Here is a 72,089-nt window from a genome sequence, read left to right on the forward strand (position 1 = left end):
TTATTTATTGGCAAAAAAACAAGGTTTCAGATAGGTAATAACATCTGCTATCCACCTATCTGGAGCACACTTCTGCTACAAGAAATTTCTTCGTAGTAGATGAAGAGAAGGGCTTATGAATTTATAATTTATCTTTGACTAAGGGTAAGAGTGAAGTCTGTTGTATATTTAAGTTCAGGTAATCTAATTAATATAGCAACATTTCACAGCACGTTGTCTCAACTTTCTTTCAGAATCAGAATACTTTATTAATCCCTAAGGAAATTATGTAATTATATTGTAAGGTAATTAAATAACTACTGGAGGATATATCAAAGTGTAGTTCCTGTTAAATATAAGGAGTTTTTTTTGTCAGAGATTTTCATGAAAGTAAATATGTTTTACTTTTAGTGATCTTTTTGGACACCCCCACAGAAGAGCAGCATGTGCAGTCCAAGAATGTCACCAAGGAGCAATGTGACGACAAACAAAGCCACGTCAAAGAACACCCTGATCAACAAGCAAGCAGAGAGCCTCACCAAGGAGCATCAAGCTTCTAGGCTCCTGGAGGGGCATCCAAAGAGCCTGTCAGATGAGCAGACAGAGACTGTTTTTGTTTTCAATCTTGTTTCTTTATCTGGCAAAATACTCCAGCTTGAGTATTTTTATTTACATGTTAAGTATGATTTTAATAGTATGTACCATTGAATCCAGTACCATTTCATCACAGCATTAATATTTTGAATGTGGTAGTAGTACTTCTGCATTTACTTTATATTTCTAAGCCAGACATGTCAAACCTTTTGCCCAGGGGACACAAATGGCTCACTAGAGTTTCCAGTCTTGCTAACTGAATGTTCTGGAAAGTGTGGACATTTCAGTGAAGTCATGAGTTGAAATGAATTGGTGATGCAATGCTAGTACTGACACACCACAGTTAAATTAAAAGTCTTCGATGCTTGCATCTATATTTTTGGTTCCCGCTATTTAAAATAGATTTCCTTCTCGGTATTGTCCTAATTCGGTAGCCAACTTCTAAAACTACCAGGAGAGACTCTGCTGATATATTTGACAGCTGTCACATACTTCGGAAGAAGGCACACTACGTGGAAGCAACTCGTTTTGTGTACGAGTCAATGTTAACTAACGGTAACGATATGGTCACAGACGGTTATCTGGACGGTGATAGCGCTGAGGGGTCGAGATGACAGAAAAGCTGGAACAGATTCTGTCACAGCTGACACAGCCTGACATTGACATCATTCAGCAGGTAATGCCACAAATAATTTTATTAAAGTTAACGTTAGCATTGCTTTGCCCGGCTATAAAGGAACTTTCTGACATGGCTGCTGGAGATAAGCTAGCTGATGTTTGTTAAGTTTTGGTTAGCTAACTGTAATACCACTGGTACTGATATTTAAGACACTGGGTTCTCATATTAGCCATTTACTGCCTGAATAGTTGGTACCTCAAATAAAAACCAGGCTTCGGTTCAGAGTCAAACATTTAGTAAACAATTAAACAAATAAAAGTAAACTGCAATAAATTACAGGTAGTAATAAAATACTCTACTAACTCTTTTACGCTACGTCCACACCTACACAGGTATTTATGAAAACGCAGCTGTTTCTATGTGTTTAGGCCTTTCGTCCACATATAAACAGCGTTTCGAATCACTGAAAATTGAGATTTGGAGATAAAACTCAGTTTTTGTGTTTAGGTGTGGACGAGGAATACAGAGTTCGTCACGCAGTGTCAAAGGTGTCTTAAAAGTGCCTTTGGGAGTTTTTCTAAAAGCAGATTTAGGAAGCACTAATAGGCTGATTGATAAGGAACCTGTTGAGAAATTTTTTTTTTTTGTTTTTGATGCAAGTTACCCAAAGTCATGCGCCCAGGTTCGGGAATTCCTTCACACTAACATCTATCCCAGGAATAGATGAATCCCAGGACATGAACCAAATATGATCAAATGAATGAGGGCTGATTTAGCTGTGATGGAAGCGTAAAATGTTGCTCACGAAGGTGTATGAAATGATCTGAGAGGGAGATTCCCTCTTGCCACTTTACCAAAGTGTTGATGTATGTTAAGCACTGAAAAATCATCAATTCATCAGTTTTTTAAAGTTAAAAGTTTTTACATGTAATTTGTTCTAAAAATAGAGCTGACTTTACATAGCATGTCTTCATGTGTGCTAACATGTACGTGTGCTGTAACCAAAGACTGATTTGAAATAATGGATATAATATAATGAATGATATACTTTTTTGTTAATTGCATTTTACTTTCATTGATATATTTTTTATGAATTTTGGTGTCTATGTTGTGTGTCATATGGCAATAAAAAGATTTTTTGAGACAATCTGCTTTGAATCTAGTTTTTTTTATGATAAGTAGAAATCTTATGTTACGGTTGACGTGGAGGACTCACACGCAGGAATCCGAGGTTAGAAGCTCACAAGGAATTTATTTACACGCTTCACCGGGTGTATACACAAAAGGTGCAGAGATAGTGCTATGTACAAAAGTGGGGGGACAGGGCTCCAGGGAAATCCAGGGAAAAAGGCACTTGCTCCTCTTCAAACAATCCACGCACACGGTCAGGCGCTCTCTCTCTGACACTCACCACACAGGATACAGGTAAACAGTCCAGGGATGCGAGTCAGCAAAGAACAGCAGTCACTCCCTGGCTTAAATGCTGGCCACACTAATGAGGCTCAGGTGTTTCTTCCTCCAAGGGGCGTGGGCTGAGGGCGTGAACCCGCAATGAGTTCCGCCTCAGCGAGAAAAAGAGAACGAGAGAGAGAGAGAGAGGAAGGCAGAAACAGCTGATCAGCGCCCTGCTGATCCTCCTGGCTGTGACATCTTAACCCAAACGTTAATTGTAATATAACCCTTGTGATGGGTTCGAGTTTCGACCCAATTTTTGGTAACCTCAGCTTTAAACATTGGTCAATTTAACCCAATTTTTGGATAGTTATCGTAACCCAGTGTGCTGGGTCAAACCAGTAACCAAACCCTGTTAAGTTGAAACAACCCACCATTGGCTCGGTCCATATTTGGCCCAGCGTTTGGTTACAAATTAGGTCATTTTTAACCCAGCATTTTTTTGGGTGGCATATTTGAACTGGGACGCTCTCAACCAGTTGTGTGTGCAGTAATTTAAAGACTTTTTTTAAATTACTTTTCATGTTTTTTGGCTGAAATTGTGCCTAAACAGGATCGGATTATAATAGTTGGTGATTTTAATATTCATGTCTGTTGCCCTGATGGACTGCTTGCTCAGGAGTTTTTAAATCTTATTCAGTCTTTTTACCTTTACAGTCCGTTGAAGGCCCTACACATCAGCAGGAGCACACTCATGACCTGGTGTTATCATATGGTTGTAATTGACATTTCTCTTGTGCATGAGTTTAAAGCTCGAGCTCCACCCCGCCACTGCTCTCTTCTCCTCCACTTTTATAAAGAAAATCTTTACTGACCCTGACATTACTTATTGGGTCCACCCCAGATGAGCTGCTTTTGTAGTTCCAGGAAACCTGTACTCACACCCTAAACACTGTGAACACATTAAAAACCAGGCGCCCAAAACGTATTCCTCAGCCCTGGTTAAATGAATCCACCCGAGCAGTCAGGCGTCAGTGTAGGAGAGCAGAGCGAAAGTGGAAGAAAGACAATTTGCAGGTTTCTTTTGAAATGTTAAAAAAATGTTGGAAATTTGATCAGAATACAGTGAAAATGAGAGAAACAGATTTTTCTCAGATCATTGTGTTAAATTGTCATAATCCCCGTGTTCTCTTTAAGGCTATCAGCTCTACTCTAAACAACCCTGAAAGCCTCTGCTGACACATGTAATCAGTTCCTTTCTTTCTTTGTAAACAAGGTCGAGTCTATCAGGTCAGCAATAGTACTTCCTACATGTGACCCATCGGTGTTTATTCCATGACTGTAAACATGTTTCCATTTGTCACTTCAGTCTTTACTCTGAAATACAGGAAATGACATCATGGCTCAAAATCTTTGTCGTTAAACCAATTCTTTATTTAACATTTTTTTACTTTATTTAAGAACTTTAATAAAATACATTCAATAAAAACTTGAACAACAGGAAACTGATTTTTCATCCAACCACTGAAAAAAAAAGGTAACCACTGAACACAAACACTATAGAAGAACAATTTATAAAGATTAAAATGGAACTACAGGAACATTTTGATTCATAGCCTCATTAGAACTTTAAGGAGAGCCGATCTGAACTCTGTGGAGCCTGATCTCCAGGGTTTTAAGTTGGACTCTGAAACCAGAAGAGGATGTTTCTCTCTCTTCAGATTCGCTGTCATCCTGTGATGGGAACGATTTCAGCCCTGCGTGATCGCGCTGATGTTTGCACAGAGCAGATAATGAAGTGAATGTTTTGGCACATTGGTAACAGTGAAACAGTTTATTAGTAACGTGGGATCGTTTGTGTGCGGAGTATGAACTGAGATTACTGAAGCTCTTGTCACACTGCTCACAGCTGTAGTTTCCTTCCATGTGTGTACGTTCATGCTCGTTACGGTGACCTGAATGTGAGAAGCTTTTGTCACAGTGTCTGCACTTGTAAGGTTTCTCTCCTGTGTGGACTCGTTTGTGTCTTTTAAGGTCACTTGCAGTGGTGAAGGATGACCCACACTGATCACAGAGGTGCTTTTTGAGCCCACTGTGAAAGAGTTCATGTCGTTTTAATTTACTTGATGTGGGGAAGCTTCTCCCACATTCTTTGCAGTATTTCAGTTTGTCTCCAGTGTGTTTACGTTGATGTATTTTTAGGCCGGCTTGCTGACTGAAAGTTTTTCCACAGATGTCACAACGAAAGTCTTTCCCACCACCACAGCGATGACAGGGTTGAGAAGTGGATCCATCTGTGTCGCTCTGCTTCTAAACAAAGACACAAAGACAGTGTAAGTCAGTCCTTCAACACTTTTATCCTGAACATCGCCTGAAATAAAGAGCATCTCTGCAGACGTCCAATTACATTTTACTGTTTCGATTAACACACTCAGTTTACTGGGCTACAATAACTACAATACTACCACCATAATACTACAGTAATACTTATTTAATATTACAGTAACATCTGACTTACACTTAAGTACGACCATGCTACTGTTTTTAGGGTACCCATGCTAAACTACTGTAACACTGCAATAATACTAATTTAACACTGCATTAATAACACTGTAATTGTGCAGTTATAACACTCAGCTGAAAAACACTACTACCCCCAATGACACTGTAATTATAACATTAAATGGATATTTTAACACTAATGTTTAAAAGTACTAAAACTATAAGGAAGCAATGATACTACAGCTACAATACTACAATATCATTACGTAATGATACAACTTTGTTAACCATAAGAGAAGATTACTGAATGGTTTGGTTTTGTACTTATTTTATGTTTTATTTTATTCCATTTACACCTGACAGAGGAATGAGCCGCTGTAAACCAAAGGCCATTTATGCAGAAATAATAACACCATGATATACCACGAAGCTGCCTGAAGATTAAATAACAGCATCATATCAATTTTCAGCATTTTTAGTTTTTCATGATCGTGTAAACAAAAATCATAACTGAAATGAAAATCTGAATAATGGCTCAGAGCTACTCTTCGGTGCAGTAGAAGTGCTAACATGCTAACACAATTTAATGAGCAGACTTGTTCCAAACAGTCAGACTGAACTTACAAGAGAAAAATAAAAATACATACCTCACAGTAACTGCACTTGTAGAGTCTCTTTCTGGTGTGGATCTGTTGGTGTCGTCTCAGGTGACTCGGAGCTTTAAAAGTCTTGTCACACAGGTCACATTGATAAGGTCTCTCCTCAGTGTGGGTAAACATGTGGCTTTGTAACTGTGCGTCTGTTGTAAAGTATTTGCCACACTGATCACACCAGTACACATTTTCTCTGGAGTGAATGCGTAGGTGTATATTTCGGCTCCGTAGCTGGCTGAAAGTTTTTCCACAGATGTCACAACGAAAGTCTTTCCCACCACCACAGCGATGACAGGGTTGAGAAGTGGATCCATCTGTGTCGCTCTGCTTCTAAACAAAGACACAAAGACAGTGTAAGTCAGTCCTTCAACACTTTTATCCTGAACATCGCCTGAAATAAAGTGCATCTCTGCAGACGTCCAATTACATTTTACTGTTTCAATTAACACACTCAGTTTACTGGGCAACAATAACTACAATACTACCACCATAATACTACAGTAATACTTATTTAATATTACAGTAACATCTGACTTACACTTAAATGAAATGAAAATCTGAATAATGGCTCAGAGCTACTCTTCGGTGCAGTAGAAGTGCTAACATGCTAACACAATTTAATGAGCAGACTTGTTCCAAACAGTCAGACTGAACTTACAAGATAAAAATTAAAATACATACCTCACAGTAACTGCACTTGTAGAGTCTCTTTCTGGTGTGGATCTGTTGGTGTCGTCTCAGGTACTGTGGAGTTTTAAAAGTCTTCTCACACAGGTCACATTGATAAGGTCTCTCCTCAGTGTGGGTAAACATGTGGCTTTGTAACTGTGCGTCTGTTGTAAAGTATTTGCCACACTGATCACACCAGTACAAATTTTCTCTGGAGTGAATGCGTAGGTGTATATTTCGGCTCCATAGCCGGCTGAAAGTTTTTCCACAGATGTCACAGCTGTATGCCTTAATTCCAGAGTGGGTAACTAGATGACTCTGTAAGTTGCTACTATGAGTAAAAGCTTTACCACACTGATCACAGCTGTAAGCTTTTACTCCACTGTGGAGGATTTGGTGTCTTTTTAGGGCATTCTTCCAGGAAAACGACTTTCCACACAAGTCACAGCTGAACGGTCTCTCTCCAGTGTGGATGAGCTGATGTTGTTTTAGTTCAGACTTCCTCGTAAAATCCTTCCCACACTCGTCACAGGTGTTTTTTTTCTCTCTCTTTCTTCTGTGAGGTTTGTCGGCGTCCTGAGAGCGCTGACTTCTCGGTCCATGTTGGTCCTGCAGTGACAGAGATACAAACAGAGGCAGTGAGTGAAATGCAGTCATTAAACAAACTGAAGCTTCAAACTCCCCCCATTAACACTAGTTTTAAACCTGAAGGTGGAGTGTGGCACCAAACACCTTAAAGGTCTCTTATCCCCACCTACTGGTAGTAGTAACACATTACATCCAACCTGGTGTTAAAGATAATTAATCACTGTTCAAACACTCTAAAATCATGCCCATTTGTACACAAATGTTAATGCTAACACTCAGATTAGTAATTAATGTTTACCAGGTCTGTACTTTTTTATATTTTTTATATTTCCTGTTGCTGTTTTCTATTATATATTTCTATAATTGTCTAATTTATTCAATGATAATGAATCAAATGTAACAGTTACTAGCTTGGTTCAGTGAAGAATGATGTCAGAGTCTGACTGTAACCTGAGTGTTTTTTAACTTTTACTCCCTACATTAAAAAAATATATATCTGTATTTTCTACTCCTTACATTTTCAAAACAGGCTTGTAACTTCTGGTTTAAGCCATTTGAGGGGAGTTATTTCATCACTGCGGGCATCAAAGATCAAATCGATTCGAGCCTAAACAGTAACACATGAAATCCAATCCTGATCATGTACTAATCATAAGAGATTAAAGAGGCAAAACTGTGTGCCTTAGTCAGGGGTTAAAATGGGCCAGCGTTTATGTTTTTTGGCACAGCACCTGAACGACTGCAGGTGCTGATAAGTTGCAGTCGCAGTATTTCAACATCTAGCTAGCAATACAGAAGCCAAGCGAGAATAAATGGAGTAATATTTTTTATGTGGCAGGTAATTTCAAATGCAGCATTTCTATCAGCCCAACAAACATCAGCAAACACACAAACTGTTTGTGTGCAGTTTGTCTCCCGGTGTGATTTAAAGCCTGCAGTAAAATCCTCTGCAGGTTAGTGCAGGACAAGCAGGTAAGTAGGGCTGCACGATTAATCGTTAGAAAATCGCGATCTCGATTCATACTTATGTGCGATCTCATTTCCAAATGACAACGATTTAAAAAAAAAAAAGAAAAAGAAAGAAAGACGACGACGATTGTACCGCATTTTGATCCGGGACATAATCTGCATGAAAACAAGCGCTCACTCTTCCTGCTCAACAAATGACAAGGGCGGAGCCTCATACCACGTGATACAGAAGCTGTGCCGTGATGCTCAAATTGGCAGGGAAAAAACAACGGAGAACACGTCAGGGATGACGAGAAAGTGACAGGAGAAAATCCGTCCCGGTCAACCACCCAAACATCAATAACGGGAACCTTATACAGCGCTTCCCTATACACGTCGAACTCCCGCAGGCACAAAGAAATTACGGAGGCTATTACTTATCACCTGACCAAAGATATGGCTCCCATCAACACTGTGCAAAACGAGGGATTTAGGAAAATGATCAACACCCTAGACCAGGGGTCGGCAACCTGCGGCTCCGGAGCCGCATGCGGATGCGCATGCTCCACGTGGTTTGGGGAAATAAATAATTTTTTGTAAGTAATTAGCTAAAGTCTATTTTATTTATGTTAGTTCTTTTTTTAACTCGTAGTTCTAAATTGGAAGATTATTGTGATATTGAAATATAAATATAAAATTATATTGTATTAGTTTTTGATCGATCAAAATAAGCGTCACACTTGCGGAAGCCAATATACCCGCCGAAACGCCGTGCGAGACTTTCAACCCCAGGTAGGCCAATTATGGATCTTTGGATCCACATTATGTCAGCAGCTGTTCTCCAAAAACAAACACGTTCACGCCTCACAGACGACAGCTTACAGTCGTGCGTAAAGATGAAAGTGACTTGGTACAGTCCCGATCGTACAGCAGACGCTGTGCGCAGAGGTTCAGGAGCGGAAGTCCCATTGTAAACACATCACGGCAGACCCGACTATGTTTCCATGAACACGCTTTTCAGCATCTTTTTATTGACCACTTTTCACACACGGTTGCTTTACGCATACAGCCGGTGTTAAAGCTCGCAGCCCGACACACACCAACACAACAGCATAGGTGGCACAGACGTTAAGGCGGCGAGGCGTGATTGCGGGTACCGCTAAGGTGCGTCCGCCTCCGCTGCAGCGGCGCTGCAGTCCACGCCCCGCCACACATATTAACCAGGTAAAATACATACTTAGGCGGAATTTTGCAAAGTTCAAAATGTGTTAATTAGATAAATAAAATGTAATTTTCTCTGTAGCACTTCATGCATTTAAGCAACACACCTTAGTTGTTCACACAAAGCATAAAGGTAAAAAAAATATATATAGACAGTGTTATCTTCATTTGAGATGTCAAAAAGTATTTGCGGCTCCCAGAGTTTTCTTTTGCGTGGAAATCGCGTCCAAATGGCTCTTTGGGTGTTAAAGGTTGCTGACCCCTGCCCTAGACAAACGCTACACAGTGCCGTCCCGCAACTATTTTTCTATTGTTGCACTACCTGCTCTATACACACAGTGTCGAGCAACGGTGGAGACGGAATTTCAAGCAGTACAACATTTTGCTGCAACAACAAAATGTGAGGCATTTATTGTTTTTATGTTTATTTATTGTTTTTATGTTCAGTTTCAACTGTTACGAAGTTGATGTGCAGTTAATAAGTGCAATAAATATTTATATTGGAAAAGAAAATCGTGAGAGAATCGTCATCTCAATTCTAAGCAAAAAAATCGTGATTCTCATTTTATGCAAAATCGTGCAGCCCTACAGGTAAGTTTACTGTACTGTGATGGATTTAAAGTAAAGAACAGTATGTGACTGGTGCTCATGTCAGAGTTAGGTTACATCAAGTGTAGCAGAGATTAACTTAAACTTAAGCTCATGATGCTGACATTCATTCACTGAGCTCCACCCACATACCAACAGTATAGTGTCTAGTCAAAGGAGTTTGCAAAGAAAAGCGTCTGGACTTCTTTAAGTTGCTTGAAGACGTTTCACCTCTCATCCGAAGCTTCAGTTCTAAGGTCAAATGGCCGAGTCCCAGATTTAAACCCAGTGGGAGTATCCCCAAAGAGGACAAAGGACCCCTGATGATCCTCTAATCACATGAGCCAAGGTGTGAAAGCGGGTGTGATTAGAGGATCACCAGGGGTCCTTTGTCCCTCTTTGGGGATACTCCCACTGGGTTTAAATCTGGGACTCTCGCCATTTGACCTTAGAACTGAAGAAGCTTCGGATGAGAGGTGAAACGCCTTCAAGCAACTTAAAGAAGTCCAGACGCTTTTCTTTGCAAACTCCTTTGACTACGATGACCTGGATGACTGAGAACCTTCACAGACAGTATAGTGTCTAATATAAAGACAGTGTACTGTCAGTGTAGAGCAGCAGTCCCCAACCCCCGGGCCTCGGACCGGTACCGGTCCGTGAGTCGTTTGGTACCGGGCCGCGAGAGTTGAGGCTCAGGTGTGAAATGTATGTTTTTCAGGGTTTTTATCGGTTTTCAACGTTATTTTGTTATTGTTTTTATCGTTAACTCGGTTTTCCTGGGTCTTTTCACGTGTGTTATGAATAAATCTTCTTTTTTTCGGTACCGGTACTAGTTTTATTTTGTTGTATTTATCCGTGACACCTTAAAGGCCGGTCCGTGAAAATATTGTCGCGCATAAACCGGTCCGTGGCGCAAAAAAGGTTGGGGACCGCTGGTGTAGAGGATGGAAATCAGCCAGGACAACTCATGAAACATCTGCTGACATCTGGTTGAATTCACAGAGAGCAGCAGGCTAGCTGATCACAGCCTGTACATTAAAAAAATCTATTGGAGCTCTCAATAGAAATTATTGTGAGCTGTGATTCTCTTCCCCACACTGAGCCACTACAGCTGATTTTAGGGTTGAATCCTGCTGAATCCCACTTTAACCTCTTCCCTGCCCATTTTCCTCTTTAGAGGCAAAGTCAACCTCTACAATGTAGCCATTGTATTATTACATGATTATTACATTACATTAATATTGCACAAGGTTCAGTTAGTTTAGCATAAAATATATATCAGTACTTCAGCTTTTAATGGAGTATTTCTTAACACTAGTATCTGTCACCTTCTGTGTCGAACTCATTGTTTTCTCTGCAGTGGCTGAGCTGAGTCCAAGTAGCTTAAATGTTCCTCTGCTGCTCCGTCAGACTCTTCTCCTCCTGCTGATCAGCTGGGACACAAAACAGAACTTTGTTAGGCTCCACACTGCACTGAAGAGTCAAAGTGTCTCTTGTGTTCATCTGAGAACACACAGAACAAATTTTAGCTTCCTTGGGTGGGCAACTTGTTTGAAACAAACACAAAAGGTTTGAGCACTGATACCAAATTCAGCAGTATGGCACACCAGTACCAGGAGAGCAATTCCTCTTTAAAAAATGCCCTGGCCAAGAACAAAAACAAAACAATCAATGGAGCTGCATAAACGAGTACAGTGTTTCCCAACCACTGTGCCGCGGCACATACGTGTGCCGTGAGAAATGATCAGGTGTGCGTTGGAAGATTATCCTATCTGAGTGGGTGTAGAAATCTGAGCCATGATCTGAGTAACCCTCATCACTCAGTCACACTCCGATTCTATACTTGTATCAAGTCCATTGCACTACTTTCAAACATTCTGCAACCTGTCCTCTTTGTATATACTCCTCTTATATGTTATTTATTCTTACTGTCTTACTATTTATATTGTTTTCCATGCACAGTTGGTATGGAGCACCCACAATTTAGCTGAATATGTACAAAGACAATAAAAGACTATTCTATTCTATTCTATTCTATATATCTTTGTTCCTCCATTTCAGTTTTGTTTGGCGCTTTAAAAAATCTGCAGTATATTTAAATGTGATAAAACTACAACACAGATCCCCTCTTAGGATTTGAGGCTGTATTTTTTTTAACAATGCATCTCTGGTATCTCTGGCCTATCATTATTATTTTCCTCTCAGTTAATCAGGCTCATTTACTGAATACTGATCAGAATATATCAAATCATCTTTGAAATGATTCTAATGATGGACCTCTCAGAGTGAGGCCAGTTTTTACAATCACATGGGGCCGACACAACTTTGCACTGATGAAGGCAGCTGTGTTTTAGCCTGGAATACATTTATTTTTACATTTCTCATAAATGTATTTCATTATAGCACTTTTAACGCCAACATGTTGGGTCCTTTGGAGCCGGAAGTGACCTTATATGGATGAAGGGTGGCGCTAGCTAGCTTGGTTAGCAAGCTGCATTAATAAACTGTGCAGGTGCCACAGAGATGCTAAGTAGCGCTTAATAACCGACTAATAAAATAACAGAAACTCTGATTACAATGAGCTCATTTAAAAGCTTTCTTCTAATAAAATTATTTTCTTCTCTGTGTTTCATAATCTTTTGCTGATATCTTTCTGTGAATTAGTTTAAAGCAGCTTGAGTCAATTTAGTCAGATTTTTTTTCAACTGGTTCACAAAAACTTGAGAACAGACACCGAGGAGAGCAACAGAAAGCCTCATTCAGGAGCTAAACTCAAGATTAACTAAACTCAGATTAACGTTAGCTCGGTGCTTACCTTTAAATCAGTCTTGACAATAAACTGAGAGAAAAACGCCATAAAGCGGGAACTCGGCTTCTTCTTCTTCTGCTTTTGGATTTTTTGTCAGTTAAAGCTTTAAGGCGCATTAGCGCCACCTGCTGGACTGGACTGTTCATATCCTAAAGGTCATCAATTGACCACAAATTTGTTGGAGTTTCTGTTAATAAAAAAGATGGAATTCAAGGATCTGTGATTTGGTTTCTTTGTTTTCACCATTTACTCTACAATTTTCTGCCAGTGTATAGCAAACCCCACAGCTCAAATCAATGAAGAATTTAGTATTTTTTAAAATATTGCTTAAGCTGGAACCAGCAGCTATGTAGGCCCTGTATTTTTAATCCAAACATGTGATAGAGGTTTACCACCAGGAGAAGCAGACTGTAAATAAAAGACTGTGCTACTGAAAACCATTACTCTGTCTTTGGATTGTAAATATGTTTCCATATCACTTCTGTATTAATTATATGGCTCAAACTATTTGTTATGAAAGGAAAACAAACAAACTGATGTTGTATAAATTGATTCAGGATTATTTACTTCGAGTCCAGAAATCACAGCTGTCTCATCAGATCCAATTGTGACATTAGCTATAGTTTCCGCGGAGGGTACTTGGTTCTGTATGACAGCACAGCTTTTAGGTTGAATTCAAGGGCTTGAGTACAGCCTGATAATTACAGGCCTGCAAACTGTTTGCTGATGAACTTTGGAGGTAAAAGTACAGACAGCTTTAGAAGACACAGGACACGAGATGGGTTCAACACTTATTTTGAGTTCCATGTAACAATCCCTAACTCTGTAATTAAAGAATGTGCCATTTAATCTTGGATGGCTAAAATGGGGCAGCTGCCGTTCAGGATTTAGCACAAGTCAGCTTTTGATCAGAAAGTTTTCTGGTTTGATCCCTGGCTGATCCAGTCTGCAAGCCAAATATCCTTGGACAAGATCGTAATCCCAAGTTGCTTTCTGATGCATCCATTGGAGTGTGAATGCGTTATAGAGTTTGTGAAACAGTTGTACGTCTGGTCAGATTGTTTTGTATTTGTGTGTGGATTGAAGCACATGCCTGAGAGCACATCAATCACTGCACATATTTTTAAAATCTTAGTTTATATTTGTGGATCATACTGTATGCATTTGTAACACTTTTGAGACAGATTTCTCTCCACATAAATGACCGATGTTCCCTGAATGCCTCACATACAGCTCCAGGACATTTCAACACAATCTTTCATACGTTCTTCTCTCGTGCTTCATCGATTTGCTCTGACATTCAACATTGTTAAAACTGCTTCTTACCTGTGGCTCGTTGGTCTAGGGCAGTGGTCTCAAACTTCAATGAGCTGTGGGCCACTGCTGGCACTGTCATCTCATGTGAGGGCCACTTTAGTGTTCAAGTAGTACAAAACCCCCCAAATAAACAAAAAAGAAAACACCCACAAATATTTCTGAAAATGTGGTGTTGTGTTTGTTTTACATTTCAAATCTTATAACAATCGTATAATTGTATAACAAGACAAAAGACTTAGAACTTTTGTTGTCATTCTACAGTTGCTTGCACAATTAAAATATGTGACAAGACCACGAGGTACAAAGGAAGAAGAGAAAGAAAAACAACGAAACCTTTCATTGATCTACAAAATAATCAAATTGGTACTCTCTTTCTGACCAGACACATGGCAGCACTTCTGCTATAATTTTGTTCATATTTAAAAATAAAAATGCAGACATAAGTGTACATATTAGTTTTGTTTTCTTTACAAATAACTCTTATTTAAATCATTTTGTGCTTTTATTATTTATTATTTTAACATTGCACTCAACAACAAATAAATACTCCCTGACAAAAACAAGGAACTTCAATGGCCAAACTGCATTATATTTCTTCAGGTCAATATACGGGCCACAAGTAGGAGTGAGGGGAGCCGCGAGTTTGAGACCCTTGCTAAAATGAAATGCTGCAGAGTCCCAGGTATTTCTACACCAGTGGGAGTTGTCCCTCAGAGGAACCCAGGCACTCATCTTTTCAAGCTCCTTAGACTAACAGGCCCTGGATGACTGAGAACAGTCAAAGCTTCTATCTTTTAGGCACTGGTGGGAGCTAAACCCAGGATCTCCTCTTTTCTAACTTTCCAGTTACAAGACAGGTACTTTAACCAACTAAGCTAATGTGCCACATAAACTGCCACTCAGATGAGTAACTGATGAATGCTTGAATGAAACAACCAGAGAAGGAGGTTCAATGAAGAACATCTGACACATATCTACTTGACATGAAAGCAGTACAGTATCATTTGTTATTAGAGGAAGTCAAAGAAGTGTGTCAGTGAGAAATAGCCATCAAAATTATTACTGTGGGTAAAAGCCTTGCTGCTTCATTTTGGACCGCTTGAAGACGATTTAAGGTAGCCTTAGACAGACAGGAAAAGAGTGCATTACGATAGTCTAACCGGGAGGAGATGAAGGCATGGACCAGCATCTCCATTTCACCTCCATGGAGACAACAGTCCTAAGTTTAGCAGTATTTCTTAAATGAAAAAAGCAGGAGCAGGTCACAGACTTGATATAAGCATCAAAAGTCAGAGACTGATCAAAATTTATCCCAAGATTCTGAGCAGTAGCTTTTGTCAAGGAGTTGTCCAGGAAAGCACAGGATTTAGTCCCAATGATCTTGTTTTTGTTTTTGCACACCCAGCCTCCCAGACTGGGTGGTCCTGGACTAAATGATTGTAGTGGTGAATGGGTAAGTAAAAGTTGTGGCCAAACAAGATGTATGTGAGACATTTACATACAGTTGTAACACAGATTATATTCTTCATGAATAGAATAATACAGAGAAGAGTAAACACAGTCAATAAGCTTGTCACTTCAGGAACTCATTAGGAATTTGAACCCAGGGCCACACGGACAAGATGAGGGAATCATATACCTACAGTTGTGAATGTGTCCTTACAGTATATCCAATAAATCTCTACGGAATTAATCCTAGAATAAAAACTAGAATCAAGCACACAAACAGATGATTCTCTGAGCATTCAAGACAATCTTTCACACATTCTTCTTCATCTAGTTGCTCTGATGTGTGACTTTGTGTAAAAAGACTTGCTTGAACGCTTGTGTGGCTCGTTGGTCTAGGGGTATGATTCTCTGGTTTTGGTGTGAGCGGTCCCGGGTTCAAATCCTGGACGAGCCCACTTGTTGTCTACAGAGCTTCTCAGCTGCTGCATGTTGTTTAGGCTCCATATGAAAGAATCTCTACAGTTCCACAAATGTTCCCATAGTACCTCATACAGGGGCAGCTAAGAGATCTGATATGAATGATGGGCTTGTTCATATTTTTTTACCATTTGAATTCTCCAACAGGTTTTTCTAAGATAATTATTTGTTATTCATGTTGGCCTAACAAGATAACACAGAGTTTTATTTTAGATTAAATAAGCGGATTCAATTCAAACTTGTACACAGAACTGCTACAATACACAGTTATGTATCATATATTATAAATGTGTAACTCTCTGACACGACATTAACAAAATGCATGTGGAAAAACGCACATCAGTTTTTACTGATACACAAAAGGGCCAAAAATAAACATCCGTAAACATTAGTACTTCAGTACCACAAAGGAATCTCTTTCAGTGCATTATACACACATGTAACTTATGTACCAAGTGAAATAAAATGTTACAAATAAAAATTATGTGATGATTTCCACTGCAAAATTCAGATTTTAGGGTCAAAATTTGACTCAATTTGTGGTGTAAGGTTTCTGGTTATAAAGCTTGACGCTGTCATGCTCATCTGTATGACTATATGCTCATGCCACTGTGTTGATTGCAGGTGGGTGCATGCTCCATGTTGCAGGATTTTTCTTCAGGTACTCTTTTTTTGTCCGCCATGATCTAAACACATGCACCTCATTGGAAGCTCTAAATAACCCACCTAAATTGGTTCTTAATTTAAAATTAAAAGTGATCATCTGAAAATTAGACGAAAGCTTATTTGTGACAATCTCTGAAACATGTAGTTGAAGCTGCTCCTCTTTGCTGTGGGCAGGTTTGAGAGCAGCCACCTGGGGTTCGCTGGAGAGCAGCAGGAGCAGCCTCAGCACCTCACTCCTCCTCGGCCTACAAACACACCTCCGCCGTGACCTGGAAAATGCCTAAGGAAGCTTTTCCCTTTTCACTTTGGGTGTAAGCGGTCCTGGGTTCAAATCCCTGATGAGCCTGTTTGGTTTTTGGGGCTTTGCCGTTGAACTGTTCATGGAAGTCCTGGGCAACTGTAATTTGCTATTTTTCAGATGTCATAAAAACTCCCTCAAAAGCCTTCAGCTGATCCAAAATGCTGGAGCGAGAGTACAGGCAGGGCCTAGAAAGAGACAGCATGACGTTCAAGACTCAAGATTGTTTATTTGTCACATGCTTAGTCATTAAATTACAAAAAAATACAGTGAAATGTCTCCTGAACTGCTCCTTTGACTGTGCAAAAAAAGACATTATATACAATAAGTAAATTAATTTTAAAAGTCTGGAAATTTTAAATCAAAAATCTGAAAATGTACATTGTGCAAATGGAATGTTTAAGTGTCTTGTGCCATATTAGCACAGCAACATATTGACAGAGCAGTGCAAGTAAACAAGTGACCAGAGTAATATGAACAGAGCAATTCAACAGAGTGACCAGTGAAGTGTAAACGGTAATGCGACCAGGGTAGTGTGAACAGACTGATATAAGGTCCTGTTTCAGTCACTTATGGATGCTGTGAGGGGAGTGGGGGCATGTTCTGATTTAGGACTCGGATGGCCTGAGGATAGAAGCTCCTCCTTGAGTCTCTCTCTTTTTGCCCCGATGGTGTGGAACCTTCTGCTTGATTGCAGAAGTTGAAACATTTTGTTACTGGGATGGGACGAGTCCTTTAATATCTGAGCTGTACTGGATCAACATCTCCTGGTGTAAATGTCCTGTAGGGAAGTTATATTTGTGGATCATACTGTATGCATATGTAACGCAGCAGTGTTCTGACGCACGGATCACTCTGCTTTTCAATCCTGGAGACAGCTATTCCCACACCAGGATGTGATGTTCTGTGTGAGGATGCTCTCCACAGCGCTTGAATACAAAGTTCTGAGGACCACTGGAAAAACCTGCTAACTTCCTGAGTTGTCGGAGACGGTACAGGCGCTTGCCTAGCCTTTTTGGACTGGACGTGAATGTGAGCAGACCATTTCAGGACTGAGGAGATGTGAACACCGAGAAAAAAAAGGAAACAGAAACTGCTAGAAGTGGATTCAAACCCAGACCTCCAGGGGAGACCGTGACCTAAACACAGCACCTTAGACCACTCAGCCATGCTGACACAGATTGAGTGGAACTGATTTTCTGATAAATCCAGAATCCAGTTTAAAATCCTTCCCTTCACATAAAAAGTCTTGAATGAACCTTTGGTCTAACTGTTCTTCACACCTGACTGGTAACAAGATGGCGCCGGTGTGTGTGGTTGCTCGTCTGTCACTCCCAAGTTTGTTTCTGTTTCTATTATTTCTGACCTGTGTCATTCAGCAAACAAAGTCTCTGCTGAGGTATGATCGCCAGACATGATGATCGCCTTTTATTGAAAAGGTCGGCACCACCAGGGCTCTTATCACAGCTCCTGACTCTGAGCCCTCTGTCTCTGTGCCTTGCACTGCTGATGTTGCTCAGTTTGAGCTTGTGACTCTCTCCATTTCAGAGGATGTGGGGCGCCATATTAACCCCGCAGGTTCCCCCCAGGATCCTTTCCCTCCACGATTGTTAAAAGAAATCTTTCCTAGTATAGGCCAGTCTGTCCTTGACATTATTAACAGCAGTCTGTCTTCTGGTGTGGTTCCTGCAATTTTCAAACATGCAGTAGTGCAGCCACTGCTTAAGAAACCTGGGCTTGATCACACAGTTTTAGCTAATTATAGGCCGATTTCAAAGCTGCCTTTTCTTTCCAAGTTTTAGAGAAAATAGTTTTTTGTCAACTGAAATATTTTATAGAAGTTGCCTGAAGTTTAGAGTGTCGTGGAGAGTTAGCAAAACAAAACCACCGTCCCACTTTTAACCCCTGACTTTGATTGATTGATTGATTGATCATACTTTATTCATCCCGAGGGAAGTTGGGTTAAGGCTGCCAGCCGTACCAGCGCCATCTTACCCTTCTGACCATACATACATTACACAAACATCACATGGGGAAGACAGGTCAGAGAGGTATAACAATGGAAAATACACAACATGAGGAAAGACGAGGAGAAAAAGAACTCCCCAGACTGAGCTCCAACAGGAGAACAGTTTGATAACAGAAAAAACACCTCAGCACAAAAAGCACATGACTGTCAACACACCATAGAAACACAAGACGAGCAACAGGGGCGGGTAAAGGGTAATAGAGAGCCGGAGTAGACAGCTCATCCGGTCCTGCAGCATGTCTGCGCTGGTCCAGTCGACCGCCATCTTCCCGGGAGGGGACAAGCATGGAAGGCGTTTGGAAAGGAGGGGGATGAGTGTGTATCAGTGTGTGTGTATGTGTGTGTGTGTCCAGAGTTCAGCTGAGACAGTGTCCTTCGCCCTGCCAGGCTAAGTAAACAGTCTTCCAGCCAACCCAGGCGGCCTTAGAATAGGAAGAAACAGTCTAAGCACAGTCTGTTATCAGGGTGATTTTGTTCAGCTCCAGCCTTGAGACCACAGCTGGCGCCGAAGTGGTAGCTGCATGAAGTGATGGTGCTTTTTACTTTAGTGCGAACAACTCATGTGAATTTCAAAGCTCTTCTAACAGTCTGACACTGGTCTCTCAATCTCCTGTTGGAGAGCCGTGAGCTTCTCCATGATGTTATCAAACTTACGCTCCGTGATGTTGTCCTTCTTGTGCTCAAAGAGCAGATTCTGAGAACTCACGACCGCAGTGAGCTTCTCCAAGATGTGATCCAATTTTCTCTCAGAGGTCTTATTCTGAGTGTTCACGGCAGCCGTAAGCTTCTCCAAGATCTTATCCGTGCTGACAGGTGTCGTCTCTTTTGATGCGACAACCTCTGGTGATTAATATAAGAAACAAGATTACCTTTCATGTGTTTCTGTTTAGGCTCAAATTGGTTTGATGTTTGGAGGTTTTCTCAGTGTTCATCAGGTACTCATCCGTGTGGTAGTGTATGTGGCACTGTGGCTTAGTTGGTTAAAGTGCCTGTCTAGTAAATGTTAAACTAGTGAACAGGAGATCCTGGGTTCAACTCCCAGCAGTACCTAAAAGTTAGAAGTTTTGTCTGTTCTCAGTCATCCAGGGCCTGTTAGTCTAAGGAGCTTTGAAAGATGAGTGTCTGGATTCCTTTAAGGGACACATCCCACTGGTGTTTAAATACCTGGGACTCTCTCCGCTTACCTCACTCCTACTTGCAGCCCGTATATTGACCTGAAGAAATATAATGCTGTTTGACCGTTGAAGTTACTTTTGTTGTTAGGGGGGATTTGTTTGTTGTTGAGTGCAATGTAAAAATAAGTTCTTTAAAAAGCACAAAATGATTTAATATGAAGGCAATATGAGCAGAGAGCGCAAACCTGTTGAGTGATTGGCTGTTAGTTCAGTGAGAGAGTTATTTGTAAAGAAAACACTTTTCACTAGCAGTCAAAACTAATGTGCACACTTATGTCTGCATTTTTATTGTGTTAAATATGAACAAAAGAACTGAAGGTATAGAGCCACGTGATGTGGATCGGCGCGAGGACATCACGATAATGACTGGGTAACAGACGTCTCCGAAAACGTCGGAGCACTTTTGCAAATATGCGATGTCTTGATAAACCAAATAGATATTTGAAGTTTATACGGCTACTTTCTCACCTGAAAATATGTTAAAAGTTTATTTTGTGACGCAGAAAGATAAATAAGAGTAACATTGTTGGAAACTGTTGCACTGAAATGTGAGATTTTAAAAAGGAGAATGTGGCTGTTTCCTGTGACTTGTTCGTTTTTGGGGATGATCCTCAGTTTGAGTTTCTTATGTTCAAATCCCAGATGAGCCCATTTGTTGTTTAAGACTTTGCCGCCTCCCTGTTGATTACTGTAATTTGTGACTTTTACAGTACACTTTTCACAGCACAAGTTTTGAAGGAGCAAGTGGAGAGCCTTGCCAGCAGCTAATGATCCTTTTATTATAAATATTGTAATGTACAGGGTGGGCCATTTATATGGATACACCGTAATAAAATGGGAATGGCTGGTGATATTAAAGTCCTGTTTGTGGCACATTAGTATATGTGAGGGGCAGTGTTGGGAAGGTTACTTTTAAAATGTATTCCACTACAGAATACTGAATACATGCCCCAAAATGTATTCTGTAACGTATTCCGTTACGTTACTCAATGAGAGTAACGTATTCTGAATACTTTGGAATACTTAATATATTATCATGCTGTTTACAACTACATGAATGTCCTATTGCTGTGATTTATTACAGTTACTGAAGGTCCGCGGCTCTGAACAGTAGTAAAGGGACCTCTGGCTAATACGGTGGGTTCCGTGTCGGGCTGGTAGCCGAAAACTAGCTTTACTTTGTTGTCTGGGTCAACTTTGCTTGCGGGAGACAGAGAGAGTCGTTGAAAGGCTGCTCCAACGGAACTTATTTTTTCCGGAGGAAAACACGAACACAGTGTACAGTTGAGTCTTAATAGCTTACTTACAAATGGGCTCGTCAGGCACTCTTCTTGGCTGCAGTGGTTATTATTATATTTACATGCTTCCAGCTCCCGTTTTTGCTCCGTGACAGCTCGGACTTTTCCTTTCTCTCCTCCCTCGCCACACAGACACATAACGGGTGTGGTAGTCCATTCTCCTGCAGCACGGACTACACTGCCCATCAGGCTACATGCTTTAGAGCTATGCCTGTAGCATTCTGCCTTTTAGCTTAGCACAACAACAACAACAAAAGGCGCCTCTCACCCAGGAAACACACGCAGAGAGAGCGTGTCACCCTGTAACCATGGCAACCGTAACGCTGCCGCCTGGAACAACAGAACGTAGCTGTCAAACAAACCCAAACAGTCCTGACCCGCGACAATATGAAACAGGGAAGTACCGCCGTGTAATCTATTTATTTCAACAAAGTAACTGTATTCTGAATACCACCTTTTTAAACGGTAACTGTAACGGAATACAGTTACTCATATTTTGTATTCTTTGAATACGTAACGGCGGTACATGTATTCCGTTACTCCCCAACACTGGTGAGGGGGCAAACTCCTCAAGATGGGTGGTGACCATGGTGGCCATTTAGAAGTCGGCCATCTTGGATACAACTTTTGTTTTTTCAATAGGAAGAGGGCCATGTGACACATCAAACTTATTGATAATGTCACAAGAAAAACAATGGTGTGCTTGGTTTCAACGTAACTTTATTCTTTCATGAGTTATTTACAAGTTTCTCCTTGTTCACAGCCATTGACATGTCGAAGAGGTTAACACGTGAGGAGCCGATCGAAATTGTGTTGATATCTGGTGAAGGCAGTAACCGGGTCATTGCAGCAGATTTCAATGCAAGACACCCTACGAGACCACCCATCTCCCATGCTACAGTCAGCAAACTGCTTGCTAAGTTTCGTGAAACTGGTTCAGTGTTGGATTTGCCAAAACGTGGACGCAAGAAAACTGTCACTAATGAAGAAACATCAGTGGCTGTCCTAGCTTCATTCAGCAAGAGCCCACAGCGTAGCACTTGCCGCATGTCACTGGAGAGTGGCATTAGTCGAACATCCCTTCGGCGGATATTAGCTACTCACAAATGGCACCCTTACAAACTCCAGCTACTGCAGCATCTCAACAAGGATGACCCAGATCGGCGCACAGAATTTGCAGAATGGGCAAAACAAAAATTGGAACAGGACCCTCAGTTCACGCAGAAGATTTTGTTCAGTGATGAGGCAAACTTTTATGTGAATGGTGAAGTTAACAAACAAAACCACCGCTATTGGTCTGACACTAACCCACATTGGATGGATCTCTCCAAGACTGTTGGAACAACAAAAGTGATGGTTTGGTGTGGTATATGGGGCACAACGATAGTGGGTCCATTCATCAATGGAAACCTCAAGGCCACTGGATATTTGAAATTGCTACATGATGATGTGTTTCCCTCTTTATGCACTGAAGCTGGCACGTTCCCTGAGTTTTTCCAACAAGATGGTGCACCACCACATTATGGGTGGCACGTCCGAGCATTCCTAGATGAACAGTTTCCTGGAAAGTGGATTGGTCATCGTGGGCCAGTTGAATGGCCCCCAAGGTCTCCCGATATGACCCCCTTAGACTTTTATCTTTGGGGTCATCTGAAGGCAATTGTCTATGGTGTGAAGATACGAGATGTGCAGCACCTGAAACTACGGATACTGGATGCCTGTTGTTACGGGTTCAGAATTGGTGGAGAGTACAAAGGCAAGACAGTCCAGAAGATTTGGGTTCAAGCGATCTTTATTGAAGTATTCGCGCGGGAAGACAGTCACTGCACATGTCAGCAAGGGTCTTCACCAAAATTATACTTCAGACTGCTTTTATAGCATCAGGGTATTATGACGCCCCTTCTTGCGTTTACAAGCACATAATTTGCATGTACAAAACATTCATGTATTTTAAGCATAAAGTGCAACACAGAGGTTCCTCTTTTGGCATCTTCTTCCAAAAAGGCAATGGACTCTGGCCTCTGCAGTCTCCAGGGGCTGGCCCTCCACGCTGGCGTCACCTGTTGTCGAGAAAGCTCCAGTGCAACATGTTTGCTCAGTACATTCAGGCCTATGCTTAAATCTAGTTCTAGGTTATATGTGATATATGTGTGTTTTGTAAGCATGTGTGCGATCTTTCTTAAGCTCCAGGCTTTTAACCAATGTGTCACCCAGACAGTCACGCTGAATGAAGCTTGAGACCTTTAATTACCTGGGAAAGCTTCAACTCCTTATAAGCACAGGACTGCAATGTGTGTATAGAGACATAATAATACTAAAAGTGGTTATGCTGCACCTGTAATAAGGATTAATGTGGTGTCAGCGTGTTAAATGATTACTCTGGTGTTCGTGTATTAACTGTCATCTGACCAGTTTAAAGCTATACGAGATAATATTAATGCTGATTAATATGCTATCTAATATATTGTAGCAGTAAAGCAATTTCCTCTTTTCCACAATCCTCCTTTTGACCTCTTGACCACAAGAGGTCACATACACCGTGTGCTGTGTCACTCCTCGGCCCACTCAGTCGTTTCCATCTCCATCAATGGCATCATGGACACCGGGGTCACTGCCCGGGATCCACTGCCCTCGTAATTACCTTTTCCAACAATCCTCTGACACAAGGAATGAGACAGCATCCACAGGTGACCAAAATCCCTAAAAAGCAGATATAGAAAGCATTGCAGACATCACTAACCCTTTCCACTGCCCGAACACGGATGTCAGCCAACCCTCAAAGGGATTCTCAATCCCTGAGTCTTCATGCATGGTCCTGGACAGAGTTTTAAGGCCCTCCAGAGCTCGAGTAACTGAGCCATCTGGGGCAGTATTGTTTGGGATGAAGGTACAGCACATGTCGCCAAACATAGCACAGACTCCGCCCCTTTCTGCGAGAACCATGTCGAGAGCTAGTCTGTTTTTGGACCCCCATTAATGAGGTCGGACCCAACTGTTCCACTATTCCCTCAAAGGCATCCCTGGTTAGGTTTGAGAGTCTCAGCACATTGTAATGAACGTAGTTTATCCTGTCCACATTCTTGTTTGGGGTCACTGGAAAAGAGCAGAGATTATTGGTAAGTTTTCAAAACCGGCTGCTATTGGGTCTACCAGTTTATACTGCTTTGGGACTCCCTGGGCACTCCTATGCAGTCAATCCATGTGGGTGAATCCATTCTGGGATCGTATACATGTGTTCCCTGAGTGCTTCTTTTACTCAATATGTGTCTCTTACGCCTGGCTGCCAATGTGTGTGTGTTTCTTTCGGGCATGACTTTCACTTTGTTGCCGATTAATGTCAGTGGAGCTCCCAACCTTACCATTGCACACGCCCCAACACTTCCCAGAGGAACACGGACCAAGAGAGTCCTCTGCCCACAATAGTAATATAGCCCACTTCTTGCCCAATTGCCTATTAATGTATTTGAATGGTTTTTCATATTGGTGGTTCTCCTGTGAGTGTCACAGAGCACCAACTAGGGTCGATATCTCCCAGCGTGTATCTCACTTTGTCTGTAGAAAACTTAAAGCACGTGTAGTTGTCCTTTCTGGGTCTGAATGGTCCTACCTGTGTCTGCTTGTCAATTGGTGGGAAGAGGCTGGCCAGGATTGAACAGTTGCCAGTACTCACTGCTTCTCTCGTAAAGTCGCAGCATACACTCGCACCCCCATTTGTCCTCTGGATACAGTGGAGCGGGCTCTGTAAACAAACGCGGCCTAGCTGAGGCGCAAGCAACACAGTTAGACACTTGTTGTTCTTTAGCATTTTGGGCCACCCAGTCCAGCCAGAGGTTACTGTCACTGAACCCGGTGGCACGCCGATTAAATCCTGCGGCTTCAGCCTAGTGTAATCGACCGTCAACACTCGCTCTACCTTTTGGTTCATGTTCCTCTGGTGTAGCGGTTGGCAACCCGTCCCCTCCTTTTCCTGTAATGTTCGTAACAGAATTTGTGACATTATTAGACGTGGGATTCACTAAGTTTATCCTAATTAATCCGATCGGATCTGTCCCCGAGACATCTGCACCGATCACCAAGTAGAACACGTTTCCTGGGCTCTGTGACCGGGCAGGGTGTCCCAGGGACCCAGAGAAAGTGTGATAGGGTTTTGGGCAGTAGAAAATCCTCTGAATGGCTATTCCTTCAACCCCTCCGGCACCTGTGGCTGCCACCCTACTCCTGTCCAACTTACCACGTTCCCCCAGCCAGGGGCGCACCACTGTGCCGCTGTGTATGACGCCAGCACAGGGCGGATTCCCCGGCTGGAATGAGGATTCCCTCCCCTGGTGCAAACGTAAGGGTGGCTGCACATCCACACATCATATCCTCCAGCTGCTGTTTGCTCCTTCACAGTTAATCACTTCGCATAGATCGAGCGTGTGTATGAGCTTGTGGACCCTTTAACGTAGTCCAGTTCCATGCCATTGTATGCGCTGAGACAATCATCCTTTTACCTGACACCTCACGCTTGGGTCTTTTCATCGGCCACATTTCGGTATTCGGTTTTTCAGTCAGTGTTGGGCTGGGCTGACCTCCGTGCTCAGGTGGGCTACGCCGTGCTATCTGCCAAAAATACAGAAAAGACAAATACCCAAAACTAATACTATCTTATATAAAAGCCATGTGGTTGTGAGAAGCATTTTTACCAATCCCTCTCCTCACGCTTCTTTCTGCGTGCCTGCAAGTCAAATTTGTGCATGGTGTCGTGTGAAATGTGTATTGCTGACATACAGATTCCTTTGTTTTCTTTTTTTTTTTTTCTACTTTGTTACCACTCCTTTGCGTTGGCGTGGGGATCTCCTCTTTGGCTGTTCTTCTTGCTTGCCTCCCAGGTAGACTGCTGGTCGGCCCGTTGCACGGTGTGAGGATTTATTTTGCCTCTGGCTGTCGTCCAGCACCCGTGTTCGGTGGAGCTGGGTCGTCGTCTACCAAGCTCTCGTCCGCTGCAGCACACTGCGTCCAATGGAACCAGGTGTCGCCTTTCCCTTTCAGTCGGACCGCTGTGTTCGTCCTGGCGGTTACCTCGTACGGACCTGTCCAGCGAGGCTCTTTCCACTTCCGCTTGATGACTTTCAGCCACACTGCTTTTGCGTCTGGGACCTCCCCTCCTGCTGTGGGTCTTCCAGAGGTAACCTGTTTTGTGAAACTGGACACAAGAGCTTTCAACTCATTAAAATATTCAGCATGAGACCTGTTACTTTTTCTGGGCTGCTCCACGGGACCGCCGTCCAGGGCGCCGGAAACGGCCGTCCCTGTCAGCAGCTCGTGCGGCGTGAAACCTGTGGATTGGTTAACAGAGCATCTTATGGTCATCAAAGCAATGGGCAGGGCTGCCAGCCAATTCAGCCCTGTCTGTGCACATATTTTAGCTAGTTTGTTCTTCAAGTTTAGGTTCATTCTTTCTACTTTCCCTTGCGATTGGGGGTGGTACACTGTCCCGAATTTATGCTGAACCCCCAACATTCTCTCCACCTCTGCTAAATCCTGATTTCTAAAATGGGTACCGTTATCTGATCTAATTCTCTTAGGAAACCCATGCCTTGGAATGTAGTGGTTAATCAAACATTTAATCACACTCTTTGCATCCTCTCTTTTAGTCGCCCATGCCTCTGGCCAGCCGGTCAGAGCATCCACACATACCAACAAATATCTGACTCCCCCTGGACCTGGATCTACCATATCGGTGAAATCAATCACAATTTCTTCTCCTGGTCTCTCTGGCATGAGAAACTTACCTGTTTCTGGCTTTACCGCTGGCTTTGGATTGTGTGCCCCACAAATTAAACAGGTTCGGGCTCTCTTTTTATCATGTTTCTCAGATCTGGGTGCCACCAGTGACACAAGTTTCTCTCCATCTGTGTCACTCCCACGTACCAAGTCCATGCGCCTCGCATACTTTCTTTTCAGCCAGCTTAGCTGTCAGAACCGATCGCCTGTGGGGTCCTCGCCACAGACCTCTTTCTTTTCGGCTCCTCGGCTCTCCCACACCTCCTTTTCCTCCTGGGTGGCTTCTTCTTGAGCCTGTCTGGCTTCCTCTAAGACATCAATGTTTGGTTCCTCGTCTGCAGTGACCTCCACCATTTGCCTTCGTCCTCTGTATCCTGCGGCTTCTTTTGCGGCTTCATCTGCTTTCTGGTTTCCTTTGGCCACCATTGTGTTTTCTTGCGAGTGTCCTTTGCATTTTATGATACTTACTTCTCCTGGATCGTTCAGAGCTTCTTCCAGTTCTTCCATTTCCCTCTTATGGCATATTGGGGCATTAGTTGCTGTTCTGAAACCTGCTCTCTTCCATTGAGCAAGTTCCACGTGAGCTGCTCCAAACGCATAAGCTGAATCAGTGTAAATGTTCACCTTCATGTCCTTGGCCAGTCTGAGGGCTCGAGTCAGAGCTATTACTTCAGCTCTCTGTGCTGACTGTTGGCCCTCAATTCTTCCAGCTTCTTTTACTTCATAGTCTTGTCCTCTTCTGCAAACCACGGCATAGCCTGCTTTCAGTCCTTCTTCATCACGGTGACAGCAGCCATCCGTAAACCAGTCTTCAGCTCCGGGGATGGGCTCCGCTTTCAAATCTTCTCTAACTTTCTCTTCAGCTTCAGCTCTCTTAGCGCAGTCGTGTGGTTCCCCTGACCCCATCAAGTCCGCCATGTTTATTCCCTCATGTGTAAATGTCAGATTTGGAGCGTCTAGGACTTTGCTCAACCTCTGTTGTGTCAGTGGTGTCATAGTGAAGGCTTGGGAGTTCACGTATGCTACTACACTATGTGTGGTGAGCACTTTAAGTGGATGTTCTCTCACTACATGTGCTGTTTTCTGGATGATTTTTGCTACCCCAGCTGCGTGTTGTGTGCACGTGGGATGCCTGGCCTCTGTTGGGTTTAATCTTATGCTAACATACATAAGCACATCTCTACCTCCTCCTTTTTTCTGAAACAACACCCCATTTACAACCCCACGTGTTTCAGAAACATCAAGGTAGAATGGTTCGTCATAGTTGGGCGTGGCCAGGTCTGTTGCCCTTGACAGATCTTGTTTCAATGAAATGAACGCTGTTTCTGTGGCAGGCGTCCAGGGCAATTCAGCCTTAAGGTTTCGAACGCCCACCTTTTTTATCAGGTCCCTTAAAGGGGCCGTTTTGCCTGCATAGTTAGGAATGAACTGTCTGCTGTAACCTGTCAGGCCCAGAAAGGAAAGGAGCTCTTTTACAGTTCGTGGTTTTGGGTGTGTCAGAATCTGGTCTCTGTGTGTGTTCATCAAACCCACTGACCTGTGTGCGATGACTCGGCCCAGAAATGTTACTTCCGGTCGGACCAACTGCAGTTTTTCTTTACTTACTTTGAACCCACATTCTGCCAGTCGGTTCAGAACCACGAGCGAGGCTGCGGTACAGGCCGATGCTGACGGGGCTGCAATGAGAAGGTCATCAACATACTGAATTAATGTACAACCTTCAGGCAGGTGACATGGTGACAATGCATCTTTCAGCACCTGATTGAAAATGCCTGGGGACAGTGCAAAGCCTTGTGGCAGGCGTGTGTATCTGTATTTCTGGCCTCTATATGTGAATGAAAAAACATCCCTCAGTGACTCATGCAAAGGGAGACAAAAGAAAGCATTAGCCAGATCAATGCATGTAAACCACTTTTGGTCCCATGAGATGGCGGTTAAAGCCGTGTATGGGTTCGGCACCGGCACAGTGTCAGTGCGCAGTATGGCATTAACACTAGAATTACTGAGCCTTTTTTCCCTGGTGCAAGTCCCTACTACTAGATTTACTGGCCTGCGCAGATTTGCGTAAATTCCCCCCGACCTTAACACCTCTTGGCACCCCGCTGAGATTTTCACAGGTCGTCAGCTCCATTGTTCTCCTGCTTTTGTTGTGCAAACACACCTCCCCAACCCCTAACCATGAGAGATTCAAGTTTTTCCTTCCCTGCAAGGCTACTTTCCTTCCTTACCTGCCTGCATGCCTGTCCATAAACATATATACACAGAGTTGTACATATATTTATATATTTATATAGCCACACCTTATATAATATGCATAAAGTCTAGTTATACACACAGACACATCTATATCATATATACACACACACACACACACACACACACACACACACACACACACACACACACACACACACATATATATGTGTATATATATGTATGTGTATATATATGTATGTGTATGTATATGTATGTGTATGTATATATATATGTGTATATATGTGTGTATATATGTGTATATATGTGTGTATATATGTGTGTATATATATATATATATATACACACATACACACACACACACACACACACATATATATATATATACATACACATATATATATATGTGTGTATATATATATATATATATGTGTGTGTGTCTGTGTGTGTGTACAGACAGACAGACAGACAGACAGACAGACAGACAGACAGACAGACAGACAGACGTGTGTATACATACACCAATATTTTTGAATACACGTGTCCATATTTATGTTTCCAGATTGTTTGTATAGTGCACTTTCTATACTGTGCTCTGTCCACTTTTGCAATGACAATGCAGATTTTCCACTTGTGGGACAAATAAATGCAGATTTGCTGTGTGTGTGTGTGTGTTTGTGCAACATTGGCATTTGTTTACTTAGATCCAAGGCAGGCCAAACCTCTGTGTTACAACCTACATACAAAAGACAGACATTCACAATATATGGGTACACAAGTCTGTTTTATTTCAAAGTCTTTCAAACTTTGAAAGCGAACCTTGGTAGGGAACAGCTGTTCCCTACCAAGCATTTCTTGCAGCTGGCAACAACGGTCGTGCATTCAGTATAGTTGTGACTTCCGCGCAAAAATGTGGTCAAAATCTCATGAGTAAGTTGAAGCATTTCTATCAGGCATTTCTGAAAGTTGTAACACAGAGGTTTGGCCTGCCTTGGATCTGAGCAACTCTGAGTGAGCAAATGCAAATGTGCCAGGCCTCAAGGACAATGGGTGGTTTGCACAACAAAAGCTGTAGGAGAAACAAGCTGACGACCTGTGAAAATCTCAGCAGGGGTGCTTAACACCTCGGGACTTGCACCAGAAAATAAAAAAGCCAGTAATTCTAGGGGGCATTGGGTTTAGGGAAGTTACGCAAATTTGCGCAGGATAGTAAATCTAGTGTTAATGGCTCTCAGATCATGCGCCATCCTGTATTTCCCCGTCCCGTGTTTCTCCACCGGCAAGATAGGTGTGTTCCAAAACGACTGTGAAGGCTCAAGCACCCCTACTTCCAACAGCCCTTCAATAGTTTCTGCAATTCCCTCTTCCGCTTCTGGTTTGTGTCTGTACTGTGGTCTGTTAATTGGCGCTTCCGACTTTAGCTGAAACAGGACGGGTGAACAATTAGCCAGGCCAACATCCGTGGGCCCTGTTGACCACAACCTGTCAGGGAGCTGTGAAAGCGCTGCAACTGCGTCAGGGTGGTCTGTTTTTTCCCTGCCGTGTGTTCTTGAAATTTCTTTGTGTTCTACAACCACCGCGTCGTTAGACAGACAGGTGATGCGATAGGTTTTGCACTTGGGTGCATACCAAACGTTTGGAATTTGAGTACTTTGCCACCAGCCGTTTTCCAGGGCCCGCTTGACCATCGGTCCCATTTCTCTAGCCTGATGACCTATGTGGACCGCCAATGTGACATGAGGAGCTGAATCGGAACCCATCTCGTACCAAGGCAGTTGTTCTTCCGTTAATTTCACAGCAGCTGCTACTCCTTCCGGCCCAACATAAATGTTGTGGCAACGCACGTTCCAAATTTGACCTTCGAGGTCAGATTCAAATTGTTCTCGATACGTATCATCGTCGTCCCTATCATAAAACAGAGTGACGTGGTAAGGGTCACGCGGCGGGGTGTAGACGGCCAGGCTCATTATCCAGGGTCTCCACAGCTCATATTGTCTGAGAATGCCGTCTTCCACCAGCCTCCCCCAGTAAATGTCGGCGGTAGCTTGTTCAGAGTCTTGGATCAGATATTGAGTCTTTGAATGTGTCCCCAGGCACGGGAACTGTCTGCCTCCCGGAAGAGTAACTGTGAGTCCATCTGTAGAACACATTATGGTTGCTCCCAGTTTCACGAGCAGGTCCCTGCCCATGAGATTTACAGGTACTTGTGGTGACACTACATACCGGTGCTTCAAAGTCTGTTTCCCCAGCTTGGTCAGTGCTGGATCAGTTAGTGGCAGAGTCATGGGAACCCCAGAGAAACCAACGACGCTCACAGTGTGGTCTGAGAGTGTTGCACTGTTTGGTGTGGATATAAGCGTTGAGTAGGTCGCTCCAGTGTCCACCAGGAAGGTCAGTGGTGTTCCTTCCACAGTCATCGACAGCATGGGATCTGCCGTTCCCACACCGTCCGGTTTCTCAGGGCCCCGTCAATATTGCTCTCCCTCCCAGCCCCAGTCGGCCACTGGATACTGGGCAACTGGCGCTGCGCCTGGGTTGGGAGCTTGGTGTTCGCCTCTGTATGCACCTCGTCCTCTGGGAGTTCCACGTGCCTGGGATTGGTAACCTCGCCCACGGTAGTTCAGGGGTGGTTCTGGGCAGTCTCTCGCCCAATGTCCCTCTGCTCCGCATCTCAGACAGGCATTCCATGACGTCGAGCTGGGATTCCCCGCACCACGCGCCTTTTGTCCCCTCCCGGCGTAACCACCACGCCCTCTGTATGGTCTCGCCGCCCCCCAATTTCCCGCGGGTTGTCTCTGCCTTGGTGCATTGACGGGCCAACGGTCATCAGGATACAGATTAGGGTCCAGATCTGGCCACTCAGGGACAGGATCAGGCTGTGGCTTTGCCACCATCATTTTCTTCGTGGCTTCTTTGGCTTCTTTCTTTTTATCCTCCACTTTAATTCTTGCCTCTGCCAACTGATACTTTAAGAGCGCCGCCTGCGCTTCCTCTAGCTCCTTCTTCTGTTTGTTCACCTCATCCTGCTCCAACGTCAGCCGGTGGGTTAAATGCCTCTCCCACTGGGTGGAGTCCGCGACCGCAAAGTCCGGATTCTTCTCTAAGTCAGTTCTCACCTGCTTAGGCAGTCCTGCCAACACCGCAGCCCTAAACCAAGCTCGTGATTCCCCTTCTTGGCCAGGATGTATCCCTGTCTCTGACAGCCACTGCTCTTTTGCTCTCGCTAGAAACTCTAGGGGTGTGTGTTGTGGATCCCAAACTATTTTAGGAATGGCTCCAGTATTTGGGGTCGGGTACTTCTCACGCACTGCGTTCGCTAGGGCATTTCGCACTTCGCGGTATGGCCGGTTGTTGGCGTAGCTGGTGGTTCCTGCCATTTCCTCCACGTCCGCGAGCCCACATGCAATCATCGCCCTCCCCGCTAGGGCGCGGAAGTCACCGATGGCGATTTCCTCTCCTTCCGTCAACGCATCCAGTTTCCTCAGCCATCTTGCTCCTCCCTCTGTGACAGGTGGCAGTTGTCTGGCCAGTGCTTCCAGATCCCTTACCTTGTATGCCCGGTAGATCGGTTCATGTTTGGGGCCCACTATTAGCGGCAAGCTCCAGCCTGCTCTCTCAACTGCATCCTCAGCGTCCGCTTCCTTGCTCTTGCTGGACTTCCCCCCGGTCATTGGGGCGTCAAACACTGATTTGCGTTCCGCTCTGGCGTCGGACTTCAATTTTTTAGTTGGATGTCTGTGCACCGTTCTACTGCGCAAGTTCAAGTTTTTGTCCGGGTCACAGCCGTCTTTTCCTTTACTTTCCTCCTCTTCTTCATCCATGTCATCTTCCGATGAAGTCTTGCCCTCTTCCATGTCAACCTCCACAAATGTCTTCAGGGGCTTATGCCCTTTGGATGAAGTCTTCAGGTGCTTTAGTTCCTCTTCCATGAGTTCCTTCAGGGCGTTCTGCTTTATCACGGTCAGCGTTTCTACTACTGCCAGTAGAGCGTCTCGATCCTCGTGCATCTGCCCATAGACCTGCCCATCCCACCTATTCTGCCTGTTAGTAATCTGCTTGCTTGCTTGGTGGTATGTCTGTCTTTCCTGGTTCGGCGGCTCGACCAATTCTGACCTTCCATCTTCCTCATCCTGCGAGGACCCCTCTTCAGTCCGAACAGCAGGTGAGGCTTCGGTGTGAGGCACCCCCGACCCTGCTGCTTCTCCTAGTGAGTCTGGCGTCGTCCAGGCCCGGCTACACGATGTCAAACCGTGACCCGTGGCACAGGCCGCCTCATGCCCCTGCATTCTCCCTGTTGTGCGGTTCCACCACCGTCATTTCTGCATGTTGGGTTGGCCTGGTCGTGCCTGGGTACTCGACATTTACTGAGTCCTCCTGTCACAATGCCCGCCTGTCCATCAGGGCCCTGCACCTGTCCTCCGTCTAAGGACATCACTGGCATCACATAAGGGGAGGAGTCCCGCTCCACCCAGCTGTGGCGGGGCGCTGGGAAATTGTGGGATCCACGGGTATATCGCTGGTGTGTGAGGGTTATTTACTTCTTCTCCCTTCAACGTGAGTTTTGCCATTTTGTCCTCCAGCTTTTCATTGTCTTCCTGTAATTTCTGCAGTAATTTCATCATACTCACCGTGTCCTCTTCCTTTGCTGGCTCAGGCTGTTCCACTTTGTCTTTCATCCAGGATGATACTGCATTGCACATCATCATCCACTTGCAGCAGTTGCCATGCATTGCCTTCAAGGCAGTCATTTCCTTTTTTGTTTTCCGGTTAACTGAGCGGCCTCCTGATTCATCCTGTAAGTTTTTTAGTTTCTTCTCACATCTCTCTCCCTCTGTTCTAAGCACAACCTCCAGAGCTGTCCTTTCATCTGTCCCTTTGTTTTGTAAGTCAAAAATTTTGCTTACCTCTGCTTCCATGGCTCGGCACTCCTTTTCGGCTGCTTTAGACGTACCTGTACAGGCCATCCTTATGGCCTTTTTCAGCTCCTCTACCTGATCCTTCAAAGTCTTGTAACGCCTCTGTCCGTTGGCCGAGCTGTCCGCCATTTTGTGATTTCCTGCAAGACAGCACGTACCTCTTCAAAATGGCTGCTGTGGGCTCCTCCCTGTCAGTCACCCTCCGGCACTTCCCTTTTCCGCCTCAGAGCTCGTCTGTCCGCTCTAGCAGTCACTTCCCTTTTTTATTCTGCTTGGTGACACAGAGAACAGTGAACTCAGGCCTCACAACACAATATTATCTGCTCAGTCAACCCCTGAGCAACAACCCAGATCCCGTCGATGACATAAACCTGAAAATGATCCCCACCAATAAACTTAATAACCTTTATTTTAGTGTCTTGCCTCTAATGACATGTTTAACAATATTCACAAAACCTGTACAGCCCTCCAGGGACCCTGGTGTGCCTGTCAGGAAGCAGAGCTGCTGCCTTTCACGCTTTAGTGAGCAAACAGGAACCACACCCTAGCTCCCCAGGGACCAAGCATTTCTTCAGCAAATCTCATCTAATATCCACCACTGCCTGACAGTCAAACTGAACAGTGTAAAGCAATAAAACAAACCTGTATAAGTAACCCCAAATGCATAGCTATTGCAACACAACAGGAACAGTCCTACATGTCTTCTCCACTCCCCTCGTCCGGAGATGCCCAGTGTACTGCGTCGACCTCCTCGCACAGGTCTACCATTGTACTAAACAATGCAAAGCTCGTGGTCAACCACCATGCTATTTGTGATTCTGAGATAGTGGTTGCGACTTCGATTTCAATTGGGTCATCTGGTGCGTCCTCCCGTTCTCCACGAAACACACGACAGGCTCTGAACTGGCCCTCTCCCAGGGGAGTAATTGTTATTCTGCAGTGCCCAAAAGTCAGCATGTCACTGCGTTAATGTGTGCGCTGTAAGCAGTAAGATTGTATCAGCTGAAACCCAAGATCAAATTTATGTATGCACACGACAGCTATGTGGCACACCAAGAGCAAATACAATAAAATACAAAACAGGAAATGGGAACTGTTGCACAAACGTGAAAGAATGTTTATCAGTTTACAGTTCTGCGGCCTCCTCACTATTTTCTTCCACAATCTCACGTAGTGTGGTAACCAAGCGCAAACACTCATGTAATAACAGGGGGAATTCTGTTTCAGTCAAGTTCACAATTATAGTGTAGTCACGCTCAGTGAGCCCAACTTCACAGCAAACACGCACTTCTGTTTCCACCCACCATGTTTGACCGTCCGTTACTGGAGTCAACACAAGACTGAAAGTAAAGCCGGTGACATCCCTGCGCCCTTCCCCCAAAACGGTGTGGTATCTTTCAGCCATGAAATCTACACGGCAGTGCACATTAGTGTTTTTACAAAACAAAGTTGACTCGAGCAAATCAAGCCGAAATACAATGCAATCTACCCGGTCCACTGAAAATCAATATCAAAACCCCGAAAGGCGGAAGCACAAAATGCGGGAAAGTCCCGTTCGGCGTCAGTGGGAGTGGGACCTCTGTCGGGATGACAGTATAAATCCAGCACCCGAAATATAATAAGACTACGAGCAGTAAAGTCTAATAACACTTGTGGCGAAGGCCTTACTACCGCAGTTACTGTGAAGCCATACTCAATGTTAGAAAACTCAGCGTTACAGCGACAAGTGACGTTAACAACGTCTCCTGTCCTGGTACAGTCAACCACACAAGAGCCGTTATCGAACATGCGAGCAAAAGGAGACAAGCAATTATCCTTTCCACTCGAACAGAATGTCAAAATCCCTGAAGGCAATTCCACAGAAGGCCGAAAAGTCCTGTTCGGCGTCAGTGGGGTTTAAATTTCTCTGCTGTCTACAGTATAATGCCAACGCCCGAAAGATAACAAGACTACTACATGCAAAGTCAACTAATGTTTCTTCTGATGACCCTGTTACTGCGGTCACTAGAAAACCATAAGGAATCCCTGAAACCACAACACGACACCGACAGGTTACAACATAAAACTCCCCTGCCCGTGTGTATTGAAGTAAACAATACCCTGCATCCGACATGTGTATGCACAGAAGCTTCAGTATAAACACTCAAAAGCGCAAGTCATATGAAGTGGAAAGCAAAACACACATCATTGATCATTCATGAATTATAACAAAGTGGAAATCAAAGCAATCTTCCCTGATAACCCCAACACATGTCTTGCTTAACCCAGGCTCTGCAGTCATGCATTAGTCACCCATTAGTAAACAGGAAATATCAGTCTAAATCAGTCACAGGCCCCTCATTTACATAGACACAGACACTTCCTCAAAATAACCAGGCTGCTGCAGTGCCTGTCACAGACAGGGCCTACACACAAACAAAGAAATTCTAACACAGAGACGTCTGATAAATTAAAGAATATTCACAAGGCCTTAAATCGCACAACCTACATAATTTAGACAAAATTTGAATTAACCCTCCAAGGGACAAACTCCAAGTTTTTGATACTCAATGACCCAGTATCAGGTCCAACCTGTGTCTGGTCTAATTGCTAAAGTTCCTAAGTTAATTTAAAAGCGTCCAACGCCCAAGGTCCAACCTTTATTACCCAAACAAAGTGCAAACACCGTTCCAAACGGTCAACTGATCCAATCAGTAGCTATTTTGGACCGTCCTCAGTTGTCCACGATTGCCAATCGAACTATCCCGTCCAACGGAAGATCCTGGTCGTCACCAGGAAATTGGGAGCGTCACCTCCGAACAATGCACTTTCTTAGAACTGCCCACAGTTCCGTTCTAGAAAAATTTTCGCGCATTTTAAAGACATCCTACGAAACCACAAACCCACTGTATTGATGCCCAAGCCCAGCTTTGTATTCAATTATAACTGTATGACCGTATACAGATTTCAAATGACCTATTTCCTAAATTCAGTAGTCCAACTACTTTAACTTGTGTATTTCCTATTTCCGTTACTTTTACCTTTTCCTATTCAATGTGCACACTACAAAATGTCAGATCGTAACAACACAAACAGTCACCAGTAATCTAATGAGTAGACATTAATTTAAACATCCAATTCGGCACACTTCGGAGTAATTCAACAGGTAGTGCCTACCTTTTGAGATGGGCTGCCCGTTTGTCCACTCAATTCGATAACCGGATCCCGTCTATGCGACCCTCTTGGACGTCCACAATGCCAACACCGCCTCTCCCTTCCAACCGCAGCCAATGCACCAATTGTTACGGGTTCAGAATTGGTGGAGAGTACAAAGGCAAGACAGTCCAGAAGATTTGGGTTCAAGCGATCTTTATTGAAGTATTCGCGCGGGAAGACAGTCACTGCACATGTCAGCAAGGGTCTTCACCAAAATTATACTTCAGACTGCTTTTATAGCATCAGGGTATTATGACGCCCCTTCTTGCGTTTACAAGCACATAATTTGCATGTACAAAACATTCATGTATTTTAAGCATAAAGTGCAACACAGAGGTTCCTCTTTTTGGCATCTTCTTCCAAAAAGGCAATGGACTCTGGCCTCTGCAGTCTCCAGGGCTGGCCCTCTCCACGCGTCACCTGTTGTCGAGAAAGCTCCAGTGCAACATGTTTGCTCAGTACATTCAGGCCTATGCTTAAATCTAGTTCTAGGTTATATGTGATATATGTGTGTTTTGTAAGCATGTGTGCGATCTTTCTTAAGCTCCAGGCTTTTAACCAATGTGTCACCCAGACAGTCACGCTGAATGAAGCTTGAGACCTTTAATTACCTGGGAAAGCTTCAACTCCTTATAAGCACAGGACTGCAATGTGTGTATAGAGACATAATAATACTAAAAGTGGTTATGCTGCACCTGTAATAAGGATTAATGTGGTGTCAGCGTGTTAAATGATTACTCTGGTGTTCGTGTATTAACTGTCATCTGACCAGTTTAAAGCTATACGAGATAATATTAATGCTGATTAATATGCTATCTAATATATTGTAGCAGTAAAGCAATTTCCTCTTTTCCACACTGTGCTGGCATTTCTCCTGCGGTGTTGCTATCAGTGTGTGAAGAGTGGGAGAAGAGGGTTGCATTGACAATCCAACACAATGGGCAGCACATTGAACACATCTTATAAGTGGTCAGAAACTTGTAAATAACTCATGAAAAAATAAAGTTACGTTGAAACCAAGCACACCATTGTTTTTCTTGTGACATTACCAATAAGTTTGACGTGTCACATGGCCCTCTTCCTATTGAAAAAACAAAAGTTGTATCCAAGATGGCCGACTTCTAAATAGCCACCATGGTCACCACCTATCTTGAGGAGTTTGCCCCCTCACATATACTAATGTGCCACAAACAGGACTTTAATATCACCAACCATTCCCATGTTATTACGGTGTTTCCATATAAATGGCCCACCCTGTATATCAGATTTTTTGTATTAAGTTTGAATCTTCTTGTCTTCCTGTAGCTCAACATAACAGAGTCTCAGGTTTGATCTCTTCCAGTAAATGGGGGGTGAATTTTCGGACCTTTATTTTTAACCGTTGGATTTAAGAAATATTTGGATTCAGCAGACTCTGGCTATTGTAAATACATTTTAGTCGATCCAAAACACATACTGGGAAATCAGAGAGAACACATTCAGATATATAACATCAAGAGATGAATTCATGAAAATGTGTTTTATTTCAGTTTGTTGTACTTCCAGTATTTGTAAAAAATAATGTACATGAAGAATATTATCTGCCTTGTATTTGAGAAACTGTAAATAAAATATTCGTTTCACCAATTCAAAACTAACTTTCTACATGTCTCCAAACCTTCTGTCAGAGACTGAACATCCAAAAGTTTTACAGACCTTAGACCTCTATCTTTCCATGTTAACTTGAGCTACAATCCTCTATACTCACAGTCAAAGTATGAGACCCCGTGTCAAGCCTGTGTTGTCACAGTCTATGTCTCACTATGTCTCTTGATTGATTTTTTACGAATATGTTTTACAAATAGAAAAACTCAATGTATCGACAACCGCTGCACATGTAAGATAAATCCACAGATACATAAATCATCAATCATCTTGCGGCCTGTCTGATAGAGAGAGTATGGGTGTGTGTCTTTGTCACAATTGTATTTGATGATGAGGGTGGGAAGCTGCAATAATGGCCCCCAGGCTCCCCCAGACGAAGGCTGAGAATCCCGGAGAACCACAGGCCAGGGGCAGCTGACTCCACTAGTGGCCGACCACCCCTTTGTACGAGCCTGCCCCAGGCGCCCAAGAACACCTGCCTCCATGACCATGTCCCACAGGACCCAGGCCATGCACGATCACACACAGGCTAGTCATTCTCACACACGCCCACCCACTAATGACACACAAACCGACACACATCAGGACGCAGCCTGAGCGCCCCACGAAGGTGTAGAAAGCTACCCCACCACCAACTCAGTGTTAAAGATGTTGTGTTGGGAAAAGAGTGTTCAGATTTTCAGCTCCATCCTCTTAGAATCAGCTGAAATCAACAAAAACTGAAGGAACTGATCTCACTTAATGGATTTAAGGTGATTTTAAACTTGACTGACTTGGATGCAGCTACTTCAGCTTGCAAATGTTTGTCCTGAATATTATTACATTTGTTTCTGACATGAAACACTTTTCATCACGTTCATGAAGGTTTTCATTCTTTTTAAATTCTAAAGTTTAATAAGTTTTGGTTGTTTTAGCTTCGAATGTTTATCGCCTGTGTTTAATGTACTTAATTTATATATTTGTTTGTATATATGTGTTACCAGTTTATGCAGCTTCATCGGTTGTTTTGCTTGAGGTTTTCAATCTGATGCGTTTTAATTTTCACACTTAAAATAAAATAAATAGATGAATTAAAAAATTAAAATAAATAAAATTCTTCGAGCTGACACTTCCTGTACTGTGGCATAAAGAGGAAGTGTGATGGCTCGCCTGGTAGTGGTGTGCCACACTGCAAAACATGAAATATAAATGAGTTTGTCTGAACAGCACTTTGTGCAGGGGTCTGGGTCTGTCTGAGAGGTTTCCCTCCTCTTCACTGAGTTTGTTTTGCTGCTTTTTCTGGAAAGAAAAAACTTTTCTTTGTCGTCTCTTTTTCTTTACAAACTGGTGGTGTTGCCACAGTAGAGTGTCTCGCAGTTTGTGGGCTCATCTAAAGGTAAGCACCGAGCAAACTTTAATGTGAGTTCAGTTAATCTTGAGTTTAGCTCCTGAATGAGGTCTTCTGCTGCTCTCCTCGGTGTCTGTTCACAGTTTATTGTGAACACGTTGAGAGAAGAGTGAGCGAGTGTTTGGAGAAAAACACCAACTAATCATTAGCTCAACACGCTGGGAGAAGTTGAGCGTTTGCTCGCAGAAAGTTGGAGCAGAAAAGTCTTTTCAGCAGCCCTGCAGCTGTTTTTCTGCACGCACCAAACCTCTACAGCCTCATTTCTATTTGAAGTGATAACAGGAAATGGATCAGAGAGATCTGCTGCAGTATCAGGGTCACAATAAATTTTATTGTCCAGCTGCTGTGGATGAACACATGCGTGGAATTCAATTGTTAATTAATGAATTGATTATATTCATATCTCTGATTCCCAACAAGGATAAGGACATGACAGGATGTGGAGAATATAGACCAATGTGAAATTGAAAACTGAAAACTATTGTGCTGATGAAAAGAAGCATTACAGTTGGTTAGTTTGGGGTGTGAAACTGGAGCTTTGTGGTTTCAGTTAGTATCAAAACAAATGAAAGAAAAATCATTTTCTTCTAAACATTTGTTGGAGAATTCTTATTGTAAAAAGTGAAAGTTATACAATCTGTAAAGGAGAATTAATTGGATGAGATTTTTGGAAAATTCTTATCAAAACTCTTAGTTGCCTCAACATTGCAGCTGCAGGCTTATTGTTCAGGAGTTGAATGTGGTTTTAACCGAGAAATATGTAAGATCTAATGTCTTCATAGAGACAGAATGCCATAGAATTACAGGCAGTTTGAATGCCTGTAATTATCAGGCTGTACTCAAGCCCATTAATTAAATCTGAAAACTGTGCTGTGACTCCAAACCCAATTACCCTCCTGGGAAATTATGGCTAATGTCACACTTGGATCTGCTGATAGAGAAGTCAGTCAGTGTAACCTTTATTAAATCAGGCAAAACAACACAAACTTATTGACTGTGGCGACCTGCAAAAAGCAAAACCTCTTAAATAAATAGGGGTTAGGGTAAGCTGAAGCCATCTGATGTTTATGTTAATGAATATAACACACTGACACATTTTGTCTTTGTTTTTATTGTTAATTAAAATACTTTTAAATCTCTAGTTTTAGTTTAAGAACCATCTAGTCCAGCAGGTGGCGGTAATGCACCTTAAAGCTCTAACCGCCAAAGAAAAACCCAAAAGAAGAAGAAGCCGCAGAGTTCCCGCTTCATTGCGTTTGTATTTTAGTTTATTTTTCTTCCTCATCTAAAGTGAAGCACTAAGGTAACTTTGATCTGAGTTCAGTCAATCTTGAGTTTAGCTCCTGAGTGAAGTTTTCTGTTGCTCTCCTCGGTCTCTGTTGTCAGTTATTTGTTAACCTGTTGAAAGAAAAAGCCTCTACATCAAGTCAAGCTGCTATAAACTAATTTACAAGAAGATATCAACAAATGCTAATGAAACACAGAGAAGAAAACAGTGTTATTATTAGAAGAAAGCTTTTAAATTAGCTAAGTGTAATCAGAGTTTCTATTATTTTATTAGTCTGTTACTAAGCGCTAGTTAGCATCTCTGTGTCACTGTGTGGCACCTGCACAGTTTTTGAATGCAGCGTGCTATCCAAGCTAGCTAGCTAGCGCCACCCTTCATCCATATAAGGTCACTTCTGGCTACAAAAAAATCCCAACATGTTGGCGGTAAAAGTGCTATAATGAAATCCATTTATGAGAAAGGTAAAAAATAAATGTATTCCAGGCTAAAACACAGCTGCCTTTATCAGTGCAAAGTTGTGTCGGCCCACAGGGCATGTGATTGTAAAAACTGGCCTCACTCTGAGAGGCCCATCATTAGAATCATTTCAAAGATGATTTGATATATTCTGTTCAGTATTCAGTAAATGAGCCTGATTAAGTGTGAGGAAAACAATAATGATAGGCCAGAGATACCAGAGATGCATTTTTAAAACAAATACAGCCTCGAACCCTAAGAGGGGATCTGTGTTCTAATTTTATGACATTTAAATGTACTGCAGATCTTTTAAAGCTCCAAACAAAACTGAAATGGAGGAACAAAGATATATAGAATAGAATAGAATAGAATAGTCTTTTATTGTCTTTGTACATATTCAACTAAATTGTGGGAGCTCCACACCAACTGTGCATGGAAAACAATATAAATAGTAAGACAGTAAGAATAAATAACATATAAGAGGAGTATATACAAAGAGGAGGAAGGCACACATTAGAGGACAGGTGGACAGAATGCTTGAAAGTAGTGCAATGGACTTGATACAAGTAGAGAATCGGAGTGTGAGTGAGTGATGAGGGTTACTCAGATCATGGCTCAGATTTCTACACCCACTCAGATGGGATAATCTTCCACAGCACACATGATCATTTCTCACGGCACACGTATATGCCGCGGCACAGTGGTTGGGAAACACTGTACTCGTTTATGCAGCTCCATTGATTGTTCTGTTTTCGTTCTTGGCCAGGGCCTTTTTTAAAGAGGAATTGCTCTCCTGGTACTGGTGTGCCATACTGCTGAATTTGGTATCAGTGCTCAAACCTTTTGTGTTTGTTTCAAACAAGTTGCCCACCCAAGGAAGCTAAAATTTGTTCTGTGTGTTCTCAGATGAACATATGAGACACTTTGACTCTTCGGTGCAGTGTGGAGCCTAACAAAGTTCTGTTTTGTGTCCCAGCTGATCAGCAGGAGGAGAAGAGTCTCAGCAGCAGGGGAACATTTAAGCTACTTGGACTCAGCTCAGCCACTGCGGAGAAAACAATGAGTTCGACACAGAAGGTGACAGATACTATTGTTAAGAAATACTCCATTAACCCTTTAAGGCCTATTGGAGCAGGAACGCTCCGTTTTGCGTAACAATTTAAAATCCCGGTAGAACTGCACGTAAGCTAGCACAATTATTTTATTTAGGAGGAGTTGTACTTACATCTTATGCCATCAGCTTGCCCTAGGTCACAGTTTCCTTCCACATATGTATTTGCAAAAACTGCATAAAAAGCACTTGCAGCAAAAAAACATAACATTCCAGAAACACGCTTTGCCGATCCGATCAGCTGTTCATAGCACTTCCTACGTTCGAATAGATGTCAGCGCGAACTATCGCATGTCCAATTTTACTTGACAAAACCTGCCTTCAGGGATACCTATACTGGTGTTTTTATAAAGTCATGTTTGACTTTATTGTTTTCTGTATTGTTTCTGGGATGCTTAGAACTCAGATTGCACTGTTGGCAATAGTTTATTTTGATGCACATGCTGTTTGTTTTGCAAATTTGCATTATAATATTTATCTTTGTTTTTCCTGCAGGATATAAAAATCTCAAAAATACTCAAAACAAATTTCCTGTGGTTGGAAACAATGTGCAACTTTTTTGCATTTACAGTTTTGAGGGATAAACCTCTGAAATTTCTCTAACTAGAAATATGTCTAAAAAAAACCCCAAACAAAAACGATTTTAAATTTTTTGTAATTTATTGCAGTTTTTTTGTACTTTATGTAGTTACTATGGACTTAATGCATACATATTATTAAAATTTGGGAAATAATGGTCATATTCATGTATAGCAACTTGAAATGCTCCCAAAAATGGCACTAAGGGCAGGTAAAAATATAAATATGAGCTCTGGCGAACTTGGTTCTATGGTAGGTCTTAAAGGGTTAAAAGCTGAAGTACTGATATATATTTTATGCAAAACTAACTGAACCTTGTGCTATATTAATGTAATGTAATAATCATGTAATAATACAATGCCTACATTGTAGAGGGTGACTTTGCCTCTAAAGAGGAAAATGGGCAGGGAAGAGGTTAAAGTGGGATTCAGCAGGTGGGGAACCCTAAAATCGGCTGTAGTGGCTCAGTGTGGGGAAAAGAGTCACAGCTCACAATCATTTCTATTGAGAGCTCCAGTCGATTTTCTTAATGTACAGGCTGTGATCAGCTGACCTGCTGCTCTCTGTGGATGTACACAAATGAATTCAACCAGATGTCTGCAGATGTTTGATGAGTTGTCCTGGCTGATTTCCATCCTCTACACCAGGGGTGTCAAACGCAATTGCACAGGGGGCCAAAACTCAAGGCACACTTTAGGTCGCGGGCCAAACAAGACAAACATTTATTGAACACACTAAATCAATGTTTTTTTAAACATAAATATGAATAAAAACAGACAGGAATATTATTCCAGAATAAATAAACTTAAAAAAATCAACTTTAACTTTAAATATTTTGCTCTTCATAAAAATATATCCTGTCAAAATTATGCAAGTAAGAAATATGAACATGCTGCCAAAAACCCAGAAAAAATAAATGAAAACATACACAAGGTTCGAGCTGCATGTAGACGGAGCTGGGGCATTGCTGCAGGAATGGAACTAATAAACTTTGCGGGCCATTCAGTGTTGTACTTTGCCTTGAGTGTACCATTACACTGCAGCTCCATCTGAATCTGCACAGGTGCAGTTTTCACGTAAATGGGTTGAGAAGCAGCTGGAAATTCTTTTTTTGTGCTTCACAGTCACCAAAGTGCCGTGCGAACTCAGTGCGCTCAGTTTATCAGCAAAGTGCACCGACTTGGTTAAACATTACTTTAAATCACATTGTGAGACAAACTGCACACAAACAGTTTGTGTGTTTGCTGATGTTTGTTGGGCTGATAGAATCGCTGCATGTGAAATTAACTGCCACATAAAAAATATTACTCCATTTATTGTCACTCGTGTTCTGTATTGCTAGCTAGATGTTGGAATACTGCGACCGTAACTTATCAGCACCTGCAGTCGTTCAGATGCTGCCCCCCCCCCAAAAAAACGAAAAAAAACCCAAAACAAAGGCCCACTTTAACCCCTGACTAAGGTGATGAAATAACTCCCCTCAAATGCCTTAAACCAGAAGTAACAAGCCTGTTTTGAAAATGTAAGGAGTAGAAAATACAGATATATTTTTTTAATGTAACGAGTAAAAGTAAAAACAACCCTCAGGGTACAGTCAGACTCTGACATCATCCTTCACTGAACCAAGCTAGTAACTGTTACATTTGATTTATTATTATTGAATATATTAGAAAGTTATAGAAATATATAATAGGAAACAGCAACAGGAAATATAAAAAAAAAAGTGCAGACCTGGTAAACATTTATTACTATTCTGAGTGTGTTAGCATTAATATTTGTGTACAAGCAGGAGGGATGGGCATGATTTTAGAGTGTTTGAACAGTCATTAATTATCTTTAACACCAGGTTGGATGTAATGTGTTACTACTACCAGTAGGTGGGGATAAGAGACCTTTAAGGTGTTTAGTGCCACACTCCAACTTCAGGTTTAAAACTAGTGTTAATGGAGGGAGTTTGAAGCTTCAGTTTGTTTAATGAATGCATTTCACTCACTGCCTCTGTTTGTATCTCTGTCACTGCAGGACCAACATGGACCGAGAAGTCAGCGCTCTCAGGACGCCGACAAACCTCACAGAAGAAAGAGAGAGAAAAAAAACACCTGTGACGAGTGTGGGAATGGTTTTACTTTGAAGTCTAAACTAAAACAACATCAGCTCATCCACACTGGAGAGAGACCGTTCAGCTGTGACTTGTGTGGAAAGTCGTTTTCCTGGAAGAATGTCCTAAAAAGACACCAAATCGTCCACAGTGGAGTTAAAGCTTACAGCTGTGATCAGTGTGGTAAAGCTTTTATTCGAAGTAGCCACTTACAGAGACATCTAGTTACCCACTCTGGAATTAAGGCATACAGCTGTGACATCTGTGGAAAATCTTTCAGCCAGCTATGGTACCGAAATATACACCTACGCATTCACTCCGGAGAAAATGTGTACTGGTGTGATCAGTGTGGCAAATACTTTACAACAGACGCACATTTACAAAGCCACATGTTTACCCACACTGAGGAGAGACCTTATCAATGCGACCTGTGTGAGAAGACTTTTAAAGCTTCGAGTCACCTGAGACGACACCAACAGATCCACACCAGAAAGAGACTCTACAAGTGCAGTTACTGTGAGGTATGTATTTTTATTTTTTTCTTGTAAGTTCAGTCTGACTGTTTGGAACAAGTCTGCTCATTAAATTGTGTTAGCATGTTAGCACTTCTACTGCACCGAAGAGTAGCTCTGAGCCATTATTCAGATTTTCATTTCAGTTATGATTTTTGTTTACACGATCATGAAAAACTAAAAGTGCTGAAAATTGATATGTTGCTGTTATTTAATCTTCAGGCAGCTTCGTGGTATATCATGGTGTTGTTATTTCTGCATAAATGGCCTTTGGTTTACAGCAGCTCATTCCTCTGTCAGGTGTAAATGGAAAAAAATAAAACATAAATTAAGTACAAAACCAAACCATTCAGTAATCTTCTCTTATGGTTAACAAAGTTGTATCGTTACGTAATGATATTGTAGTATTGTAGCTGTAGTATCATTGCTTCCATATAGCTTTAGTACTTTTAAACATTAGTGTTAAAATACCCATTTAATGTTATAATTACAGTGTCATTGGGGGTAATAGTGTTTTTCAGCTGAGTGTTATAACTGCACAATTACAGTGTTATTAATGCAGTGTTAAATTAGTATTATTGCAGTGTTACAGTAGTTTAGCATGGGTACCCTAAAAACAGTAGCGTGGTAGTACTTAAGTGTAAGTCAGATGTTACTGTAATATTAAATAAGTATTACTGTAGTATTATGGTGGTAGTATTGTACTTATTGTTGCCCAGTAAACTGAGTGTGTTAATCAAAACAGTAAAATATAATTGGACGTCTGCAGAGATGCTCTTTATTTCAGGCGATGTTCAGGATAAAAGTGTTGAAGGACTGACTTACACTGTCTTTGTGTCTTTGTTTAGAAGCAGAGCGACACAGATGGATCCACTTCTCAACCCTGTCATCGCTGTGGTGGTGGGAAAGACTTCCGTTGTGACATCTGTGGAAAAACTTTCAGTCAGCAAGCCGGCCTAAAAATACATCAACGTAAACACACTGGAGACAAACTGAAATACTGCAAAGAATGTGGGAGAAGCTTCCCCACGTCAAGCGAGTTAAAACAACATGAACTCTTTCACAGTGGGGTTAAAAAGCACCTCTGTGATCAGTGTGGGTCATCCTTCACCACTGCAGGTCACCTTAAAACACACAAACGAGTCCACACAGGAGAGAAACCATACAAGTGCAGACACTGTGACAAAAGCTTCTCACGTTCAAGTAGTCGTAACAAGCATGAACGTACACACATGGAAGGAAACTACAGCTGTGAGCAGTGTGACAAGAGCTTCAGTAATCTCAGTTCATACTCCGCACACAAACGATCCCACGTTACTAATAAACTGTTTCACTGTTACCAATGTGTTAAAACATTCACTTCATTATCTGCTCTGTGCAAACATCAGCGCGATCACGCAGGGCTGAAATCGTTCCCATCACAGGATGACAGCGAATCTGAAGAGAGAGAAACATCCTCTTCTGGTTTCAGAGTCCAACTTAAAACCCTGGAGATCAGGCTCCACAGAGTTCAGATCGGCTCTCCTTAAAGATCTAATGAGGCTATAAATTAAAATGTTCCTATAGTTCCATTTTAATCTTTATAAACTGTTCTTCTATAGTGTTTGTGTTCAGTGGTTACCTTTTTTTTTTCAGTGGTTGGATGAAAAATCAGTTTCCTGTTCTCAAGTTTTTAGTGAATGTATTTTATTAAAGTTCTTTTTGAATTCTTTTTAAGTTCTTAAATAAAGTTAAAAAAATGTTAAATAAAGAATTGGTTGAACGACAAAGATTTTGAGCCATGATGTCATTTCCTGTATTTCAGAGTAAAGACTGAAGTGACAAATGGAAACATGTTTACAGTCATGGAATAAACACCGATGGGTCACATGTAGGAAGTACTATTGCTGACCTGATAGACTCAACCTTGTTTACAAAGAAAGAAAGGAACTGATTACATGTGTCAGCAGAGGCTTCAGGGTTGTTTAGAGTAGAGCTGTTAGTGTTAAAGAGAACACGGGGATTATGACAATTTAACACAATGATCTGAGAAAAATATCTGTTTCTCTCATTTTCACTGTATTCTGATCAAATTTCCAACATTCTTTTAACATTTCAAAAGAAACCTGCAAATTGTCTTTCTTCCACTTTCACTCTGCTCTCCTACACTGACGCCTGACTGCTCGGGTGGATTCATTTAACCAGGACTGAGGAATACTTTTTGGGCGCCTGGTTTTTAATGTGTTCACAGTGTTTAGGGTCTGAGTACAGGTTTCCTGGAACTGCAGAAGCAGCTCATCTGGGGTGGACCCAATAAGTAATCTCAGGGTCGGTAAAGATTTTCTTTATAAAAGTGGAGGAGAAGAGAGCAGCGGCGGGGTGGAGCGCGAGCTTTAAACTCATGCACAAGAGAAACAGGTTTGTGATTAGAGAACAGTGAGTCCCCAATTTCCAAATTAAAAACAGATAAACCATATGATAACACCAGGTCAAGAGTGTGCTCCTGCTGGTGTGTAGGGCCTTCTACAGACTGTACAAGGTCAAAACACTGAATAAGATTTAAAAACTCTTGATCAAGCAGTCCATCAGGGCAACAGACATGAATATTAAAATCACCAACTATTATAATCCGATCCTCTTTAGGCACAATTTCAGCCAAAAAACATGAAAAGTCATTTAAAAAATCTTTGTTAAACTTAGGCGCTGATAGATTACTGCACACACAACCGGTTGAGAGCGTCCCAGTTCAAATATGAGAACTTCAAAGCTGGAGGGGAAACCAGTACATGGAGTTGTTTGTAGTGAAAGTTTTTTTCTTAAAAACAGTCAGTATTCCTCCTCCTCTACCTGATCTCCTTGGAGCATTAAGAAATGAGCAGTCAGAAGGTAACAGTTCAGAAATAATGCTAGGCTCACCAACTCTCATCTGTGTCTCAGTCACAAACAGGAGATCCAATCCACTGGAAGAAAAAAAATCATTTATAAAACCACACATTTATCAGAGCCATCCTTCTTGGAGCTGGAGCCTGGGAAGAAGTTGTCTGTGTAGCCCACGTTAATGGGCGCAAATTCAAAAAGTTTATTCCACGACCCCTGTTACGCCCCAGTCTAGGGGTACAGGAACATAACATAAGGGTTAGAAAGGAAGTGACCCCGCCCTGGTCCCCAAAACCACACCCAGAAGCCAATTTCTTAAATAAAAGGTGATTTATTGTCTAAACTGAAGCTGAACTCTGGGGTGAACAAAGGCCAAAATTACAAACAAAAGCCTATGTGAAAGAAAAGCCAAACAAAAGACAAATGCTACACCTAACTCTCTAACCGAAATAAACAGGAGAAAACAGTACAAGAAAATAATAAGGCAGCTCACCACTTCTGCATCAGTGCCTATTTACAATGTACTATTTCCAAGTGAAAATGTATCTACACACTATGTACAAAGCTCAGTAGGTCTCAAGAATCACACAAACGTCACAGAGTTTGGAGGCCAAGGATGGGTCTGCTGCTGTCAGTTGCTGCCGCTGACAACTACTGGTGAGGGATCTTTTAAAACAGCCACCTGATGAGGGGACCAATCAGCCGCCGCCAGCTCTTCAATCAGGAAGGACCTGTAGATTCTTAAAGACACAGACAGAAACAAATTCTAGACGGCCAGGGCCGTAACACCCCCAAGATGCAAAAACCAGTAGCTGGAGGCACTGAAAGGCTTTTCTAACAGTTGAATCAAAGAAGAACCATAAAGGTTGCTGGACTGCATGACGGCCTTACCCCCGAGAAGCCTTCCTGTTAAAGGAGGAACCAGTTAGAAGCTATTTTCAAAGTAGCTGAGCTGATTTCATCTCAAGTAAGTGAGGAGCTGTTTGTTCATTTGTTCTGCCACTTAAAGGACATTTAAGGTCATATTTTGTCTAGTCTGTCTAGTTGAATTTAATCTAGTGACTCTCATGAACATTTGCAATGATGGACATGTTTTTCTTGTTTATCCAACTATTTAGTAATTTCAATATTTGTCAGCTATAAAATATAATATATAAAATATATAAAAAATATAAAACTCACCTGCTGTTTATATTTTAATGATGTAAGACCAAATGTCTGTCATCATATTATATAAGTATTCCTCACATATCAGCCATATGCTGTTTTTATACATTCTGACTGTAAACAGCTTGTACAGCTTTGATATTCTTTGACACCAGATATGAGGTGATGGGACTGAATTTAAAGGTTTCTATGTCCCAATGAGCCATTTACACTAACCAGTGACAGTATAACTGTAATATGTTTGTAATTTACATCCAACATTTCTGAGAGAAATAACTGAATTTAAAAAATGGCAGACCTCAAGCCAGATTTAATTGATAGAGATATATGCATGCATCATTAAATGTATGTATCCCAGATAATTGGTTTTCATCTTGTCATGGGAGACCCACCCCTTCCTCCCAAGTTAACTGCAGCCAAAGCTAACTAGTGGGGGTATTTACACACTCACAACCAGTGGGGTAAAGACAGCAGCCAATAAACTGGCAGCCTGCACGGCCACTGATGTGCTAGAAGAGCTAGAAGCTCTGGTCATGGAGAAACTAAGAGGGGACAGGAAGTTAAATGACTACAAGGATCAAATCATAAAAGCCACCAGTACCCACACTGGAGTTCCCTGACACAAGAGCTCAATGACCATTAATGTGTACGTCCTCATCACTGAAAGAGTGGCCACTGACCTGTAGAATCAACTGTTTGGGATTTCCTTACCTGGATGATTGAGCACGCATCAAGGTATTTAAAGAAGCTACAGATTCTATTGAATTCTAATATTTCTCTTATCAACAGGTTTTATGATAAAGGGTCTAATATTCATCCCATGCCCATCATTTACTAAAAGTACAGAAAACAGATCAGAATCCTGATATCCTGTCAGCTCAGTCATTGATACTAGCTGCTATTTACAATATCTGTGATATTGAACATTAGTTGTTGGTAAGGCGCTCCACCTTGGCTGATGTGTGTAGGAGAAAGCACACACCCACCTGTGATGAGAAACTAAACACAAGATTTCATTTCACTTTTTAATATCAAATATATTTGAGACTCAAGAAAAGTGAAAAATGGAGAAAGTATTTCATTTTAGCAAAGTGTTCACTGACAGGTGTTGCCAGCTTTGGTGGCTCGTCTCCCACTCAAAGAGGACCAAGAAGAGAACAATACAGTCTTCAGCTGCCTGGCTGTGCTCTACACACACAGCCCTGCTCTGGTACAGTCAAAACCACATTTACATCTGTTTACATTTCCAATGTAGAGGATGAGTTTAGATCACTGTGGTCCAAGCTCGTTGTCAACTGTAGAAACAGTAAAGTGTGTTTCCTTACATTTATTTTGTGTTGAAAGAAGCCTTCGATTCACATTGATTATTAAAGAGCAGCTGTTCACATGTTTAGAAAGATGCTTTGTGAGGAAAAACTTCCGACTAATCATTTCTTTTATTAAATGTTAAATCATTTATTCTTACAATCCAACACATGCAGAAACTTTGACATGCTCTGATATAAGTCTTGAACTTCCTCACATTGTGCATTTTGTCCCTAAATTTTAAAAAATATTTTTAATTACACTTTTTTTTCTTAAATGTTTTTATTTATTTTTTTTTTATCTCTATCAAGTCGTGAATTTAATGAAACCCATAGTTGCTGCTTCCAGTCATGTCGTGGGCAACAAGGATGTAGATAAAGGTGAAGATTTCTATGGCCACATGCAGAATAACTTATCAGATTGCATGTTAAAATTCCCTTGAATGAACCTCGTGACTCAGAGCTTCATATCTGATGTCTCTTAGCGTCCTGCACAGCACTCTCATCAGTATTTGGTTCTTTTGTAGTGATCTGTCTCCAGTGTTGACCTCTAACTCTTTTTGTTTCTCCTCCACAGAAAGCCAGAACATTTCAGCAGCACTCATGAGAAAGTTTGCCCAGAACCACAGTGCTGAGTTCCAAGCAGCTGTGACCTCACTTCCTGCAGAGCAGAGAGCCTTGTTAACGTGCATGCTGTTTACTTTTTCTTATGTTAGGAGTTCGGGTTCACCATCCTCTGTTTTGTATTTTGATTTCCTGCTTCACTGTAAATCGCTGCTGCTGTTCTTTACACAGTTTGGACACACTTCTTTCTTTGTTCTCAAGAGTGTGAAGTAATGGATTTAATCTGCTAAGGAGAGTTTTTCATTCCCATTGCCCTTTGGGAGACAGCGGGCTTTAACCTGTGGAGAAACGTGTGTTTTTGCTCCTTCTAACTGTTTTATTCAGAGATTTCTCACTGTTTGTACATATGCTGAATGGTTAGTTTTGAAAACACTTTACCTTTAGTACTCTGCTCAGAAATGCAACCTGTGACCTTACACAGCCCAAGAACTTATCCCAAAACATAAATTAACAAGGACAGAAGCTTTTTACAAATGTTTCAACAGTGTAATTCTAACAAGGTATGCAATGCAGCTAATGTCAGTTCAGAAGTATGAAGTGATAACACTTTGACATCACTAAATCAAAGCAGTCTTGTCATAATAAGCTTTGCTGTGAACAGTTGGAGCGTTCATGTTAAACTTTTCATACAAAAAAAGGTAATCAGATGTTAAGTTTGTTCAATTTTAGTTGTACTCATTGTGTTGCTCCTCAGATCTCCTGTTGTCCCTGAGTCTGACTAAAGCCCGGCAGCTTGTTTTCAGTGTCCAGCACCATAATCATCTGCACGGGTGTCAGTCCAAGAGTAAATGAATAATTGTCATTTTGAAAAGTGATGTAATGTTTGGTACAATTTTTGTTTGTCATTGCCTCAGGCTGTGGCACACCACTGTGATCCACATGAGTCTGACAAGTCACCCGTTATCTGAGAGGTCGCTGCGCACTGCAGGGAGAGTGGCTTCTTTGGAGGGCATGGCAATGCAGAGCTAACAGTGACACAGCAAAGAAAAATCAGAATCAAGAAACCCTGAGCTGACTTTAGAATAGAATAGAATAGAATAGAATAGCCTTTATTGTCATTGTACAGGGTACAACGAAATTGGAGTGCTACTCCCTTGGTGCAAAAATACAATAATAAATATAAATGTAAAATATAAAAGGTACAATAAAACAAACAATAGTAAGTACAATATATACAGGATAGCAGCATTAATATAATGACAGTATGGATAGCAGCATAATAAATGACGGTGACAGTATGGTGTAGCTAAGCAGTTTCAATTGTTTTTATGCTTATTTACTATGGTGATAGCTCTGGGAAAGAAGCTATCCCGGAATCTTTAATGGCAGCAGACGTGACATTAAGAGCCTCACAGATCAAAAAAGTATGGGATTTAAACTGCTTCCAGACCTGCACACATCTGTTTCCGGGGCAGGATATCCATTCAAGTGCAGCAGAAGGAGCGGTCAGTGTGGGCCTCGGTGCTGTACATGACCTCCTGGAGCTGTTTGTCTCCTGGCTTCTGGGCTTTCACTCGTATCTGAAGGACAAAATCGGAAAATCAAGTTGCTCTCACTGTCACCTGATTTCCACAGACTGCCATCTGACCACATCCCTGCAGTTGGATCTCACCGCCGTACCTCTAGGATGGTGATCTCTTTCTCCTCCAGCTTCCCTGCTTTGTTCTTCACCTGGGTCTTCTTGGTGTCAACCCAAACCACCCTCTCCTTCACCTCTGACCTGAATATATACACACGATTGCTTCTTAAAAAAACAAACAAAAACCAAAAAACGTCCCCACACGGAGTGAGACTCAGTCTTGGAAGCCCAGATCAGCCAGTGTGGTGTCCAAGAAAGGGAAGGGTTGGTTTGCCAAGTTGGGCTGTACCTCGATGGGCAGTGTCACCAACGCTCTCCGTCGGCCTGCTCCACAGTCGCCGCCTCCTCCAGAGAGCGTTTCATGTCATCTGCTGCCAGCTTGACTTGCTGATCTTTATCTCAGGAGGCAGTGGGTTTTTACCCTCTCCCCCTTTGGTCCTGTGCGTTATCTTTTAAAACTCGCTATCTGCAACTTTTGGCTCCAGCATGTCATTGTTGTTAGAGATGTTGCTGGCTGTGCTCTTCTGCGGGGTGCTGATGATTTGGTGTTCTGCTTCTTCTGATGGTAAACACCTCTGGAAAGCCTGAATATGTGAGTGCGTCTGATTCATACAGAGTTCTGCTCTGCCCTCCAGGCTGATATATGCAGCCAGTGTGAATGTGTGTTATGCGTCACTCACATGTTAGGTTCATTAGACTGTCACAAGGGTGATGCATGGATGGTGGTGTTGTTAGGGCCAGGTGTGAGCAGGCCAGCCTGTTCCTTTAAATCAGGTAGACTGTGACCTCATCTATGTGCAGTGTGTCATATATTTAATCTTTTTAACTGATTGGTGATTTCAGGCTAAATTAGTGAACTCAGTGACAAGAAAGGAAGTGAAAACGCTACAAGGTCACTTCAGGTTCAATGTAAACAACACATTCATGACTACCTAATGAGATAATCCATCCACCATATCTAGTCCTCCACTTATCATCGTCAGTCTTCCCCGTGTGCCCTCTGACAGCTGAGGTGAGCAGCAGTCTTTCACATCACAGCGTTTTCAGCTGTAAAGAAGAAAATGCATCCCAACTGCAAGTTTCAATCCTGCTGCTGTAGGACACAAACACAGGACGTGTAGCATCACACCAGGCACACTGTGTGCGCTGTCCCGCACACTTATCATCTTGGCCACATCGAGGTATTTGATAAGCAAGCACTTATATCGTTATTGAGCCATGAGGTCACAGAGGAGTTTTTCTGCCAGCGAGGCACCATCTGGTCCCGTCACAGACAGGAGATAAAGCCTCTGTAACATTTCACATTTCAGTCATTTCTATATGCAGCATGTTTCTACAGGATATGCAGAATCTGAAAGAGAGAGACTGATCTGTGGGCTGCTTATTTTCTCAGTGGCTCAGTCATTGAATGACAAGGAAGAGAAGTCCAATCCTTTGAGATGCAAAGAATAAGTAACATTTTATTTAAGTGTTTAAAGAGCTAAAATTTAACACAGCAGATACAAATTGTATAAAAGTGGAGTTAAAAATATTAAAAAGGATAAATATTCACAGAGAAGATTAAAAAAAAAAGGTCTAATAACACCACTCAGTCCAAACCTCCACACTCTCTGTCTAAATACCTGAAAATATAATCATATAAGCAATAAATCTGAACCACATGAGCAGGGTAACATTTTTAAAAATATCCTTAAAAATACTGAATTTCCAAGCATTAAAACATGAAACATTGTTTTGTTTTGTTTTATAAAATAAGGCTTATGTTAATTAAAAGTCATTCACATAATTATCTTCATATGTTATTGATTAAAAACTGGATTTGTGTTCACATGAGCTGAATCTCTACTGGGTTTTAGCTGGATGCTGCAGGTGTGTTCAGGCAGCCATCGTGAGCTTAGCAGAGCTTATGGTGATGCTGCTGTAGGGCTCAGTCTGATGTACGGTCACCTGACCAGCAAACAGGAGCTCTGTTGAAAGGAAGTGTCACAGAATAAAACCATTAAACATGTTAAAGATACCATGCTCTGCGACAGCCTTTGTTACTGTACAATGCAGGGAAGTTTGTCAAAGGTCAGCTGTAATGACACATTCAATTTCAATTCAATTCAGGGTCACCTAACCTCTCCAGCCCTAACTATATGCTTTAGCAAAAAGGAAAGTTTTAAGCCTAATCTTAAAAGTAGAGATAGTGTCTGTCTCCCGAATCCAAACTGGAAGCTGGTTCCAAAGAAGAGGGGCCTGAAAACTGAAGGCTCTGCCTCCCATTCTACTTTTAAATACTCTAGGAACAGCAAGTAGGCCTGCAGAGCGAGAGCAAAGTGCTCTAATAGGGTGATATGGTACTACAAGGTCATTAAGATAAGATGGGGCCTGATTATTTAAGACCTTGTATGTGAGGAGCAGGATTTTGAATTCAATTCTGGATTTAACAGGAAGCCAATGAAGGGAAGCCAAAACAGGAGAAATATGCTCTCTCTTTCTAGTCCCTGTCAGTGCTCTTGCTGCAGCATTTTGGATTAACTGAAGTCTTTTCAGGGAGTTTTTTAGGACTTCCTGATAATAATGAATTACAGTAGTCCAGCCTGGAAGTAAAAAATGCATGAACTAGTTTTTCAGCATCACTCTGAGACAGGATATTTCTAATTTTAGAGATGTTGCGCAAATGGAAGAAAGCAGTCTTACATATTTGTTTAATATGTGCATTGAAGGACATGTCTTGGTCAAAAATCCCTCCAAGGTTCCTCGCAGTGTTACTGGAGGCCAAGGTAATGCCATCCAGAGTAAGAATCTGGTTAGATGCATATTTCTAAGATTTTCAGGGCCGAGTACAATAACCTCAGTTTTATCTGAATTAAGATGCAGGAAGTTAGAGGCCATCCAGGTCTTTATGTCTTTAAGACATTCCTGCAGTTTAACTAATTGGTGTGTATTATCTGGCTTCATGGATAGATGGAGCTGAGTGTCATCTGCATAGCAATGAAAATGTACACTATGTCTTCTAATGATACTGCCTAAGGCAGGCATGTCCAAAGTCCGGCCCGCGGGCCGTCAGATTTCACGTGGCCCGCAGCTTCAGTCTAATTATGTATTATTTATGGCTCACTTTCTAAGTCTGAATAAATAAATCTTGACTTTAAAAGTGTAATCCCTTTTTTCACCACATGGTGGCAGCACATTTTTCTCTGCTACCTGCACCTGTGCTGCGAGCCCACCTTTCTCTGCTCATTTCTGCCATGGCGACTGTACAAAAAAAGAGAAAGGTTGACAGTGAGGGCCACCGCTTTTAGGAGCGGTGGGAATTGCAGTATTGTTTTTTACTGAAATTCAAGGCAATTGTGTTTTTGCAATTGTGTGCCTGATTTGTAAAAAGACTGTTGCCCTGTTTAAGGATTTTAACATTAGGAGACACTACGAGACTAAACATGCTGCAACATATAACAAGCTAACAGGGAGTGAGCGCTGTTGTGGAAAATTTAACAATAACCTGCAACACCTTGATTTGATGTGGGTTTAATAAACACATTGCAATGTGGAGAGAGCATCCCAGTGAAACACCAGGACCATCTCTGAATTGTGGCCACCCCCTTACATCTTATATACAGAGAAACAGACAAAGAACATTCCACAAACTCTTACACGCTGGCCCCTCTCACGGGGGCGCTATACCTCCTCCCTCACAGAGAGAATTATGACCTTGTTTTCTGCTTGGCCGTCACCTAAGGATTTACATCCCTGATAAGCAGAAGGAGTCCAACTATCTGATTAACGTCTCCCATTACTATGGCCTCACTGTGTTAACATTCCACATGCAACTGGTGACAGGAGTGCTCTTACTATAGTGAAGTGAGAAAGTGATATTACTATAACTAATGTGATATGATTAAATATGTGATTAATACATGAGAAAAGAAATCTGCCACCACAGCGCGCTGAAAAAGTGAAGCAACTCCGAGCTGCTCTGGCTTCGCAACAGCGATTTTTCACGCGGGCCTGTGAGACACATGAAAATATCATGAAAGCCAGCTACGAAGTGGCTATGTTAATTGCTAAACATGGCAAACCTTGTAAATGGTGGAGAACATTTGCCCCGAGAGGAAGCAACAATTTCTGAATGTTTGCTTGGCACGCAACACTGTGGCACAAAGAGTTGAGGATATATCGTCAGACATTCACAGACAGCTGGGGGACAGAGGAGTGGATTTTGATTATTTCTCATTAGCCTGTGATGAAAGCACCGATGCATCTGACACAGCGCAACTGCTGATTTTTTTTACGAGGAGTCGACAACAAGATGAACATGACAGAAGAGCTGCTGGAGCTCAAAAGCCTTAAGGGTCAAACCAGAGGAATGGATTTATTCATTTCTGTTTGTGAAGCTGTTGATGATATGAAGCTACCATGGAGTAAAGTTTCTGGGATCATTACTGATGGTGCACCTGCCATGGCTGGTGAGCGAAGCGGATTGTCCACACTGATCTGAAATAAAGTCAGCGAAGAAACAGGTAACGCTGTTAAACTTCACTGTATCATTCATCAGCAGGCTCTCTGTGCCAAACATCTCAAATTTGATCATGTTATGAAACCAGTAGAAAAGACAATCAACTGTATTCACTCTAAAGCTCTGTACCACCGACAGTTTCAGCAGTTTCTGCATGACATCCAGGCTGAATATGGGGACGTAATTTATTACAATGATGTGAGGTGGCTAAGTCGGGGGTCTGCACTACAGCGATTTTTCTCTCTGAGAGAGGAAATCAGACAGTTGGGGACAACCAATGGAAGAACTGTCTGATCCTGTATGGTGTAGGCATGTTTAGCTTATTTTAGAGTTTAGACATGTAGGAATGTTTAGTTTGCTTTAGAGTTTAGAAATGTGTTAAGATAGAATGTAGAATTATTGTAGAGACACTGACACTGCCCTCAATATAATAAAGGCCTGATTGTGTCGTGAGCTTAGAAGTAGATTTGTAACTGGATAACTGTGGTCTGGAGGGGAGATGGTATTTATGGCCCCTAGGAAGAGACATACCCACAGTGCTTAACTGATATACTCCCACACCTATATGCACACACCGTCACTCACGAGCACTCACATAGACACGCGGGAACGCGCACATGTAGGCATTCACGTGCTCGCACACACACAAGTAAAAGTAGGTAAACATAGCACTTAGTTTATGGCACCTCGTAGAGGGATTAGAAGGGGGGTCACTTATACAGAACTGCATGTAACGGACAAAGGGGTTGAGATCTGCAGAGAAAGTCCGGGGTTCTGTACATCTCCCTTCTAGAAGGTATAATCAATAAGTGTGTATGAATAAAGGTATGGTTAATTGACTACTGAGTCCCGGTCTTCTTTCTGGAAGTCTGACGAATCTACGAACCGGGGTGAAACTGCTTTTGTAACAATGGCTGGCAGATCTGGCTTTTTTGGTTGACATTACGAAGCATCTGAATGCGCTGAATGTTAATCTTCAAGGAAAAGACACAGTGGTGAGCCAACTATACGCTCACATCAAGGCCTTTGGAACCAAACTGCAACTTTTCCAAAGACACTTGTCCCTAACAGAGCCCTGTACCGCACACTTCCCAGCTTTGAAAGAGGTTATTGACAGTTTCCCCAGTGGACATTAATGTCCAAATGAAGAGTTACGCAACAGCTATCGCGTCTCTTTCTGGGGAATTTAACAAACGCTTTCAGGACTTTGCAGCTATTGAAAAAGACATGTTGCTTTTCTCATCTCCCTTCTCCGCGGACCCTGATGATGCTCCTCCGCAGCTTCAGCTGGAGCTCATTGAGCTGCAGTGTGACGATGAGTGCCGCGGAAAACACCGGCAGTGTTCTCTTGTTGACTTTTATCAGCAGCTAGACAAAGACAGGTTTCCTAAAGTGCGGTCACTTGCTAAGAAAATGCTGAGCTTATTTGGTTCCACATATTTGTGTGAGCAAACGTTCTCTGTCATGAACTTAAACAACAACCAATTGAGATCAAGGATGAGTGACTCCCACTTGCGTGATATTTTACGCATCTCAACCACTGGCCTCAAACCAGACCTGATTGGTTTACTAAAATCTAGATCTCAATATCACCCCTCTCATTAGTCCAGGGATGTCCAAATTCTGTACTGGAGAGCTGCTATGCATGTTTTAGTTCTTTCTGGTTTAGCACAGTTGAATCAAATGAAGAGCAGCCCTCCAGGAGTGACATCCCTCCATTAGTCATGTGTTCCTGAACAGTAAAAAGCATAAAGCACACTAATGCAATCCACAAAAGGATGCGTATTTTGTTAAACTCTTATGATTTGGTTTTAACTGTTGATGTTATGCTCTTAATTCATAGTTGAGTGTGTTGTGTACATATTGTGTATATTTAGAAATGTGTTTATTTCTTGTGGCAAGTGAACTTCCAGTTGTGCAATCTTCCTGTAGATGTGAAAAACTTTGGCTTCCTGAAAGATCTTGTAAATGTCAAGGGCAAAATTCACTTTTTGTAAAAAAAAAAAAAAAAACTTTATTGAAAACAGAACACTTTTCATTACTTATAACTCCTGTTTAAAATGTTCATTAGGCAAAGATATTGCAAACTCATGGAAATTTAGGGTATTCTATACAGTTTGTTCAATGTTGTCTGACTCTTCAGATATAAATGAAAGGCAGAATTTTGTCTTTAGAGTTGTAAATGCTTGCCTGAGTGTCTTTTATTTAGGTACATTTCCATTTTAAAAATAAAGGTTATTGTGACTATTAAAATTGTTCTTCATTATATTTTCATGTAACTTTGTTATGGAAAGAAATGTCAAAAGGAACCATTGGCCCCCGGGTATCTTCACTTTATAAAATTTGGCCCTCTTTGCAAAAAGTTTGGACACCCCGGCCTAAGGGAAGCATGTATAATGTAAACAGAATTGGTCCTAGCACTGAAGCCTGTGGAACACCATAGTTGACCTTAGTGTGTGAAGACGACTCTCCATTTACATGAACAAATTGGAGTCTATTAGATAGATATGATACAAACCACTGCAGCGCAATACCTGTGATTCCTACAGCATGTTGTAAATCAGCTCAGCTACTTTGAAAATAGCTTCTAACTGGTTCCTCCTTTAACAGGAAGGGTTCTCGGGGGTAAGGCTGTCAAGCACTCCAGCAACCTTTATGGTTCTTCTTTGATTCAACAGGAACTGTTAGAAAAGCCTTTCAGTGCCTCCAGCCTCCTCTGAAAGACACAGGCATAAACACAAACATGAAGCTTAAAGCTGCCTTACCTTTTCTTCAATGGCCGCTCCAGATGGTTATGGTCCGTTCTGTCACATCCCAAGGCGTCTCCTGGATCCCGTTTTCTCCTGTCTGGTTCCTGTTGTGGGCTGAAGTGTCCATAACCCGGTTCGCCACTGTTTTTTGCATCTTGGGGGTCGTGGAATAAACTTTTTGAATTTGCACCAATTAACGTGGGCTACACAGACAACGTCTACCCAGGCTCCACCTCCAACAAGGATGACTCTCATAAATGTGTGGTTTTATAAATGATTTTTTTCTTCCAGTGGATTGGATCTCCTGTTTGTGACTGAGACACAGATGAGAGTTGGTGAGCCTAGGATTATTTCTGAACCGTTACCCTCTGAGTGCTCATTTCTTAATGCTCCAAGGAGATCAGGTAGAGGAGGAGGAATACTGACTGTTTTAAGAAAAACTTTCACTACAAACAACTCCATGTACTGGTTTCCCCTCCAGCTTTGAACTTCTCATATTTGAACTGGGACGCTCTCAACCCGGTTGTGTGTGCAGTAATCTATCGGCGCCTAAGTTTAACAAAGATTTTTTAAATGACTTTTCATGTTTTTTGGCTGAAATTGTGCCTAAACAGGATCAGATTATAATAGTTGGTGATTTTAATATTCATGTCTGTTGCCCTGATGGACTGCTTGATCAGGAGTTTTTAAATCTTATTCAGTGTTTTGACCTTGTACAGTCTGTAGAAGGCCCTACACATCAGCAGGAGCACACTCTTGACCTGGTGTTATCATATGGTTTATCTGTTTTATATTTGGAAATTGGGGATTCAGTGTTCTCTCCTCACAAACCTGTTTCTCTTGTGCATGAGTTTAAAGCTCGCGCTCCACCCCGCCGCTGCTCTCTTCTCCTCCACTTTTATAAAGAAAATCTTTACCGACTCTGACATTACTTATTGGGCCCACTCCAGATGAGCTGTTTTTGCAGTTCCATTAAACCTGTACTCAGACCCTAAACACTGTGAACACATTAAAAACCAGGGGCCCAAAACGTATTCCACAGCCCTGGTTAAATGAATCCACCCGAGCAGTCAGGCGTCAGTGTAGGAGAGCAGAGTGAAAGTGGAAGAAAGACAAATTGCAGATTTCTTTGAAAGAATTAAAAGAATGTTGGAAATTTGATCAGAATACAGTGAAAATGAGAGAAACAGATATTTTTCTCAGATCATTGTGTTAAATTGTCATAATCCCCGTGTTCTCTTTAAGACTATCAGCTCTACTCTAAACAACCCTGAAAGCCTCTGCTGACACATGTAATCAGTTCCTTTCTTTCTTTGTAAACAAGGTCGAGTCTATCAGGTCAGCAATAGTACTTCCTACATGTGACCCATCGGTGTTTATTCCATGACTGTAAACATGTTTCCATTTGTCACTTCAGTCTTTACTCTGAAATACAGGAAATGACATCATGGCTCAAAATCTTTGTCGTTAAACCAATTCTTTATTTAACATTTTTTTTTAACTTTATTTAAGAACTTAAACAAAAAGAACTCAAAAAGAACTTTAAGAACTTTAATAAAATACATTCAATAAAATCTTGAACAACAGGAAACTGATTTTTCATCCAACCACTGAAAAAAAAAGGTAACCACTGAACACAAACACTATAGAACAACAGTTTATAAAGATTAAAATGGAACTACAGGAACATTTTGATTCATAGCCTCATTAGATCTTTAAGGAGAGCCGATCTGAACTCTGTGGAGCCTGATCTCCAGGGTTTTAAGTTGGACTCTGAAACCAGAAGAGGATGTTTCTCTCTCTTCAGATTTGCTGTCGTCCTGTGATGGGAACGATTTCAGCCCTGCGTGATCACGCTGATGTTTGCACAGAGCAGATAATGAAGTGAATGTTTTGGCACATTGGTAACAGTGAAACAGTTTATTAGTAACGTGGGATCGTTTGTGTGCGGAGTATGAACTGAGATTACTGAAGCTCTTGTCACACTGCTCACAGCTGTAGTTTCCTTCCATGTGTGTACGTTCATGCTCGTTACGATGACCTGAACGTGAGAAGCTTTTGTCACAGTGCCTGCACTTGTATGGTTTCTCTCCTGTGTGGACTCGTTTGTGTGTTTTAAGGTCACTTGCAGTGGTGAAGGATGACCCACACTGATCACAGAGGTGCTTTTTGACCCCACTGTGAGAGAGTTCATGTCGTTTTAAGTCACGTGATGTGGGGAAGCTTCTCCCACATTCTTTGCAGTATTTCAGTTTGTCTCCAGTGTGTTTACGTTGATGTATTTTTAGGCCGGCTTGCTGACTGAAAGTTTTTCCACAGATGTCACAACGGAAGTCTTTCCCACCACCACAGCGATGACAGGGTTGAGAAGTGGATCCATCTGTGTCGCTCTGCTTCTAAACAAAGACACAAAGACAGTGTAAGTCAGTCCTTCAACACTTTTATCCTGAACATCGCCTGAAATAAAGAGCATCTCTGCAGACGTCCAATTACATTTTACTGTTTCAATTAACACTCAGTTTACTGGGCTACAATAACTACAATACTACCACCATAATACTACAGGAATACTTATTTAATATTACAGTAACATCTGACTTACACTTAAGTACTACCACGCTACTGTTTTTAGGGTACCCATGCTAAACTACTGTAACACTGCAATAATAGTAATTTAACAGTGCATTAATAACACTGTAATTGTGCAGTTATAACACTCAGCTGAAAAACACTACTACCCCCAATGACACTGCAATTATAACATTAAATGGGTATTTTAACACTAATGTTTAAAAGTACTAAAACTATTAAGAAGCACTGATTCTACAGCTACAATACTACAATACCATTACCAACTTTGTTAACCATAAGAGAAGATTACTGAATGGTTTGGTTTTGTACTTATTTTATGTTTTATTTTATTCCATTTACACCTGACAGAGGAATGAGCCGCTGTAAACCAAAGGCCATTTATGCAGGAATAACAACACCATGATATACCACGAAGCTGCCTGAAGATTAAATAACAGCAACATATCAATTTTCGGCATTTTTAGTTTTTCATGATCGTGTAAACAAAAATCATAACTGAAATGAAAATCTGAATAATGGCTCAGAGCTACTCTTCGGTGCAGTAGAAGTGCTAACATGCTAACACAATTTAATGAGCAGACTTGTTCCAAACAGTCAGACTGAACTTACAAGATAAAAATAAAAATGCATACCTCACAGTAACTGCACTTGTAGAGTCTCTTTCTGGTGTGGATCTGTTGGTGTCGTCTCAGGTGACTCGGAGCTTTAAAAGTCTTCTCACACAGGTCACATTGATAAGGTCTCTCCTCAGTGTGGGTAAACATGTGGCTTTGTAAATGTGCGTCTGTTGTAAAGTATTTGCCACACTGATCACACCAGTACACATCTTCTCCGGAGTGAATGCGTGGGTGTGTATTTCGGCTCCATAGCCGGCTGAAAGTTTTCCACAGATGTCACAGCTGTATGCCTTAATTCCAGAGTGGGTAACTAGATGTCTCTGTAAGTGGCTACTTCGAGTAAAAGCTTTACCACACTGATCACAGCTGTAAGCTTTAACTCCACTGTGGAGGATTTGGTGTCTTTTTAGGACATGCTTCCTGGAAAACGACTTTCCACACAAGTCACAGCTGAACGGTCTCTCTCCAGTGTGGATGAGCTGATGTTGTTTTAGTTTAGACTTCAAAGTAAAATCCTTCCCACACTCGTCACAGGTGTATTTTTTCTCTCTCTTTCTTCTGTGAGGTTTGTCGGCCTCCTGAGAGCGCTGACTTCTCGGTCCATGTTGGTCCTGCAGTGACAGAGATACAAACAGAGGCAGTGAGTGAAATGCATTCATTAAACAAACTGAGGCTTCAAACTCCCTCCATTAACACTAGTTTTAAACCTGAAGGTGGAGTGTGGCACCAAACACCTTAAAGGGCTCTTATCCCCACCTACTGGTAGTGGTAACACATTACATCCAACCTGGTGTTAAAGATAATTAATCATTGTTCAAACACTCTAAAATCATGCCCATCCCTCCTGCTTGTACACAAATATTAAAGCTAACAAACTCAGAATAGTAATAAATGTTTACCAGGTCTGCACTTTTTTATATTTCCTGTTGCTGTTTCCTATTATATATTTCTATAATTGTCTAATTTATTCAACGATAATAAATCAAATGTAACAGTTACTAGCTTGGTTCAGTGAAGGATGATGTCAGAGTCTGACTGTAACCTGAGGGATTTTTTAGTTTTACTCCCTACATAAAAAAAATACAAAAAGTTTGATTTAAAGCCTGCAGTAAAATCCTCTGCAGGTTAGTGCAGGACAAGCAGGTAAGTTTACTGTACTGTGATGGATTTAAAGTAAAGAACAGTGTGTGACTGGTGCACAGAGACTGTGGTGCTCATGTCAGAGTTAGGTTACATCAAGTGTAGCAGAAATTAACTTAAACTTAAGCTCATGATGCTGACATTCATTCACTGAGCTCCACCTTCATACCAACAGTTTAGTGTCTAACATAAAGACAGTGTACTGTCAGTGTAGAGAATGGAAATCAGCCAGGACAACTCATGAAACATCTGCTGACATCTGGTTGAATTCACAGAGAGCAGCAGGTCAGCTGATCACAGCCTGTACATTAAAAACATCTACTGGAGCTCTCAATAGAAATTATTGTGAGCTGTGATTCTCTTCCCCACACTGAGCCACTACAGCTGATTTTAGGGTTGAATCCTACTGAATCCCACTTTAACATCTTCCCTGCTCATTTTGATGTTTAGAGGCAAAGTCATGTAGGCACTGTATACCTTACTTTTACATTACATTAATATAGCACAAGGTTCCGTGTAGTTTAGCATAAAACATATATCAGTACTTCAGCTTTTAATGGAGTATTTCTTAACACTAGTATCTGTCACCTTCTGTGTTGAGCTCATTGTTTTCTCTGCAGTGGCTGAGCTGAGTCCAAGTAGCTGAAATTTCCTCTGCTGCTCCGTCAGACTCTTCTCCTCCTGCTGATCAGCTGGGACACAAAACAGAACTTTGTTAGGCTCCACACTGCACCGAATATACTCCTCTTATATGTTATTTATTCTTGCTTACTCACTATTTCTATTGTTTTCCACACAATAGAAATTGTGTGGAAAACACAATTGAGCACCCACAATTTAGTTGAATATGTGCAATGACAATAAAAGACTATTCTTTTAAAAATTAGCACTACTTTTAAACGTGATAAAATTAGAACACAGATCCCCTCTTCATCATTATTATTTTGATAACAGTTAATCAGGCTCACTTACTGAATACTGATCAGAATATACCAAATCATCTTTGAAATGATTCTAATAACAGGCCTCTCAGAGTGAGGCCAGTTTTTACAATCACATGCCCTGTGGGCCGAAACAACTTGCAATAGAACAACTGAGCTGATAGAGGCAGCTGTGTTTCAGCCTGGAATACATTTATTTTTACCTTTCTCATAAATGGATTTCATTATAGCACTTTTAACGCCAACATGTTGGGTCTTTTGGAGCCGGAAGTGACCTTATATGGATGAAGGGTGGCGCTAGAATTACTGAGCCTTTTTTCCCCTGGTGCAAGTCCCTACTACTAGATTTACTAGCCCTGCGCAAATTTGCGTAAATTCCCCGACCCCTAACACCTCTTGGCACCCCGCTGAGATTTTCACAGGTCTTCAGCTCCATTGTTCTCCTGCTTTTGTTGTGCAAACACACCCTTCCCCAACCCCCAACCATGAGAGATTCAGGTCTTTCCTTCCCTGCAAGGCTACTTTCCTTCCTTACCTGCAGCGTACAATACACCATGGTAGTTTCTATGTGCAATATTTCTCTTCTCATATGCAATATTAGTTCTTGTCAATCGTTGTCACTACATTGCATGCCTGTCCATAAACATATATACACAGAGTTGTACATATATTTATATAGCCACACCTTATATAATATGCATAAAGTCTAGTTATACACACACACACACACACACATATATATATATATATATAGTGTGTGTATACATACATACACATATACATACACACATACACACATACATATATATATATATATATATACATACATACATGCACACACACACACAGATAGACAGATAGATAGATAGATAGATAGATAGATAGATAGATAGATAGATAGATAGATAGATAGATAGATAGATAGATAGATAGATAGATAGATAGATAGATAGATAGATAGATAGGTATATATATGTGTGTGTGTGTGTATACACACACCAATATTTTTGAATACATGTGTCCATATTTATGTTTCCAGATTGTTTGTATAGTGCACTTTCTATACCGTGCTCTTTGTACAGTTTTTATTTAGCTGCTTTTGTCTTGCACTGTCCACTTTTTTGCAATGACAATGCAGATTTTCCACTTGTGGGACAAATAAACGCAGATTTGCTGTGTGTGTGTGTGTGTGTGTGTGTGTTTGTGCAACATTGGCATTTGTTTACTCAGATCCAAGGCAGGCCAAACCTCTGTGTTACAACCTACATACAAAAGACAAACATTCACGATATATGGGTACACAAGTCTGTTTTATTTCAAAGTGTTTCAAACTTTACAGCGTTTGCAGACCCAGTGTCCATCATCCCTGCATTTGGCGCAGGTGAATTTCTGACATGTTGCACAGGTAAACCTGCTGCGATTCCTGTTGCAGCTCTCTTGCACCTGGCACTGCGTTGTCTTTACAGTCCCTGGCACAGCAGCCGCAGCAGCTTCAGCAGCCTGCCTCTGTGCTAATATTTCCTTGTACTGCTTGGTTGCAATATACTGTGTGAATGGACAACGAACCTTGGTAGGGAACAGCTGTTCATCTATGGTCATGTGTTCTCCTGGAGTGAAACTCTTAGCACAGTTCTCGTTGAAGCGTGTCCAGATGTCGGAGATCGCCGCAAATTTGTCTGTTTTCACCCGTTCTGCCCGCTTGTCCCTGTCATCAAATCGAAGGTGTTGCATAATTGAAATGAATCTATCTTGGGGCATTGTCTCTTTGATTACTGGTACCAGAAATCTTTCTGACAAGCAATCCACAATGGCACCAACAGGACACATGATTGCTCTTACAAACAGGATTGAAATGAATGCCATCAGTTCATGAACTGACAAATTCCAGTGCGGCTCGGTTCTGCGGGCTTCATGTACCGTGCACTCTCTGATGGTCTGCAGCATTCCCACGTCTAACAGGCAAAGGAAGCTTTGGAGCACACTTGTAATCTTATGCTGTCGGAAGATAAACAAATAGAGAATGGTAAATTTACATGAACCTCACTCTAAATGGGTTTATATAAATATCATATCTACTATGGCAGTGACAAACCTTAGCAGACTCTGTGGGTCCAGCTTGCGCAGTGAAGCACGAACGATTTGCTACTGCACTGGGCATTCCAATGTCCTCCTCAACCCACACAGTGTCGTCTTTTGCCGTGTGGCTCTGGCTGGGCTTCCCAGTACCACGGGGCCTCTTCCGTGGAGGCAAGTTGGGTTCTTGTTCCGTCTCCTTTTCAGATTCTTCTGATGAGGTATCAGTGGCCTGCTGGACAAATGAAACCTCTCCTCCATCAGAATCTGCTTCGTCCATTTCCTCAAGCAAGGCCAAAGCCTGTTGCGCGGAGAGGTTCTTCCTGCGTGGCAGTGATACGGAGGCCATCCTGATGTGCGTTCTCAGAAATGCGAACAAGAAATGATTCTCCCGCCTGGGTCGGTCTGCTTTTATGCACAGCACTGTGCTGTAGTCAAGCAATGCCACTTCCTCACATACACAGTCACAATGGAACAATGGAAGATCTGTGCTGAGAGTCAAGGAAGGTGTGAATGTGTGTCTTTCATATTTGCAGGTCAGTCAATGTGTGGGATATTTTGTATAGGTACGGCAGGCATTTCTGAAAGTTGTAACACAGAGGTTTGGCCTGACTTGGATCTGAACAACTCTGATTGAGCAAATGCAAATGTGCCAGGCCTCAAGGATAATGGGTGATTTGCACAAGAAAAGCTGGAGGAGAAACGAGCTGACGACCTGTGAAAATCTCAGCAGGGGTGCTTAACACCTCGGGACTTGCACCAGAAAATAAAAAACCCAGTAATTCTAGGGGGTGTTGGGTTTAGGGAAGTTACGCAAATTTGCGCAGGTTTAGTAAACCTAGTGTTAACGCCAACATGTTGGGTCTTTTGGAGCCGGAAGTGACCTTATATGGATGAAGGGTGGCGCTAGCTAGCTTGGTTAGCAGGCTGCATTCATAAACTGTGCAGGTGCCACAGAGATGCTAAGTAGCGCTTAACACTAGAATTACTGAGCCTTTTTTCCCTGGTGCAAGTCCCTACTACAGAGCTCTCAATAGAAATTATTGTGAGCTGTGATTCTTTTCCCCACACTGAGCCACTACAGCTGATTTTAGGGTTGAATCCTACTGAATCCCACTTTAACATCTTCCCTGCTCATTTTGATGTTTAGAGGCAAAGTCATGTAGGCACTGTATACCTTACTTTTACATTACATGAATATAGCACAAGGTTCCGTGTAGTTTAGCATAAAACATATATCAGTACTTCAGCTTTTAATGGAGCATTTCTTAACACTAGTATCTGTCACCTTCTGTGTTGAGCTCATTGTTTTCTCTGCAGTGGCTGAGCTGAGTCCAAGTAGCTGAAATTTCCTCTGCTGCTCCGTCAGACTCTTCTCCTCCTGCTGATCAGCTGGGACACAAAACAGAACTTTGTTAGGCTCCACACTGCACCGAATATACTCCTCTTATATGTTATTTATTCTTGCTTACTCACTATTTCTATTGTTTTCCACACAATAGAAATTGTGTGGAAAACACAATTGAGCACCCACAATTTAGTTGAATATGTACAATGACAATAAAAGACTATTCTTTTAAAAATTAGCAGTACTTTTAAACGTGATAAAATTAGAACACAGATCAGAATATATCAAATCATCTTTGAAATGATTCTAATAACAGGCCTCTCAGAGTGAGGCCAGTTTTTACAATCACATGCCCTGTGGGCCGAAACAACTTGCAATAGAACAACTGAGCTGATAGAGGCAGCTGTGTTTCAGCCTGGAATACATTTATTTTTACCTTTCTCATAAATGGATTTCATTATAGCACTTTTAACGCCAACATGTTGGGATTTTTGGAGCCGGAAGTGACCTTATATGGATGAAGGGTGGCGCTAGAATTACTGAGCCTTTTTTCCCCTGGTGCAAGTCCCTACTACTAGATTTACTAGCCCTGCGCAAATTTGCGTAAATTCCCCCCGACCTTAACACCTCTTGGTACCCCGCTGAGATTTTCACAGGTCGTCAGCTCCATTGTTCTCCTGCTTTTGTTGTGCAAACACACCTCCCCAACCCCTAACCATGAGAGATTCAAGTTTTTCCTTCCCTGCAAGGCTACTTTCCTTCCTTACCTGCCTGCATGCCTGTCCATAAACATATATACACAGAGTTGTACATATATTTATATATTTATATAGCCACACCTTATATAATATGCATAAAGTCTAGTTATACACACAGACACATCTATATCATATATACACACACACACACATATATATATATATATATGTGTGTGTGTGTGTGTATATATATACACACACACATATATATATATATATATTAGAGATGGACCGATCCGATATTACGTATCGGTATCGGTCCGATACTGACCTAAATTACTGGATCGGATATCGGCGAAAAATAAAAAATATAATCCGATCCATTAAATATCAAAAAAGCACCTCACAAAACTTGCGACACGGCGTAACTCGGCTCATAACCGTAGCACGTTGCAGCAGTATGCGTCATGTGATAGAGCGGCTGTGTGTATTTGTAGCCTCACTACCAAACCAGCATTTCATCTCAGAGGAAGTTATCCCAGAGAGAAGTAAAGCAAGTGTGTAAGTTCATCTCTGAATGTTTGTAAAGCGTTCCCATGTTAAGCTTAACCACCGATATATGGAGCGACTGACTCTCTCTCTCCCTCACCTTCCTGCTGCTACTTCAATCGTGAAACTGCTTAACGATCAGCTGATCGGCTTTTCTGTCGCGAGTCCATCTCTCTTCTTTGTTTTTGGCCCACTTTGCACCGGAAAGAGGAAACCAGCGGCTGAACAACAGCAGCACGTTTAACCTTGATAAGCTGTTGTTAGAATTTATTTAATATTACTTTCTACACCAGGATCGTTTTCTACGTAGCTGACGGCTGGTAACTGTGCAGGGGCGGATCTAGCAAAGTTTAGCCAGGGGGCCGATAGGGGCATTAACAGGAAAAGGGGCACAAAGACATACTTTTCTTTCTTATTCTCATTTAAAATATGTAGCTTTTAATAAATAATTATCTGAATCTTACACCCAAAGTTTTAATCTGATGTAAAATGTATAGAAGTCCATTACTATATATAGTAACTCTTAAGTCTATATACCCTAGTAAGCTATAGTACTTTTTCCTTTGGGAAGATACCGTCTGTGAATTCTGCAATTCTGTTGAAGAAAGATGTTGAATCTATTTAATTATTCTTGAAAAATAATTTGTTTCTGTGCATTTTTTTCACCCTGCATCAAATTAAAGTTGATTACATCAATTAAGCATCATGAGGTGGAGGGTGGGTGGTTCCCTATTTTTTTTTTTTTTTTTTGGGAGTTTGCAACCCTATTAGTTAGGTTGCTTAATATTTCTGCTAAGTACTCTTTAAAATACCAGAATAGGGAGGATGGAGTAGGTTTAAGTTAGGTTTTAAGTTAGGTAAGGTTTATTAGATTGATCAGTGTTGCTGAACTATGAAATATTTTGGGTGCAGTGTA

The 72,089-nt window shown here is 41.8% G+C and overlaps 1 protein-coding gene, 2 long non-coding RNA genes and 1 other non-coding gene across 4 annotated transcripts in view; 3 read left to right on the forward strand and 1 right to left on the reverse strand.

Annotated features, from left to right (window-relative positions):
• LOC120442013 overlaps positions 1–2,326 on the forward strand; it is an 8,641-nt gene extending 6,315 nt beyond the window's left edge. The window contains exon 3 of the long non-coding RNA XR_005614460.1: positions 391–2,326. This is a non-coding gene — a long non-coding RNA (uncharacterized LOC120442013). The remainder of the gene's footprint in view (positions 1–390) is intronic.
• A 1,681-nt stretch (positions 2,327–4,007) lies between these two features.
• Positions 4,008–11,099, reverse strand: LOC120441986 (zinc finger protein 883-like). The gene is made up of 4 exons (XM_039617673.1): positions 11,082–11,099; positions 6,421–7,017; positions 5,734–6,069; positions 4,008–4,894 (listed from the first exon to the last, which is right to left on the reverse strand). The coding sequence occupies exons 1-4, from the start codon at positions 11,097–11,099 to the stop codon at positions 4,214–4,216; spliced, it is 1,632 nt and encodes a 543-aa protein (XP_039473607.1). The 3' UTR covers positions 4,008–4,213.
• An 8,660-nt stretch (positions 11,100–19,759) lies between these two features.
• trnat-agu lies at positions 19,760–19,848 on the forward strand. The gene is given in 2 exon segments: positions 19,760–19,797; positions 19,813–19,848. It is a non-coding gene; the product is annotated as a tRNA-Thr (tRNA).
• A 21,769-nt stretch (positions 19,849–41,617) lies between these two features.
• Positions 41,618–45,898, forward strand: LOC120441674. The gene is made up of 3 exons (XR_005614175.1): positions 41,618–41,696; positions 43,114–43,214; positions 45,850–45,898. It is a non-coding gene; the product is annotated as an uncharacterized LOC120441674 (long non-coding RNA).
• Positions 45,899–72,089: the final 26,191 nt, after the last annotated feature.

The sequence above is a fragment of the Oreochromis aureus genome, linkage group 9 (genome assembly GCF_013358895.1).
Source record: "Oreochromis aureus strain Israel breed Guangdong linkage group 9, ZZ_aureus, whole genome shotgun sequence".
Lineage (NCBI taxonomy): Eukaryota > Metazoa > Chordata > Actinopteri > Cichliformes > Cichlidae > Oreochromis > Oreochromis aureus.

Bases quoted from the DNA above. Each gene is read 5' to 3' on its own strand.
- LOC120441986 (XM_039617673.1), bottom strand. The intron at 6,070-6,420 runs GTATGTATTTTA...GTCTTTGTTTAG, and splicing joins ACAAGTGCAGTTACTGTGAG to AAGCAGAGCGACACAGATGG. The intron at 4,895-5,733 runs GTATGTATTTTT...GTCTTTGTTTAG, and splicing joins ACAAGTGCAGTTACTGTGAG to AAGCAGAGCGACACAGATGG.